This window comes from Pristiophorus japonicus, chromosome 1 (genome assembly GCF_044704955.1).
Source record: "Pristiophorus japonicus isolate sPriJap1 chromosome 1, sPriJap1.hap1, whole genome shotgun sequence".
Classification (NCBI taxonomy): domain Eukaryota; kingdom Metazoa; phylum Chordata; class Chondrichthyes; family Pristiophoridae; genus Pristiophorus; species Pristiophorus japonicus.
In genome coordinates this window covers 116466245-116538333 of record NC_091977.1, presented here as the reverse complement: position 1 = coordinate 116538333, position 72089 = coordinate 116466245, and the positions used below count along the sequence as shown (strand labels likewise).

The following is a 72089-nucleotide window of genomic DNA, read 5'->3' as shown; positions in this document are numbered from 1 at the left end:
GAATGAACGCAGCTCCGTCACATTCTGAGGCCTAGGTGCATTTTTGATGGCCTTGGTTTTCGAATCTGTAGGCCTGATCAGCAGCAATATTCTTCCCCAGGAATTCAACTTCAGGTGCCATGAAGACACACTTTGAACGTTTCAGCCCGAGTCCCACTTTATCCAGTTGATGTAGAACTTCCTCAAGGTTGTTCAGATGTTCAGCAGTGTCGCGACCTGTGAGCAGAATGTCATCTTGAAACACGACAGTTCTCGGGATAGACTTTAGTATATATTCCATATTCCTCTAAAATATGGCTGCAGCTGAATGAATTCCAAAAGGACACCTGTTGTAGACAAACAGTCCTTTCTGGGTGTTGATGCAGGTAAGTTTCTTCGAAGTGTCGACAAGCTCCTGTGTCATATAGACCAATGTCAGATTCAGTTTAGTGAATGACTTTCCACCAGCTAGCATGGCGAACAGGTCATCAGCCTTCGGTAACGGATACTGCTCCTGTTTCAAAAATCGGTTAATTGTAACCTTGTAGTCTCCACAAATCCTGACAGTGCCATCACTCTTCAACACAGGAACAATAGGACTGGTCCACACGTTAAACTCGAATGGTGATATGACCCCTTCACGTTGGAGTCTGTCAAGCTCAATTTCAACCTTCTCCCTCATATAGGGAACAGACCGAGCTTTATGATATTCAGGCCTTGCATCAGAATCCAGATGAATCTACACCTTGGCTCCCGTAAAATTTCCAATAACCGGTTCAAACAAAAAAGGAAACTTCTTCAACACTTGAGCACATGAAGTGTCATCCACTGATGACAACGCTTTGATATCATTCCAATTCCACTTGATTTTCTCAAGCCAATTCCTGCTGAACAGCATTGGCCCATTGCCTGGGACGATCCATAATGGAAGATCATGAACTACACCATCATATGACATCTTGACAACCGCACTGCCAATCACCGGTATGAGTTCCTTGGTATAAGTATGACTTGGCATTGACTGGCTTCAGCTTATGTTTCACCGCCTCAGTGTCCCACTGCTTGTCAAATGTCCTTTGGCTCATTATCGACTGACTCGCATCCGTGTCCAGCTCCATTGATACCGGCATGCCATTCAGTTTCATTTTAACCATTATCGGCTGGCTCTTTCCCAAGAATGAATACAGACCATACATTTCCTCCTCGGGTTGTGCATCCAGGCCAGCACTTGACTGGTCATCATCACCAATGTGATGAACGGCAGCACGCTTGCTCAGTTGTGGGCACATTCTCTGAAGATGCCTCACTTTGGAACAGCCATTACAGATGTACTGCCTAAACCAACACTGATGAGGCCGATGATTGCCCCACAAACCTGTAGCTGCTCAAAGTCCGCCAACAGGGTGAAATAGGATTCGTATCAGTTGGCAGACTTTGAGCAGCTGCAGGTTTCACGTAAGCAGTCGAGTAGGCCCTGCCATAAGCAGCTTTGCCAGACGATGACACAATTTTGTTTACAGTACTTGCCGTGGAGCTCCGACTTTTCAATAATATCTGCCTCAAATTATCATCAGTCGCCATGCATGCCTGGGCAGTAGTGATGGCATTGCTCAAATCAGCGTCTCTGCAGCCAATAACTTCCGGAGAATCACATCATGGTTGATGCCTATCATGAAGAAATCTTGCAACATGTCTTTCAACACGGTCCCGAACTTACACGGCTCAGCAAGACGTCACAGGTCGGCAACAAATCCTGACACATCCTGGCCCTCAGCACGAATGTGTGTAGAAGCGATAGCATGATATGATGATTCCCTTGTTTGGCTTGAGATGGTCACATACCAAAGCACACAAATCCTTGTATTCTTTGTCCGTTGGACGTGCAGGCGAGAGCAGATTCTTCATGAGGCCATATATTCTTGAACCACAAACAGTGAGGAAAACCGCCCGGCGCCTAACTGCGTCATCGTCTCCCGCCATGTTGTTGGCCACAAAATACTGATCCAGGTGGTCGATAAAATCCGCCCAATCCTCGCCATCCACGAATCTCTCCAGAATTCCAATAGTGCCCATTGTGCATGCGAAGGTTCTTAAGTTACTTCGTCGTCAAGTGTTAAGTATATAATGACTCAAAAGATTTGTTACTGTAAACTCACTCAGGTGTAAACCTGGTCCACTTTATTCGTGCCCAAAAGTGAATACAAGACATGGTACCAGCACTTATATACCAGGCCCCCACACACATGACCCCATGCATCAATATATGACAGCGGTCAATGCCAGGAGTCAAGCCCTGAGTATCTGGATGCAATGCCACAGAAGTTCAATTACCTCACGAGCATGGTCAAGGTCAATTCATTCATTTTCAAATGACAAATACTAACAGAGAATGCAAGCTCTGCAGTCTGGCTGCAGTTTTGAAAGAACACAGACCACATTGCATTAAGTCATCAATCAACTTGACATTTTAGGACCTTGGGTAGCGAGCCAATTAAAGGTTAAAAGACTACCAATTGAGCCAATAAGGTCAAAGAAGGCGAGTTCTTTTCTGTAAATTGAACCAGGTATAAGTACAGCCATTTTGGCGATGTGTCTCAGAAGGACAAAGGCCTGGCTTAAAGCCAAGAGCTTGTTGCTTCTGCCAGAATAAAGTTACATTAAAACTACAATCGGAGTTCGTATTTCATTGGAAATTAAGAGATCTAACAAATACCATCAACTGCCCCACTAGCCTCACACACTGCTCAATGCACTACACCCCATGACTCACCTACCAACAATCTCTATCAATCAAGAATACCTCACATTCTATTGCTCCATCTCAACCTCTCAAACTTTGCACTGCTGCAAACCTCACACCCGCATTTCACAGCTTGCACGCATTGCCAGCTATTCAAGCATGACAGGCAAATCACCTAACCACATTGCACCACAATCACTGACACACTTCACTCTCTTTTTGCAGGACAAGTCAGTGCATAACCGGAGGCAGCAGGAGCTAACCGGCAGGGGACAGGCAAGACTGCATGTCCTAACCCCAATGGAGGATACAGTGGTTGCCATCATTGCAGTGGCCATCGGTAAGGCAATGGCCAGCGGTAGGGCTGAAAACATCGAAAATGACTGTATCCTTGTACCTAATCCTCCTTCTCACATCCCACTTCCTCCTCATCCCACAATGACTTCTGGTTTACACGCTGTACATGGTGTAAGCATGCACCTCTTGCCCCCCACACACTCCCCTCACCACAACCCAACCGGAAGTCGCAGCGGAGCAGGTCGGGAGCAGTGAGGCTCATAAAAGGGGCCCAGAACACGGGAGCAGCGGCGGAGGTCAGAGCGGAGCAGGTTGGGAGCAGCAAGGTCCATAAAAGGAGGCCTAGCAGTTGGGAGCAGCCAGCTGGTGCAGGGGCAGAAGATAAACAAAGAAGCAAAAAGAAATCGAAGTTTGACATCACAGCCAAGCGGGTAAGTGATTGGCTGATGGATTGGTGAGTATTTAAACTTTTTCTTTTTTTTCTTTTCTTATCATTAAGAAACCTTTGGCATTGTTACCAATTAGGTTAAGTTAAGGGTTAAGTCAGGGCAGGAGAGCCCAGACCCATGTCATGCTCCTCTTGTGCTATGTGGGAAATCAGGGACTCTTCCAGTGTCCCTGACAACTACATGTGCAGGAAGTGTATCCAGCTGCAGCTCCTGACAGACCGCATTGTGGCACTGGAGCTGCGGATGGATTCACTGTGGAGCATCCGCGATGCTGAGGATGTTGTGACTAGCACGTTTAGTGAGATGGTCACACTGCAGGTAAAGGTTACACAGGCAGATACGGAATGGGTGACCGTGAGAAAGAGCAGTGGAAGGAAGGTAGTGCAGGGGTCCCCTGTGGTCATCTCCCTTTAAAACAGATACACCACCTTGGGTACTGTTGGGGGAGATGGCTCATTAAGGGAAGGCAGCAGCAGCCAAGTCCATGGTACCAGGAGGCCATGCTGCACAGAAGGCCGGGAAAAAGAGTGGGAGAGCTATAGTGATAGGGGATTCTATTGTAAGGGGAATAGATAGGCGTTTCTGCGACCGCAAACGAGACTCCAGGATGGTATGTTGCCTCCCTGGTGCAAGGGTCATGGATGTCTCGGAGCGGCTGCAGCACATGCTGGAGGGGGAGGGTGAACAGCCAGCTGTCGTGGTACATATAGATACCAACGATTTAGGTAAAAAACAGGATGAGGTCCTACAAGCTGAATTTAGGGAGCTAGGAGTTAAATTAAAAAGTAGGACCTCAAAGATAGTAATCTCAGGATTGCTACCAGTGCTACGTGCTAGTCAGAGTAGGAATTGCAGGATAGCTCAGATGAATACGTGGCTTGAGGAATGGTGCAAGGGGGAGGGATTCAAATTCCTGGGACATTGGAACCGGTTCTGGGGGAGGTGGGACCAGTACAAACCGGACGGTCTGCACCTGGGCAGGACCGGAACCGATGTCCTAAGTGGAGTGTTTGCTAGTGCTGTTGGGGAGGGTTTCAACTAAAATGGCAGGGGGATGGGAATCTATGCAGGGAGGCAGAGGGAAGTAAAAAGGTGGCAGAAGCAAAAGGTAGGAAGGAGAAAAGCAAGAGTGAAGAGCAGATAAATCAAGGGCAAAAATCAAAATGGGCCACATTACAACACAATTCTAAAAGGACAAAGAGTGTTAAAAAAACCAAGGCTGAAGGCTCTGAGTCTCAATGCGAGGAGCAATCATAATAAGGTGGATGAATTGACAGCGCAGATAGCTGTTAACGGATATGATGTAATTGGGATTACGGAGACATGCTCCAAGGTAACCAAGGCTGGGAACTCAACATCCAGTGGTATTCAATATTCAGGAAGAACATACAGAAAGGAAAAGGAGGTGGGGTAGCGTTACTGGTTAAAGAGGAGATTAATGCAATAGCAAGGAAGGACATTAGCGTGGATGATGTGGAATCTATATGGGTAGAGCTGCAAAACACCAAAGGGCAGAAAACGTTAGTGGGAGTTGTGTTTTGACCACCAAACAGTAGTAGGGAGGTTGGGAATGGCATCCAGCAGAAAATTAGGGACGCGTGCAATAAGGGCACAGCAGTTATCATGGGTGACTTTAATCTACATATTGATTGGGCTAATTAAACTGATAGCAATACTGTGGAGGAGGATTTCCTGGAGTGTATAAGGGATGGTTTTCTAGACCAATATGTCAAGGAACCAACTAGAGAGCAGGCCATCCTAGACTGGGTCTTGTGTAACGAGAGAGGATTAATTAGCAATCTGGTCGTGCGGGGCCCCTTGGGGAAGAGTGACCATAATATGGTAGGATTTTTCATTAAGATGGAGTGACACAGTTAATTCAGTGACGAGGGTCCTGAACTTAAAGAAAGGAAACTTCGACGGTATGAGACGTGAATTGGCTAGGATAGACTGGAGAATGATAATTAAAGTGTTGACGGTGGATAAGCAATGGCAGACATTTAAATATCACAGGGATGAACTACAACAATTGTACATCCCTGTGTGGCGTAAGAATAAAAAAAGGGAGATGGCTCAACTGTAGCTATCAAGGGAAATTAGGGAAAGTGTTAAATCTAAGGAAGAGGCATATAAATTGGCCAGAAAAAGCAGCAAATCTGAGGACTGGGAGAAATTTAGATTTCAGCAGAGGAGGACAAAGTGTTTAATTAGGATTGGGAAAATAGAGTATGAGAGTAAGCTTGCAGGGAACATAGAAACTGACTGCAAAAGCTTCTATAGATATGTGAAGAGAAAAAGATTAGTGAAGACTAATGTAGGTTTCTTGCAGTCAGAATCAGGTGAATTCATAATGGAGAACAAGGAAATGGCAGACCAAGTGAACAAATACTTTGGTTCTGTCTTCAATAAGGAAGACACGAATAACCTCCCGAAAATAATAGGGGACCGAGGGTCTAGGGAGAAGGAGGAACTGAAGGAAATTCTTATTCGTCAGGAAAAGGTGTTAGGGAAATTGAAGGGACTGAAGGTCGATAAATCCCCAGGGCCTGATAGTCTGCATCCCAGAGTATTTAAGGAAGTGGCCCTAGAAATAGTAGATGCATTGGTGGTCATTTTCCAACATTCCATGTACTCTGGTTCAGTTCCTATGGATTGGAGGGTAGCTAATGTAACCCCACTTTTTTTAAAAAGGAGGGAGAGAGAAAACAGGGAATTATAGACCAGTTAGCCTGACATCGGTGATGGGGAAAATGGTGGGGAATCAATTATTAAAGATGTAATAGCAGCGCATTAGGAAAGCAGTGACAGGATCGGTCCAAGTCAACATGGATTTATGAAAGGGAAATCATGCTTGACAAACCTTCTAGAGTTTTTTGAGGATGTAACTAGTAGAACATAAGGGAGAACCAGTGGATGTAGTGTATTTGGACTTTCAAAAGGCTTTTGACAAGGTCCCACACAGGAGATTAGTGTGCAAAATTAAGGCACGTGGTATTGGGGGTAATGTATTGACGTGGATAGAGAATTGGTTGACAGACAGGAAGCAAAGAGTGGGAATAAATGGGTCCTTTTCAGAATGACAGGCAGTGACCAGTGGGGTGCTGTAGGGTTCAGTGCTGGGACACCAGCTATTTACAATATACATTCATGATATAGATGAAGGAATTGAATGTAATATCTCCAGGTTTGTAGATGACACTAAGCTGGGTGGCGAGCTGTGAGGAGGATGCTAGGAGGCTGCAGGGGGGCTTGGATAGGTTAGGTGAATGGGCAAATGCATGGCAGATGAAGTATAATGTGGATAAGTGTGAGGTTATCCACTTTGGTGGCAAAAATAGGAAGACAGATTATTATCTGAATGGTGACAGATTAGTAAAAGGGGAGGTGCAGCAAGACCTGGGTGTCATGGTACATCAGTCATTGAAGGTAGGGATGCAGGTACAGCAGGCAGTAAAGAAAGGAAATGGTATGCTGGCCTTCAAAGTGAGGGGATTTTAGTATAGGAGCAGGGAGGTCTTACTGCAGTTGTACAGGGCCTTGGTGAGACCATACCTTGTGTATTGTGTGCAGTTTTGATCTCCTAATCTGAGGAAGGACATTCTTGCTATTGAGGGAGTGCAGCGAAGGTTCACCAGACTGATTCCTGGGATGGCAGGGCTAACATATGAAGAAAGACTGGATCGACTAGGCTTATATTCACTGGAATTTAGAAGAATGAGAGGGAATCTCATAGAAACATATAAAATTATGATGGGATTGGACAGGTTAGATGCAGGAAGAATGTGCCCGATGTTTGGGGAAGTCCAGAACCAGGGGTCACAGTCTAAGGATAAGGGGTAAGCCATTTAGGACCGAGATGAGGAGAATTGTGAACCTGTGGAATTCTCTACCACAGAAAGTCGTTGAGGCCAGTTCGTTAGATATATTCAAAAGGGTGTTAGATGTGGCCCTTACAGCTAAAGGGATCAAGGGGTATGGAGAGAAAGCAGGAATGGGGTACTGAAGTTGCATGATCAGCCCTGATCATATTGAATGGTGGTGCAGGCTCGAAGGGCCAAATGGCCTACTCCTGCACCTATTTTCTATGTTTCTATGTTTCTACCCTTGTGCCTTTCTCCTTTTAGATACTTAAGAACTGCAACCTGGCCAGGAAGTGGCAGAGAGTAAAAACTGGAAGAGGAAAAAGGCAACACCGTCACTCGATTTCTCATTTGCAGCCATCAGCTCAGATACTGACACTCCCCGTAATTTAGAGGATAGGATAAACTAGATAGGATAAGATCTGCGTGTAGTGAGACACCAGGCATAAGAGGCCTGCAGCCAGGGCAGGGGACAATGGTAGTGCAGGTGCCAGCTCCTCGGAGGGCGAGGTTGCACACAAGTTCTGCTGCAGAGGACTCAGATGAGCATTTCAATAGAGTGGGCTACAGAAGGCGGCTGCTGGGTATGCACAATGAAATGCTTTGTGCATTGGCAGGCCTGCCAGAATTCCTGCGGCAATGTCAAGGAGCATGGAGGAGTCCACCACAGGGTTTTGCAGAGATCTTGGAGCACATCCTTTCCAGCATGGAAGAGATGGCCAACTTCATTTGCACACTTCCGGACCCAACCATGATGCAGCGTTTGATGGCCGATGTCTCAGCTTCCATTGCACCACAAGCAGAAGCCATCCAATGCCTAGGTGCTACAATGGAAGCTCAGGCTTCTGTCATGCAAGCTGAGCTTGCTGTCGCACAAACTCAGACTGCAGTCCGAGAGGCGGGAGTGCGTGGTTGGTGAGGCCTATAAAGGCTCAGCGGCAGCGAGAGGCGGCGGCAGTCCGAGAGGCGGGAGTGCGTGGTTGGTGAGGCATATAAAGGCCCAGCGGCAGCAAGAGGCGGCGGCAGTCCGAGAGGCGGGAGTGCGTGGTTCGTGAGGCCTATAAAGGCTCAGCGGTAGCGAGAGGCGGCGGCAGTCCGAGAGGCGGGAGTGCGTGGTTGGTGAGGCCTATAAAGGCTCGGGGGCAGCGAGAGGCGGGAGTGCGTGGTTGGTGAGGCCTATAAAGGCCCAGCGGCAGCGAGAGGCGGCGGCAGTCCGAGAGGCGGGAGTGCATGGTTGGTGAGGCATATAAAGGCCCAGCGGCAGCAAGAGGCGGCGGCAGTCCGAGAGGCGGGAGTGCGTGGTTCGTGAGGCCTATAAAGGCTCAGCGGTAGCGAGAGGCGGCGGCAGTCCGAGAGGCGGGAATGCGTGGTTGGTGAGGCCTATAAAGGCTCGGGGGCAGCGAGAGGCGGGAGTGCGTGGTTGGTGAGGCCTATAAAGGCCCAGCGGCAGCGAGAGGCGGCGGCAGTCCGAGAGGCGGGAGTGCGTGGTTGGTGAGGCCTATAAAGGCCCAGCGGCAGCGAGAGGCGTACTTGTGCAGCTGCAGCGGGGAGAGAAGGCAAAAAAGAAGTAGAAAGAAATCAAAAGGTGACGTCACAACCAAGAGGGTAAGTGATTGGCTGGTGATTGGTGAGTAGTTTTTCTCTTTTTCTCTTTTCTTTTTCTCTTCTATAACAGTGAGTAACTTTTAACATTGTTGTTGCCAATTTAAGTGTATCTAAGGGTTAAGTCATGGCAGGAGAGCTCGGTCGGGTGTTGTGCTCCTCCTGTACCAAGTGGGAACTCAGGGACGACACCAGTGCCCCTGACGACTATATCTGCAGGGAGTGTATCCACCTCAAGCTCCTGATGGTCCGCGTTGCGGAGTTGGAGCTGAGGGTGGATTCACTCTGGAGCATCCACGATGCTGAGAATGATGTGAGTATCACATGTAGCAAGTTGGTCTTACCGCAGGAGAAGGGTCCACAGCCAGCTAGGGAATGGAAGACCAGCAGGAAGAGTAGTGCAAGGAAGATAGTGCAGGAGTCCCCTGTGGTCATGCCCCTGCAAAACAGATACACTGCTTTGGGTACTGTTGAGGGGGATGACTCATCAGGGGAGGGCAGCAGCAGCCAAGTTGATGGTACCGTGGCTGGCTCTGTTGCACAGGAGGGCAGGAAAAAGAGTGGGAGAGCGATAGTGATAGGGGATTCAATTGTAAAGGGAATAGATAGGCATTTCTGCGGCCGCAACCGAGACTCCAGGATGGTATGTTGCCTCCCTGGTGCAAGGGTCAAGGATGTCTCGGAGCGGGTGCAGGACATTCTAAAAAGGGAGGGAGATCAGCCAGTTGTCGTGGTGCACATTGGTACCAACGACATAGGTAAAAAAAGGGATGAGGTCCTACGAAACGAATTTAAGGAGCTAGGAGCTAAATTAAAAAGTAGGACCTCAAAAGTAGTAATCTCGGGATTGCTACCAGTGCCACGTGATAGTCAGAGTAGGAATCGCAGGATAGCACAGATGAATACGTGGCTTGAGCAGTGGTGCAGCAGGGAGGGATTCAAATTCGTGGGGCATTGGAACCGGTTCTGGGGGAGGTGGGATCAGTACAAACCGGATGGTCTGCACCTGGGCAGGACCGGAACCAATGTCCTAGGGGGAGTGTTGGCTAGTGCTGTTGGGGAGGATTTAAACTAATATGGCAGGGGGATGGGAACCAATGCAGGGAGACAGAGGGAAACAAAAAGGAGGCAAAAGCAAAAGACAGAAAGGAGATGAGGAAAAGTGGAGGGCAGAGAAACCCAAGGCAAAGAACAAAAAGGGCCACTGTACAGCAAAATTCTAAAAGGACAAAGGGTGTTAAAAAAACAAGCCTGAAGGCTTTGTGTCTTAATGCAAGGAGTATCTGCAATAAGGTGGATGAATTAACTGTGCAAATAGATGTTAACAAATATGATGTGATTGGGATTACGGAAACGTGGCTCCAGGATGATCAGGGCTGGGAACTCAACATCCAGGGGTATTCAACATTCAGGAAAGATAGAATAAAAGGAAAAGGAGGTGGGGTAGCATTGCTGGTTAAGGAGGAAATTAAGGCAATAGTTCGGAAGGACATTAGCTTGGATGATGTGGAATCTATATGGGTAGAGCTGCAGAATACCAAAGGGCAAAAAACGTTAGTGGGAGTTGTGTACAGACCTCCAAACAGTAGTAGTGATGTTGGGGAGGGCATCAAACATGAAATTAGGGGTGCATGCAATAAAGGTGCAGCAGTTATAATGGGTGACTTTAATATGCACATAGATTGGGTTAACCAAACTGGAAGCAATACGGTGGAGGAGGATTTCCTGGAGTGCATAAGGGATGGCTTTTTAGACCAATATGTCGAGGAACCAACTAGGGGGGAGGCCATCTTAGACTGGGTGTTGTGTAATGAGAGAGGATTAATTAGCAATCTTGTTGTGCGAGACCCCTTGGGGAAGAGTGACCATAATATGGTGGAATTCTGCATTAGGATGGAGAATGAAACAGTTAATTCAGAGACCATGGTCCAGAACTTAAAGAAGGGTAACTTTGAAGGTATGAGGTGTGAATTGGCTAGGATAGATTGGCGAATGATACTGAAGTGGTTGACTGTGGATGGGCAATGGCAGACATTTGGAGACCGCATGGATGAACTACAACAATTGTACATTCCTGTCTGTCGTAAAAATAAAAAAGAGAAAGTGGCTCAACCGTGGCTATCAAGGGAAATTAGGGATAGTATTAAAGCCAAGGAAGTGACATACAAATTGGCCAGAAATAGCAGCGAACCCGGGGACTGGGAGAAATTTAGAACTCAGCAGAGGAGGACAAAGGGCTTGATTAGGGCAGGGAAAATGGAGTACGAGAAGAAGCTTGCAGGGAACATTAAGACGGATTGCAAAAGTTTCTATAGATATGTAAAGAGAAAAAGGTTAGTAAAGACAAACGTAGGTCCCCTGCAGTCATAACGGGGAACAAAGAAATGGCGGACCAATTGAACAAGTACTTTGGTTCGGTATTCACTGAGGAGGACACAAACAACCTTCCGGATATAAAAGGGGTCGGAGGGTCTAGTAAGGAGGAGGAACTGAGGCAAATCCTTATTAGTCGGGAAATTGTGTTGGGGAAATTGATGGGATTGAAGGCCGATAAATCCCCAGGGCCTGATGGACTGCATCCCAGAGTACTTAAGGAGGTGGCCTTGGAAATAGTGGATGCATTGACAGTCATTTTCCAACATTCCATTGACTCTGGATCAGTTCCTATGGAGTGGAGGGTAGCCAATGTAACCCCACTTTTTAAAAAAGGAGGAAGAGAGAAAACAGGGAATTATAGACCGGTCAGCCTGACCTCCGTAGTGGGTAAAATGATGGAATCAATTATTAAGGATGTCATAGCAGTGCATTTGGAAAATGGTGACATGATAGGTCCAAGTCAGCATGGATTTGTGAAAGGGAAATCATGCTTGACAAATCTTCTGGAATTTTTTGAGGATGTTTCCAGTAAAGTGGACAAGGGAGAACCAGTTGATGTGGTATATTTGGACTTTCAGAAGGCTTTCGACAAGGTCCCACACAAGAGATTAATGTGCAAAGTTAAAGCACATGGGATTGGGGGTAGTGTGCTGACGTGGATTGAGAACTGGTTGTCAGACAGGAAGCAAAGAGTAGGAGTAAATGGGTACTTTTCAGAATGGCAGGCAGTGACTAGTGGGGTACCGCAAGGTTCTGTGCTGGGACCCCAGCTGTTTACATTGTACATTAATGATTTAGACGAGGGGATTAAATGTAGTATCTCCAAATTTGCGGATGACACTAAGTTGGGTGGCAGTGTGAGCTGCGAGGAGGATGCTATGAGGCTGCAGAGCGACTTGGATAGGTTAGGTGAGTGGGCAAATGCATGGCAGATGAAGTATAATGTGGATAAATGTGAGGTTATCCACTTTGGTGGTAAAAACAGAGAGACAGACTATTATCTGAATGGTGACAGATTAGGAAAAGGGGAGGTGCAACGAGACCTGGGTGTCATGGTACATCAGTCATTGAAGGTTGGCATGCAGGTACAGCAGGCGGTTAAGAAAGCAAATGGCATGTTGGCCTTCATAGCGAGGGGATTTGAGTACAGGGGCAGAGAGGTGTTGCTACAGTTGTACAGGGCCTTGGTGAGGCCACACCTGGAGTATTGTGTACAGTTTTGATCTCCTAACCTGAGGAAGGACATTCTTGCTATTGAGGGAGTGCAGCGAAGGTTCACCAGACTGATTCCCGGGATGGCGGGACTGACCTATCAAGAAAGACTGGATCAACTGGGCTTGTATTCACTGGAGTTCAGAAGAATGAGAGGGGACCTCATAGAAACATATAAAATTCTGACGGGGTTAGACAGGTTAGATGCAGGAAGAATGTTCCCAATGTTGGGGAAGTCCAGAACCAGAGGTCACAGTCTAAGGATAAGGGGTAAGCCATTTAGGACCGAGATGCGGAGAAACTTCTTCACCCAGAGAGTGGTGAACCTGTGGAATTCTCTACCACAGAAAGTTGTTGAGGCCAATTCACTAAATATATTCAAAAAGGAGTTAGATGAAGTCCTTACTACTAGGGGAATCAAGGGGTATGGTGAGAAAGCAGGAATGGGGTACTGAAGTTGCATGTTCAGCCATGAATGGCGGTGCAGGCTAGAAGGGCCGAATGGCCTACTCCTGCACCTATTTTCTATATTTCTATGTCTATGTTTCTATGCTACCGTTATGTATGCAACACCTTGTAACCAGCATTCTACCACCACCAGAGGGCACATCTGTTGGAGTCCCAAGGGATCCAAGCATCACTTGGGAGCACTGCATATAAGCAGGCCTCCCATGCTGTGCCAGCACTCTGGAGTCAGAATAAAGAGACTAAGGTCATACTTACTCAAGTCTACAGTACTCAGTCACATTGCTTTATTTGAGACATAACAATTGGCGACGAGTAATAGATAACGGAACATCACGCAAAAATGCAGAGAACTGTCGGTATCCTGGAGAAATTCTCAGAAGATGATGATTGGGAAGCCTTTGTGGAGCGACTCAACCAATACTTCGTGGCCAATGAGCTGGAAGGGAATGAGAACGCTGCCAAACGAAGGCCGATCCTCCTCACCGCCTGCAGGGCAACAACCTATGGCCTCATGAAGAATCTTCTTGCTCCAGTGAAACCAACAACCAAATCGTTTGAAGAACTGTGTACGCTGGTCCGGGAGCACCTAAATCCGAAGGAGAGCGTTCTGATGGCAAGGTATCAATTTTATACATGTCAATGGTCTGAAGGCCAGAAAGTGGCGAGCTACGTCGCCGAACTAAGGCGCCTTGCAGGACATTGCGAATTCGGTGGATTCCTGGAGCAAATGCTAAGAGACTTTTGTGTGCTTGGCATTGGCCATGAGGTTATCCTTCGCAAACTATTGACTGTTGAAACACCGAACCTGAGCAAAGCCATAATGATAGCCCAGGCATTTATGTACACCAGCGATAACACCAAATAGATTTCGCAGAATAATGATGCATCGGCAAGCACTGTACACAAAGTAATATTGTTTTCAGGCAGGAATGCATATGGCAGAATGTACACATCTGCAGCTGCACGACCTCAGATGACTGAGTCTACCATCAAGTGTGAATGCGAGGCAATTAACACCTTGTTGGCGATGCGGAGGTGATCAACGAGCCCATCAATGCCACTTCAAACACTTTGCATGCAAAGGCTGTGGAACAATGAGACACTTCCAGCGAATGTGCATATGAGCTGCAAAACCTGCAAACCACCACGTTGCAGAGGAAGACCGATCCATGGCGGATCAAACTGAACTAGAGACTCGAACCGAGGAGGCAGAAGTGTACGGGGTACACACCTTCACCACCAAATGTCCACCAATCATGTTGAAAGTTGAACTGAACGGGATTCCAGTATCCATGGAATTGGACACGGGTGCAAGTCAGTCTATCATGAGCAAAAAGGCCTTCGAGAGGCTGTGGTGCAACAAGGCACAAAGGTCCAAGCTGTGAACTTACATTAAAGAGCTGATCCCTGTAATTGGCAGTGCAGTAGTAAAAGTCTTCTATGATGGAGTGGTGCATGAACTACCACTATGGATTGTACCAGGAGATGGCCCCACACTGTTCGGCAGAAGCTGGCTGGGCAAAATCCGCTGGAACTGGGACGACATCTGTGTCCTTTCGTCCGTTGATGACGCCTTGTGTGGTATGTTGCCTCCCTGGTGCAAGGGTCAAGGATGTCTCAGAGTGGGTGCAGGGCATTCTGAAAAGGGAGGGTGAACAGCCAGTTGTCGTGGTACATATAGGTACCAACGATATAGGTAAAAAAAGGGATGAGGTCCTACAAGACGAATTTAGGGAGCTAGGAGCTAAATTAAAAAGCAGTAATCTCAGGATTTCTACCAGTGCCACGTGCTAGTCAGAGTAGGAATCGCAGGATAGCTCAGATGAATACGTGGCTTGAGGAGTGGTGCAGCAAGGAGGGATTCAAATTCCTGGGACATTGGAACCGGTTCTGGGGGAGGTGGGACCAGTACAAACCGGACAGTCTGCACCTGGGCAGGACCAGAATCAATGTCCTAGGGGGAGTGTTTGCTAGTGCTGTTGGGGAGGAGTTAAACTAATACGACAGGGGGATGGGAATCTATGCAGGGAGACAGAGGGAAGTAGAATGGGGCAGAAGCAAAAGATAGAAAAGTAAAAGTGGAGGGCAGAGAAACCTAAGGCAAAAAGCAAAAAGGGCCACATTACAGCAAAATTCTAAAGGGGCAAAGTGTGTTTGAAAGACAAGCCTGAAGGCTCTGTGCCACCATGTGAGGAGTATTCGGAACAACGTGGATGAATTAACTGCGCAGATAGCAGTTAACGGGTATGATGTAAGTGGCATCACGGAGACATGGCTCCAGGGTGACCAAGGCTGGGAACTCAACATCCAGGGGTATTCAACATTTAGGAAGGATAAACAGAAAGGAAATGGGGGCGGGGTGGCATTGCTGATTAAAGATGAAATGAATGCAATAGTAAGAAAGGACATTAGCTTGGATGATGTGGAATCGGTATGGGTGGAGCTGCGGATTACCAAGGGGCAGAAAACGCCAGTGGGAGTTGTGTACAGACCACCAAACAGTAGTGGTAAGGTTGGGGACAGCATCAAACAAGAAATAAGGGATGCATGCAATAAAGGTACAGCAGTTATCATGGGTGACTTTAACCTACATATTGATTGGGCTAACTAAACTGGTAGCAATGCGGTGGAGGAGGTTTTCCTGGAGTGTTTTAGGGATGGTTTTCTAGACCAATATGTTGAGGAACCAACTAGTGAGCTGGCCATCCTAGACTGGGTGATGTGTAATGAGAAAAGACTAATTAGCAATCTTGTTGTGCGAGACCCCTTGGGGAAGACTGACCATAACATGGTAGAATTTTTTATTAGGATGGAGAGTGACACAGTTAATTCAGAAACTAGGGTCCTGAACGTAAGGAAAGATGGTTTGAGGCGTGAATTGGCTAGAGTAGACTGGCAAATGATACTTAAAGGGTTGATGGTGGATAGGCAATGGCAAACATTTAAAGATCACATGGATGAACTTCAGCAATTGTACATCCCTGTCTGGAGTAAAAATAAAACGGGGAAGGTGGCTCAACCATGGCTAACAAGGGAAATTAAGGATAGTGTTAAATCCAAGGAAGAAGCATATAAATTGGCCAGAAAAAGCAGCAAACCTGAAGACTGGGAGAAATTTAGAATTCAGCCGAGGAGGACAAAGGGTTTAATTAAGAGGGGGAAAATAGAGTACGAGAAGAAGCTTGCCGGGAACATAAAAACCGACTGCAAAAGCTTCGATACATATGTGAAGAGAAAAAGATTAGTGAAGACAAACGTAGGCCCCTTGCAGTCGGATTCAGGTGAATTTATAATGGGGAACAAAGGAATGGCAGACCAATTGAACAAATACTTTGGTTCTGTCTTCACGAAGAAAAACACAAATAACCTTCTGAAAGTACTAGGGGACCGAGGGTCTAGTGAAAAGGATGAACTGAAGGATATCCTTATTAGGCGGGAAATTGTGTTAGGGAAATTGATGGGATTGAAGGCCGATAAATCCCCGAGGCCTGATAGTCTGCATCCCAGAGTACTTAAGGAAGTGGCCCTAGAAATAGTGGATGCATTGGTGATCATTTTCCAACAGTCTATCGACCCGGGGATCAGTTCATATGGACTGGAGGGTAGCTAATGTAACACCACTTTTTAAAAAGGGAGGGAGGGAGAAAGCAGGTAATTATAGACCGGTTAGCCAGACATCAGTGGTGGGGAAAATGTTGGAATCAATTATTAAGGATGAAATAGCAGTGCATTTGGAAAGCAGTGACAGGGTCGGTCCAAGTCAGCATAGATTTATGAAAGGGAAATCATGCTTGACAAATCTTCTGGAATTTTTTGAGGATGTAACCAGTAGAGTGGACATGGGAGAACCAGTGGATGTTGTGTATTTGGACTTTCAAAAGCCTTTTGACAAGGTCCCACACAAGAGAGTGGTGTGCAAAATCAAAGCACATGGTATTGGGGGTAATATACTGACGTGGATAGAGAACTGGTTGGCAGACAGGAAGCAGAGAGTCGGGATAAACGGGTCCTTTTCAGAATGGCAGGCAGTGACTAGTGGAGTGCCGCAGGGCTCAGTGCTGGGACCTCAGCTCTTTACAATATACATCAATGATTTGGATGAAGGAATCGAGTGTAATATCTCCAAGTTTGCAGATGACACTAAACTGGGTGGCGGTGTGAGCTGTGAGGGGGATGCTAAGAGGCTACAAGGTGACTTAGACAGATTAGGTGAGTGGGCAAATGCATGGCAGATGCCGTATAATGTGGATAAATGTGAGGTTATCCACTTTGGGGGCAAAAACACGAAGACAGAATATTACCTGAATGGTGGCAATTTAGGAAAAGGGGAGGTGCAACAAGACCTGGGTGTCATGGCTCATCAGTCATTGAAAGTTGTCATACAGGTGCAGCAGGCGGTAAAGAAGGCAAATGGTATGTTGGCCTTCATAGCTAGGGGATTTGAGTATAGGAGCAGGGAGGTCTTACTGCAGTTGTACAGAGCCTTGGTGAGGCCTCACCTGGAATATTGTGTTCAGCTTTGGTCTCCTAATCTGAGGAAGGACATTCTTGCTATTGAGGGAGTGCAGCGAAGGTTCACCAGATTGATTCCCTGGATGGCCAGACTGATAGATTGGATCAACTGGGCCTTTATACATTGGAGTTTAGAAGGATGAGAGGGGATCTCATAGAAACATACAAGATTCTGACGGGACGGGCAGGTTAGATGTGGGTAGATTGTTCCCGATGTTGGGGAAGTCCAGAACCAGGGGACACAGTCTTAGGATAAGGGGTAGGCCAATTAGGACTGAGATGAGGAGAAACTTCTTCACTCAGAGAGTTGTTAACCTGTGGAATTCCCTACCGCAGAGAGTTGTTGATGCCAGTTCATTGGATATATTCAAGAGGGAGTTAGATATGGCCCTTACGGCTAAAGGGATCAAGGGGTATGGAGAGAAAGCAGGAAAGGGGTACTGAGGGAATGATCAGCCATGATCTTATCGAATAGTGGTGCAGACTCGAAGGGCCGAATGGTCTACTCCTGCATCTATTTTCTATGTTTCTATGCCCAAGTTTTGAGCAAGTTCCCGTCGTTGTTTGTGCCAGGCATCGAAAATTTCTCTGGGGCGAAGGTACAGATCCACTTGGTTCCCGGTACACGACCCATCCACCACAAGGCACGTGCGGTGCCATACATGATGCGAGAGAAAGTGGAGATTGAGCTGGACAGGATGTAACGAGAGGGCATCATCGTGCCAGTTGAGTTCAATGATTGTTCCGGTTCTCAAGGGCGATGGCACGGTCAGAATTTGTGGGGACGATGAACTGTTTTTCGCTGCAGGAGCAGTACCCGCTACCCAAGGCAGACGACCTATTTGCGACGCTGGCAGGAGGGAAGACGTTCACCAAGTTGGACCTGACCTCGGCCTACATGAAGCAGGAACTGGCAGAATCTTCGAAAGGCCTCACCTGCATCAACACGCACAAAGGTCTGTTCATCTACAATAGATGCCCGTTTGGGATTCGATCAGCCGCGGCTATTTTTCAAAGGAACATGGAGAGTCTGCTAAAGTCAATTCCGCGCACTGTGGTTTTCCAGTATGACATATTGATCACAGGTCGGGACACCATCGAACACTTGCAGAAACTGGAAGAAGTTCTAAGTTGGCTAGATCGTGTGGGACTCAGGTTGAAAAGCTCAAACTGTGTTTTCCTGGCCTCAGAGGTTGAGTTCTTAGGGAGAAGAATCGGGGAAAATGGCATCAGACCCACTGAAGCCAAGACGGAGACCATCAAGAACGCACCGAGACCACAGAACGTGACGAAGCTGCAGTTGTTTCTGGGACTCCTCAATTATTTTGGTAATTTCCTACCCGATTAAGCACTTTGCTCTAACCTATAAACGTGTTGCTATGCAAGGGAGATGACTGGGTTTGGGGGAAATCACAAGAGACTGCTTTTGAGAAAGCCAGAAATCTGTTATGTTCCAACAAACTGCTTGTTCTGTATGACTCATATAGACGTTTAGTGCTAGCTTGCGATGCATCTTTGTACGGGGTCGGGTGTTACAAGCAAACGAATCGGGAACATTGCAACCGGTCACTTAAGCGTCCAGGAGTTTGTCCAAGGCCGAAAGGGCCTACAGCATGATTGAAAAAGAAGCTCTGGCATGCGTTTATGGGGTGAAAAAAATGCACCAGTATCTGTTTGGGTTTAAGTTAGAGTTAGAAACTGACCATAAGCTGCTCCTATCGCTATTCTCAGAGAGCAAAGGTATTAATAGCAATGCCTTTGCTCACATCCAAAGATGGGCGCTCACGCTGTCTGCTTATAACTATGTAATTCACCACAGGCCAGGCACAGAGAACTGTGCTGATGCTCTCAGTCAGCTACCATTGCCCACCACTGGGGTGGAAATGGCACAGCCTGCAGACTTGCTCTTGGTGATGGATGCATTTGAAAATGAAAAGTCACCTGTTACGGCCCACCAGATCAGGACCTGGACCAGCCAGGATCCTTTACTGTCCCTTGTAAAAAACTGTGTCCTCCATGGGAGCTGGTCCAGCTTCCCAGCGGTGATGCATGATGAGATCAAGCCGTTCCAGCGGTGCAAAGAAGAAATGTGCATACAGGCAGACTGTCTTTTGTTGGATAATCGTGTGGTCTTGCCTAAAAAAGGCAGGGAAACGTTCATACGCGACCTACACAGTACCCACCCAGGCATAGTAATGATGAAAGCTATAGCCAGATCCCATGTGTGGTGGCCTGGCATCGACTCAGATTTGGAGTCTTGCGTGCGTCAATGCAACACTTGCACTCAACTGAGCAATGCACCCAGGGAGGCACTGCTAAGTTTGTGGTCATGGCCCTCCAAACCGTGGTCTATGATCCATGTTGACTTCGCTGGCCTGTTTCTAGGCAAAATATTTTAGGTTGTTGTGCATGCTTATTCAAAATGGATTGAGTGTGTAATAATGTCTGTAAGCACGTCCACTGCCACCATCGATAGTCTACAAGCCATGTTTGCCACGCATGGCCTACATGATGTCCTTGTCAGCGACAATAGGCCGTGCTTCACCAGCGCTGAATTCAAGGAATTCATGACACGCAATGGGATCAAGCACGTCCCATCTGCCCCGTTCAAGCCCACATCTAACGGCCAGGCAGAACGGGCAGTCCAAACCATCAAGCAAAGCTTGAAACGAGTGTCGGAAGGCTCCCTGCAGACCCGTCTGTCCTGAGTCCTATTCAGCTACCGCACAAGACCCCACTCGCTCACCGGGGTTCCCCCTGCCGAACTGCTCATGAAAAGGGCACTCAAAACAAGGTTCTCAAGTCCACCCTGATCTCCATGATCATGTCGAGGGCAGGCGGCATCATCAAAGCATGTACCATGATCGCGCAAAGTTGTCACGGGACATTGAAATCAATGACCCTGTATTTGTACTCAACTATGGACATGGTCCCAAATGACTTGCTGGCATTGTCGTAGCCAAAGAAGGGAGTAGGGTGTTTGAGATCAAACTTGCAAATGGAGTAAGTTACTGAAAGCATTTGGTCCAAACCAAACTGCGATTCATAGACAGCCACGAGCAACCTGAAGAGGACACCATCAACTTCGACCCACTGATACACACACAAGTGGCAACTGACATCACGGATGAAAACGAAGCTGAACTCATCATCCCCAGCAGCCCAGCAAGGCCAGCTTCACAGCAGCCCAGCGAAGGTCCACCCATCTCTCCTGTAGCTGTGTTTGCACCGAGACGATCGACTAGGGAGCAGAAAGCCCCAGATCGTCTCACCCTGTAAATAAGTGTACTATTGACTTTGGGAGGGAGTGATGTTATGTATGCAACACCTTCTAACCAGCATTCAGAAGGCGCATCTGAAGGCGCATCTGTTGGAGTCCCAAGGGATCCCAGCATCCCTTGGAACCACTGCATATAAGCAGGCCTCCCCTGCTGTGCCAGAGCTCTGGAGTCAGAATAAAGGGACTAAAGTCACACTCAAGTCTACAGTACTCAGTCATATTGCTTTATTTGAGACATAACCGCTACCATCATGGCTGTGGATGCCAGTGTTCAAAAGGCCTCGAAGGGTCTCCTCCAACAGATTAGTAGAATTGCTGAGGCGCTGCCCTGGGGGAGTGGCAGTGATTCCGTAAAGCACAAACCTGCTATGCTCTCTCAGGATGACAGCATTGTCTTGTGTGTAACAATAAAGCATGTGACAGAAAGACTGAAAAAGGAGAATGTGTATTGTGTGGCTGAAAATCATTACTTGGGAGGTAATAGAATCGTTCTTACCTTTCATAACCATGTTTGCCTATATAACAATATAGGCATTCCAAAGTAATTAATTATATGTGAAGCACATTTGAGACTTTAAGGGGTTGAAAAATTTGCACGGAAGATCAAAGCAGATGTGAGACAGTGTGCAGGAAGAGTGGCAATCTGATTGGGAAGTAGCAGAGGAGAAAGGAGCATCAGGTGTTATTTACCCCAACATGTTTATAACAACTGGTTGATCAGCTGATACACACACCTTGAGTCAAAATATATTCCGTAATTACTTTGTTACAAAGCTCCTATTCGGCTAATGGAGGAGCATATATCGTGAAATCACCATCTCTTTCTCTACACACAATATACATTTGAATATATATATATATATAAAACAGAAATCCAGGGTATGAAAACATGTAAATCAAAACTAGTTTTTTTCTTAGACGTTAGGTTTCCAGTCGGGAATTTCTTTGTAAGGTTAATTAAAACATATTTATATTAATCTCTACTAAAGTATAATGTAAGTGTGTGTGTTAAATACTTGAGGTATTCAGTCGGGATGAAGGGGATTGATTAGTTTACCTTGTGCCTGAATGCTGGTGCAATCACTGCCACTGTTGCACTGAACTGCTGGGATCACGCAGCCACCTCGTGCACTCGGAGCGGCCAGCCAATTGGATAGGACGTCAGCCTCCGAACAACCAATTAGAAGTCTGAACACAATCGCCATGTGAAAACAGCCAATAAAGAAGCACGGGCTGTGTTGTGGAATCCGGTGTGGTGTGGGGAGAATTGCAAAGTGAAGTGAGAGGAGTTTGTGCACAATATCCACACATCTCGAAATGGAGAGCGGTCGGAAGCAAGTGATCAACTTTGGTGCCGGTCCTTCCAAGCTGCCACTGCCGGTGAGTTACTTTGTGTCTCCGCTTTGTCAGCCAACGCGTTGAGAATGAAGGGTTGTTGATCGAAGCGGCGTTGATGTTTGGTGTGTCGGAGCATTCACTCGACTGGGCTTGAAATGTCGGTGTGTGTGTTTCACAACAAATGAATAGAATTGATGACTGCTGGAAGGCGGAAGGAGTCCGGGCATCGCTGTCAAAGATCCGAAGCTTTTTGATGAGCAGCAACTTACTACTGGTGGGGGTGGGAGAGAAGACCTTTTAATTTTTTTATTTAAAAAAATTGGAAACTTTAATGAGGACTATCTCTACACATGCTGCTCTTTCGGAGCTAGCTATTCAGAGACCCATTAAAAATGTGTCGTTTGTTTTCTGTGCCTTTTTTTGAAGTGCCTCCCCTCTGGTCTCTTCCAGTGGAAGAAGTGGGATCGAGTACTTGCAGTTGCTGTGACCTTTCTACTATCTAAGGAAATTGATGTCCCTTTAGGAAATGTTAGGCTGCTTTTTAACATGCAAAGAACACATTTGATGCGTATTTCTGCTATTGAGTGGATTGGCAATAAGCCCCAATATAAATTTTATATTTCCCATTGTGCCTAGCTTTGTGGTTTGTCGTTGCGATTGCTAATTTAAAGTTAACCGGTACTGAATTAATGGTAATTTTGTGATGGGGCTTATTCCCCATTGATTGTGATTGACTGACTGGTTGGGATCATTCCAGCAGTTTGAGAAGCTTTCATTTGCCAGTCACGGGTGATGTGAACAATTTTCCAACTCCGTGGTGCCCAATCACTGCAGTCAGATGTTAAATCTAGTCAGAGACAGCATGTGGTAGCTACAGTTGTTGCAGTAGAGAATACTGTACAATAGTTTTCCATAACTAGTGGTTACAAACAAATCTAGAAAGTATTAGGTATTTAACGACAATGAAATGCTGTTCAATGGATAAATTGGTAGATATTACTGGTTTACTAAGTCATGTTACAGCCACCAGCTTAAACAATATATTTTTTTCTCCTGATACTCTGCAGTTGTTTCAACATCTAGCAACTGTATGCTTCCCAAAATGACTTTCATCAATGTGTTAAATATGTAATATAAACAGTATTTCCAGCATTTTCTAAGCAGCATCTTTGGAGAGAGAGAGAGAGAAACAAAATTAACGTTTCAGGTCGATCACCTTTCTTGTATTCACTTCCTTTTATGTTTGTTCAGTACCACTTTTAGCCCTTTGTTTATTTAAGTGACTACAATAGTTGTTTTATTGCTGCATTTTGGGTCTTGGGGGAGTGACCTGACTCTGCCAGTCTCTTACATTTACCAGTTGAGTGCCAGTCTCTTACATTCACCATTTGATGTTGCTGCTATTCTTCCTGTAAACTGACTGCACTGTGGCTTGCAGATGTGGAAACTGAACATGATGCTATGTAAGTGAAGTCCTGATATTCCTACCAGTAAAGACACTGCTACTGTGTAATGACTGGTAGCAGTCAAGAAAATACTATTTTTGTTACAAGGGTTTCCCAAGCTGTGCTTTTTGGTTTTTCCTCATTGTCACTGGCTGTGCAGATATCTGTACATTGCTTGAACAATATAATTGTCCAGAAACTTGTGGCGATTCACGATTCACAATTCACGGAGTAGCTCTTCATCGCCAAGTTGCTGGACGATTTTCACATTAGTAATAGCATGTGTCGTTCACACCATTATTATTTTCAGCAATTCCAGCCCAATATCTTATTTGTGTCTGACTATAACTGGATGCTGAACTCTCTGGTATGATCCAGACAGCTGTACAATTTATCATGACTTCCTCTGACTTGTATTGTCTGACTTGTATTGTTTTGACTTTGTAGCTCAATATTCTGCTGGCTTTGACTGCTCTACATCTGGACACAAGTGTCAAGTCTATGAAGACTCCTAGGTCTTTCCGCTTTAATATTTTCAATAATGCATAACTGGTCCATTCTCCATTTGACCTGGATAAATGTAAAGGAAGTCTATGATCTAGCACCTCCCGCTCCTATCTATTTGTCTTGGTTGTCATAGTCATTATGGCACAGAAGGAGGCCATTCGGCCCATCAAGTCTATGTCGGCTCTCTGTAGAGAAATCCAATCAGTCCCATTCTGCTCTATCCCCGTAGCCCTGCAAGTTTATTTCTCTCAACATAGAAACAAAGAAAATAGGTGCAGGAGTAGGCCATTCGACCCCTCAAGCCTGCACCACCATTCAACAAGATCAAGACTGATCATTCCCTCCGTACCCCTTTCCTGCTTTCTCGCCATACCCCTTGATCCCTTTTACCCGTAAGGGCCGTATCTAACTCTCTCTCGAATATATCCAATGAACTGGCATCAACAACTCTCTGCAGTAGGGAATTCCACAGGTTAACAACTCTCTGAGTGAAGAAGTTTCTCCTCATCTCAGTCCTAAATGGCCTACCCATTATCCTTAGATTGTGTCCCCTGGTTCTGGACTGCCCCATCATTGGGAACATTCTTCCCACATCTAACCTGTCCAGTCACGTCAGAATTTTATATGTTTCTATGAGATCCCCTCTCATCTTTCTAAACTCCAATGTATAAAGGCCCAGTTGATCCAATCTCTCCTCATATGTCAGTCCGGCCATCCCGGGAATCAGTGTGGTGAACCTTCGCTGCACTCAATAGCAAGAATGTCCTTCCTCAGATTAGGAGAACAAAACTGAACACACTATTCCAGGTGAGGCCTCACCAAGGCCCTGTACAACTGTAGTAAGACCTCCCTGCTCCTATACTCAAATCCCCGAGCAATGAAGGTCAACATACCATTTGCCGCCTTCACTGCCTGCTGTACCTGCATGCCAACTTTCAATGACTGATGAACCATGACACCCAGGTCTTGTTGCACCTCCCCCTTTCCTAATCTGCCGCCATTCAGATAATATTCTATCTTCGTGTTTTTGCCCCCAAAGTGGATAACCTCACATTTATCCACATTATACCACATTTGCCCACTCACCTAACCTGTCCAAGTCACCCTGCAGCCTTTTAGCATCCTCCTCACAGCTCATACCACCACCCAGTTTAGTGTCATCTGCAAACTTGGAGATATTGCACTCAATTCCTTCGTCTAAATCATTAATGTATATTGTAAAGAGCTGGGGTCCCAGCACTGAGCCCTGCGGCACTCCACTAGTCACTGCCTGCTTTTCTGAAAAGGGCCCGTTTATCCCGACTCTCTGCTTCCTGTCTGCCACCCAGTTCTCTATCGACGTCAGTACATTACCCCCAATAACATGTGCTTTGATTTTGCACACCAATCTCTTGTGTGGGACCTTGTCAAAAGGATTTTGAAAGTCCAAATACACCACATCCACTGGTTCTCCCTTGTCCACTCTACTAGTTACATCCTCCAAAATTCCAGAAGATTTGTCAAGCATGATTTCCCTTTCATAAATCCATGCTGACTTGGACCAATCCTGTCACTGCTTTCCAAATGTGCTGCTATTTCATCTTTAATAATTGATTCCAACATTTTCCCCACTACTGATGTCGGGCTAATTGTTTATAATTACCTGTTTTTGCTCCCTCCTTTTTTAAACAGTGGTGGTACATTAGTTACCCTCCAGTCCATAGGAGCTGATCCACAGTCGATAGACTGTTGGAAAATGATCACCAATGCATCCACTATTTCTAGGGCCACTTCCTTAAGTACTCTGGGATGCAGACCATCAGGTCCAGGGGATTTATTGGCCTTCAATCCCATCAATTTCCCTAACAATTTCCCGCCTAATAAAGATTTCCTTCAGTTCCTCCTTCTCACTAGACCCTCGGTCCCCTAGTATTTCTGGAAGGTTATTTGTATCTTCCTTCCTGAAGACAGAACCGAAGTATTTGTTTAACTGGTCCGCCATTTCATTGTTCCCCATTATAAATTCATCTGAATTTGACTGCAAGGGACCTATGCTTGTTTTCACTAATCTTTTTCTCTTCACATATCTAATAGAAGCTTTTGCAGTCAGTTTTTAATGTTCCCAGCAAGCTTCCTCTCGTACTCTATTTTCCCCCTCCTAATTAAACCCTTTGTCCTCCTCTGCTGTGTTACAAAATTCTCCCAGTCTTCAGATTTGTTGCTTTTTCTGGCCAATTTATATGCCTCTTCCTTGGATTTAACACGATCCTTAATTTCCCTTGTTAGCTACGGTTGAGCCACCTTCCCCATTTTATTTTTACTCCAGACACGGATGTACAACTGTTTGAAGTTCAACCATGTGATCTTTAAATGTGCCTATCCAAGTGCCTAACCAATTTCCTTTTGAAATCATTGATTGTCTCCGCTACCACCACCCTCGTCAGCAGCGACTTCTAGGTCATTACCACTTGCTGCGTAAAAATAGTTCCTCCTCACATTCTCTCCCCCGCCTCCCCCCCCTTGTATCTCTTGACCAAAACCTTAAATCTGTGTCCCCTAGTCCTTGCACCATCAGCTCATGGGAACTGCCTTTCTCTGTATACCTTATCCCAAACCTGTTGTAATCTTGTCCACTTCTATCAATGGTGAGGGGAAGAGATAGGCATTTCTGCGGCCGCAACCGAGACTCCAGGATGGTATGTTGCCTCCCTGGTGCAAGGGTCAAGGATGTCTCGGAGCGGGTGCAGGACATTCTGAAAAGGGAGGGAGAACAGCCAGTTGTCGTGGTGCACATTGGTACCAACGACATAGGTTTAAAAAAAGGGATGAGGTCCTACGAAACGAATTTAAGGAGCTAGGAGCTCAATTTAAAAAGTAGGACCTCAAAAGTAGTAATCTCGGGATTGCTACCAGTGCCACGTGCTAGTCAGAGTAGGAGGATAGCGCAGATGAATACGTGGCTTGAGCAGTGGTGCAGCAGGGAAGGATTCAAATTCCTGGGGCATTGGAACCGGTTCTGGGGGAGGTGGGACCAGTACAAAGCAGACGGTCTGCATCTGGGCAGGACCGGAACCAATGTCCTAGGGGGAGTGTTTGCTAGTGCTGTTGGGGAGTAGTTAAACTAATATGGCAGGGGGATGGGAACCAATGCAGGGAGACAGAGGGAGACAAAAAGGAGGCAAAAGCAAAAGACAGAAAGGAGATGTGGAAACGTGGAGGGCAGAGAAACCCAAGGCAAAGAACAAAAAGGGCCACTGTACAGCAAAATTCTAAAAGGACAAAGGGTGTTAAAAAAACAAGCCTGAAGGCTTTGTGTCTTAATGCAAGGAGTATCTGCAATAAGGTGGATGAATTAACTGTGCAAATAGATGTTGACAAATATGATGTGATTGGGATTACGGAGACGTGGCTCCAGGATGATCAGGGCTGGGAACTCAACATCCAGGGGTATTCAACATTCAGGAAGGATAGAATAAAAGGAAAAGGAGGTGGGGTAGCATTGCTGGTTAAAGAGGCGATTAATGCAATAGTTAGGAAGGACATTAGCTTGGATGATGTGGAATCTATATGGGTAGAGCTGCAGAACACCAAAGTACAAAAAACGTTAGTGGGAGTTGTGTACAGACCTCCAAACAGTAGTAGTGATGTTGGGGAGGGTATCAAACAGGAAATTAGGGGTGCATGTAATAAAGGTGCAGCAGTTATAATGGGTGATTTTAATATGCACATAGATTGGGCGAGCCAAACTGGAAGTAATACGGTGGAGAAGGATTTCCTGGAGTGCATAAGGGATGGTTTTCGAGACCAATATGTCGAGGAACCAACTAGGGGGGAGGCCTTCTTAGACTGGGTGTTGTGTAATGAGAGAGGATTAATTAGCAATCTCATTGTGCGAGGCGCCTTGGGGAAGAGTGACCATAATATGGTGGAATTCTGCATTAGGAGGAAGAATGAAACAGTTAATTCAGAGACCATGGTCCAGAACTTAAAGAAGGGTAACTTTGAAGGTATGAGGCGTGAATTGGCTAGGATAGATTGGCGAATGATACTTAAGGGGTTGACTGTGGATGGGCAATGGCAGACATTTAGAGACCGCATGGATGAACTACAACAATTGTACATTCCTGTCTGGCGTAAAAATAAAAAAGGGAAGTTGGCTCAACCGTGGCTATCAAGGGAAATCAGGGATAGTAGTAAAGCCAAGGAAGTGGCATACAAATTGGCCAGAAATGGCAGCGAACCCGGGGACTGGGAGAAATTTAGAACTCGGCAGAGGAGGACAAAGGGTTTGATTAGGGCAGGGAAAATGGAGTACGAGAAGAAGCTTGCAGGGAACATTAAGGCGGATTGCAAAAGTTTCTATAGGTATGTAAAGAGAAAAAGGTTAGTAAAGACAAACATAGGTCCCCTGCAGTCAGAATCAGGGGAAGTCATAACGGGGAACAAAGAAATGGCAGACCAATTGAACAAGTACTTTGGTTCGGTATTCACTAAGGAGGACACCAACAACCTTCCGGATATTAAAGGGGTCAGAGGGTCGAGTAAGGAGGAGGAACTGAGGGAAATCTTTATTAGTCGGGAAATTGTGTTTAGGAAATTGATGGGATTGAAGGCCGATAAATCCCCAGGGCCTGATGGACTGCATCCCAGAGTACTTAAGGAGGTGGCCTTGGAAATAGTGGATGCATTGACAGTCATTTTCCAACATTCCATTGACTCTGGATCAGTTCCTATGGAGTGGAGGGTAGCCAATGTAACCCCACTTTTTAAAAAAGGAGGAAGAGAGAAAACAGGGAATTATAGACCGGTCAGCCTGACCTCCGTAGTGGGTAAAATGATGGAATCAATTATTAAGGATGTCATAGCAGTGCATTTGGAAAATGGTGACATGATAGGTCCAAGTCAGCATGGATTTGTGAAAGGGAAATCATGCTTGACAAACCTTCTGGAATTTTTTGAGGATGTTTCCAGTAAAGTGGACAAGGGAGAACCAGTTGATGTGGTATATTTGGACTTTCAGAAGGCTTTCGACAAGGTCCCACACAAGAGATTAATGTGCAAAGTTAAAGCACATGGGATTGGGGGTAGTGTGCTGACGTGGATTGAGAACTGGTTGTCAGACAGGAAGCAAAGAGTAGGAGTAAATGGGTACTTTTCAGAATGGCAGGCAGTGACTAGTGGGGTACCGCAAGGTTCTGTGCTGGGACCCCAGCTGTTTACATTGTACATTAATGATTTAGACGAGGGGATTAAATGTAGTATCTCCAAATTTGCGGATGACACTAAGTTGGGTGGCAGTGTGAGCTGCGAGGAGGATGCTGTGAGGCTGCAGAGTGACTTGGATAGGTTAGGTGAGTGGGCAAATGCATGGCAGATGAAGTATAATGTGGATAAATGTGAGGTTATCCACTTTGGTGGTAAAAACAGAGAGACAGACTATTATCTGAATGGTGACAGATTAGGAAAAGGGGAGGTGCAACGAGACCTGGGTGTCATGGTACATCAGTCATTGAAGGTTGGCATGCAGGTACAGCAGGCAGTTAAGAAAGCAAATGGCATGTTGGCCTTCATAGCGAGGGGATTTGAGTACAGGGGCAGGGAGGTGTTGCTACAGTTGTACAGGGCCTTGGTGAGGCCACACCTGGAGTATTGTGTCCAGTTTTGGTCTCCTAACTTGAGGAAGGACATTCTTGCTATTGAGGGAGTGCAGCGAAGATTCACCAGACTGATTCCCGGGATGGTGGGACTGACCTATCAAAGACTGGATCAACTGGGCTTGTATTCACTGGAGTTCTGAAGAATGAGAGGGGACCTCATAGAAATGTTTAAAATTCTGACGGGTTTAGACAGGTTAGATGCAGGAAGAATGTTCCCAATGTTGGGGAAGTCCAGAACCAGGGGTCACAGTCTAAGGATAAGGGGTAAGCCATTTAGGACCGAGATGAGGAGAAACTCTTCACCTAGAGAGTGGTGAACCTGTGGAATTCTCTACCACAGAAAGTAGTTGAGGCCAATTCACTAAATATATTCACAAGGGGGTTAGATGAAGTCCTTACTACTCGGGGGATCAAGGGGTATGGCGAGAAAGCAGGAAGGGGGTACTGAAGTTGCATGTTCAGCCATGAACTCATTGAATGGAGTTGCAGGCTCGATGGGCTGATTGGCCTGCTCCTGCACCTATGTTCTATGTTTCTATGTTTCTATCAAATCTCCTCTGAACCTCCTTTTGTTCTAAAGAGGACAACCCAGCTTCTCCAACCAACCTTGTAGCTAAAATCCATCATCCTGGAACCATTCTGGTAAATCTCCTCTGCAACCTCTCAAGGACCTTCACATCCTTCCTAAAGTGTGGTGACCAGAACTGAACACAGTACTCTAGTTGTGGCCTCTCTCTCTCTCTCTCTCTCTCTCTCTCTCTCTCTCTCTCTCTCTCTCTCTCTCTCTCTCTCTCTCTCTCTCTCTCTCTCTCTCTCTCTCTCTCTCTCAGAAGCCCAAGATCCCATATGCTTTGCTAACTACTCTCTCTATGTCCTGCCACCTTCAAGGATCTATGCACATGAACCCCCAGGTCCCTCTGTCCCTACACACACTTTTGAATGGTGCCATTAATTCTATATTGCCTCACCCTATCCCTTCTGCCAAAATGCATCACCTCACACTTCTCCGTATTCAATTCCATCTGCCACTTGTCTGGCCATTCTGCAAGCCTATCTACGTCTTGCAATCGATTGGGATCATCGTCACTGTTTGCCACACCTCCAGGTTTGGTATCATCGGCAAATTTTGAAAATGTTCTCTCATGTCCATCTTAAAAAGCACTAAATTCATAAATTGGCTCTTGTGAGTATTTCTGGCACCTAGATAATGTTAAACATGATTATTTTCTGGTTATTGTCATCCAGAGCTCCTTTAACTTAGTCTTCCTATACATTATCTGGGTCATTTATCAATGCCAGGTCAAAATGAGTACTGTGTCTTGCTGCATGTCCCAGTCATGCATTAAATTTCCCAACTCTGTTGTTGGTTGAAATGTCCCATTTAAAATAACTCCTCTTCTCCACTAGCCTTTCTATTTTTAGAGCAATTTGTTGTCGTCGTCCTTGTGCTGATCTGGGGGGTCTATAGTCTACCCCACACCCCCACTCCACCCAGTATTAGCTTGGAATTTATAGTATTGGCAATGTCAACCCAGAGTATTTCATTCTGTAGCTTCTTCCCTTCCACAGGATCAATTTTATTTCCTTCCCAGGTGTCTGATGTACAAGGCTATGCCATTTTTCTTTTGTCCAATGTCGCTTCTGAACATTCTATACTCTTGGATGTTATTAATTTCCATCCTCCATATTTATGCATGTTTGATATAACCACTGCATCAGTTTCCAATTGTCTTAACAGTCTCTAATATGGTATCTTATTCCCAATGCTTCTAGCATCCATCTACTTAAATCTAATCGAATGACCTCCTTTTGAGTCTGTCTATTCTTGGTTTCCAGTTCATGTACATCTAGATGTCTGTCTATACTGTGCATGTGCATGTCCATACCTCAGTGACCACTTTCTCATTTGAGATTTGTTTTCCTTCCTGCTTCAATCATCCCCACCTATCTATTTTAAATGATTTTTGATAGCCAATGCAATTATGAAGTCTCTTTCTACTTGGTTTTACAGCCTATCTCTCCTGTACTTGTCCTTTCTTTTGTTATCTAAATGTTTCCTTGGTGATTTATGAAGGTTGCACTTTTATTTTCACACAATGCTGCCAACTACTCTAATATCTCCCTTTTCTGGGTGAATTCCACTTATTTCCAAAACACTGGGCATATACCAGAGAACATTAGCGATTTTCTCTCTCTCTCTCTCTCTCTCTCTCTCTCGAGTTTTGAGGCACTCTGTGATTTTTAAGGCACCTATATTTATCCCCATATCATTTACCCTTGCATGAACTATTATCTCCGGTTCCCTTCCTGTAACCTTCAGAATCACGTCCAATCTTTCCTCAAATGAATGACTCTCTTTTAACCTAGCCACCTCTTCATAGAATCATAGAAATTTACAGCAAACATTCTTGTGGTTTGAAGTCTGATGGAAATGCAACATCCATCAGTCTTGGCAGGGGTCTTTACTGCTCTATGATGAGGTGTATTTTTCACTTTGCAATTCAAAAGAACTGAGTACTGTACTATGGCTGACACAGCATACATTATGGTATAGCAGGGCCCTGTATTTAACTCCACCAGCAGATTTCAAAAATGGTGTTGATGGTTCCGGGCTCTTGCTCAAATAAATTGACCATTGTGATGACCACAACCATCACTGACTACAAGTTGACCATTCTGTGCTGTTCATCAATAAACTTTGGCAGGCAGTGATTGAGTTGGTTCACTATCCCTACAATATACATGGTGACGATCTGTTCAATTCTGGTAATACTCGAGGGTAATGGTAGCAGAGAAATCAAAAGACAGCACATATCCCATTGATAAAGCAAGTAGAGAGAAACTATTTTATCTGGCAAATGGGTTGATAACCAGAGGTCATAGATTTAAAATCATTAGCAAAAGAAATAGAGGAGACATGAGAGGAAATTATTTCAGAGGGTTGTTATGATCTGAAATGCACTACTTGAAAGGGTGGTGGAATCCGATTTCGCAAGCACTTTCAAAAGGCAATTGGACATGTATCCTGTTCAACAGTTCATGTAACAATGTTGAATTTGACTGTGATAATGTAATTATTACACATATCCTTATCAAAATATGCTTTTAAATCTGAGAATTTTATAATACAGGTGCAGCGTCCAGAATCTAGAATTCCGGATTGTTCCAGACTCCAGACCGATTGTCCGGGATCCGTAAAATGTTCCGGAATCTGGACCCGACGACCCTGCCGATCTCGGGGCCCCTGCCGTTGCCCCTACCTTGAGGCCTCCTCACTGGCCCGCCCGGCGACGACCTCGGCGGGTCTGGCCCGCCCGAACACCCCCTCGGCGGGGCCCCGGAACAGCTCCCCGGCAGGTAGCCCCCCCCCCCCCCCCCCACTTCTGATGTTCAGGAAATGCCTGAATATCTGGGCTTGAGTGTTTCTGGATTCATGACATCTGAAAGATATTCTAAAGTCTGGAAAAACGCAGAATCCGGAATGGCCTCGGTCCCGAGGGTTCCAGATTTGGGACGCTGCACCTGTAATGTAATGTGACCGGTAAACCTTTAAATTTTGAAATTTGGTTCTGAATATATGAACTTGTTATGTTCCCTGGTATATTAAAATCCAAGTAATATCTGTTTTGTATCTGAATACCTGTAGTATGTTAATAAATACATTCCCTATAAAGTAAAGATGATGGAGGGGAAAAATAAATGGAAATTTGAAATAGTAAAATGTTAGAATCATTTGTAGGTCAGTCAGCATTTGACAAAAGGTCAATGCTTTTGGGGTTCATGTGTTGTGATAAATGATTGACTGGCTGGCTTAATGGATGGTATTTCATATCTCCAGGTCTTGCTTCAAGCACAGAAAGAGCTGCTGGATTACAAAGGACTTGGAATTAGTGTTCTAGGTGAGCTCCCAAGTAAGTAGATTATCTTGATGTCAACTGGTCATCATGTTTTCTTCTTCTAACTCCATCCTTTTCTTCAAACAGAAATGAGTCACAGATCTTCAGACTTCATCAAAATTATCAACACAACAGAAAATGACCTGCGAGAGCTGCTGTAAGGAGCAAGTGCACTTAAATCCAGTTGCTGCAGTTGAAATTTCACTGGATGTACTCAACTTTATAAATACCTGATGAGGGTGTGATTGAACACTATAGTGGATGCGATTAGCTGGAATATATTCTCCGTTTGATGATAGTAACATGCCTCTTGCGTGGTGGCATTATTACACCACACATACCAATAGAATCAGATGCAATCTGTTCACTGACTCATGGGCATAGAAATTTATGGCACAGAAGGAGGTCATTTTGGTCCATCGTGTCTCTGCTGGCTGAAAAACAGCTATCCAGCCGAATCCCACTTTCTAGCTCTTGGACCATAGCCTTGTAGGTTACCTCGCTTCAAGTTCATATCACTAAATGCAATGAGGGGTTCTGCCTCAACCACCCTTCAGGCAGTGAGTTATGGACCCTCACCATCATCATCATCATCATCTGGGTAAAAAAACATTCTCCTCAACTCCCCTTTAATCCTTCTACAAAATACTGGTTATTGACCCCTCTGCTAAGGGAAATAGCTTCCTGTCCACTCTATCTAGGCCGCTCAATTTTTATATGCCTCAATTAAATCTCCCCTCAGTCTCCTCTGTTCTAAAGTAAACAACCCCAGCCTATCCAATCCCCCACTCCCCTCCCTGGCCCCAATAGGCAAAATTTTCCAGTCCTGGCAATATCCTCGCAAATCTCCTCCGGACCATCTCCAGTGCAATTGCATCCGTCCCGTAACATGGCTTGCATGTTCTAATGATGTACATAATGGTTAGCCAGAGAATCTGTTCGCTTGAATGCATAATTTGCAGATGTTAACATTGTCAATCAGATGGATGTGTTTAAAAATGAATGACCTTTGTGATGAATATTTTGAGTTGTATTTGTTTAAATAGCTCAGTGTGGTTAAGCGGATGGGTGGCTTATTGCATAATATTCAGTAACTAGGAATTAATGATTGCATTTTATAGTTTAAAGTGTCAGTCTTGACTGAATGCATTTTGGATGAGACTTTTAAACCGAGGCCCTGCCTGCCTCATCAGCTGGCACTATGCAGAGTAAGGAAGTTGGCCTGGTCAACCCTTTTCTCTCATTAGCATTGCTAAACCAGATTATCAGGCCACTTGCTTCATTGTTGTTTGTGGGACCTGTGTGCAAATTGGCTGCCATCTTTCCCTACATTACAACAGCAGCTACAAAAGTACTTAATTGGCTGTGACGTGCTTTGGTATGTCCTGAGATCGTATATGTGCTGTATAAATTATTTCATGAGGCAATGCTGCAGTTGCGAGAACAGCTATTCTAACGTTGATGTGATTTTCTTTAAATGTACAATGAAGAAGGCTAAACTATTTAAATGAAATGAGAACATAATTTATTTGATGCAAAAGACCACAACAGTAATCAGTGTCTTCCCTTGACGGAAGAGGAGATTCGCCTGCAATCTTATGACTCTCATGTGTATCTTAATGCAGAAATGTCCCAGAAAACTACAAAGTGATCTTTCTCCAGGGAGGTGGAACTGGTCAGTTCAGTGCTGTCCCTTTAAATCTTATTGGATTGAAAGAAGAAAGGTGTGCAGATTATGTGGTTACTGGATCCTGGTCTGCTAATGCAGCCAAAGAGGCAACAAAATATGGAAAAGTGAACATTGTCCACCCCAAGGTTGATGCATACACAAGTAAGAACCGAAATGTTGGCTGTAGAAGTTTAACTGATCCGTTACTGCATACTTGATATATAGGATGCTTAAGTTTTCTCTTGTTTTCCAGCAATCCCTAATCCAAGTAGCTGGAATTTGAACCCAAATGCTTCTTATGTCTACTATTGTGCCAATGAGACTGTACATGGTGTGGAATTTCCCTTTGTCCCGGACACACAAGGAGCTGTGCTGGTCTGTGACATGTCATCAAGTTTTCTTTCAAAGCCAGTGGATGTCTCCAAGGTATGTCCTAAACTTCAACTTTCAAGACAACCTTTGCCTCCACATTGTAATGGGTATCTAGTCCGCTGGAAGAATTGTTCTGTGCAAATGAGAGACTTCACTTACATGGAGAGATTAAAGAAACTGGGGTTGCTCTCCTTAGAGCAGCAACTTGATAGAGGTATTCAAAATCATGACTGGTTTTGATAGAGTAAATAACGAGAAACTGCTGTCAGCGACCAGGGGAAGCAGATAGAAGGTAATTGGCAAAAGAACCAGAGGCGACATGAGGGAAAAAATGTTATGTAGCAAGTTGTTGTGATCTGAAAGGGCGGTGGAAGGAGATTCAATAAAAAGGTTTAAAAGGGAATTTAATAAATAGTTGGAAGTGGAAAGATTTGCAGGAGCTATAGGGAAAGAGCAGGGGAGTGGGACTAATTGGATAGCCCTTTCAAAGAGCCAGCACACATGCATGATGGGCCGCATGGCATCCTTCTGTGCTGTATCACTCTACGAAATGTTTGAGAATCTCAGTCTGGTGTTCAGGTGACCCAAAGCACACCAGAAAATCTAAAGTGGTTTATTTTGACAGCAGCTTAAATTCTTCATACAGTTGGTGTTTTTTCTGAATTAACAGATAAACAGTTGTGCACAACTGTAAGCTTGCAATGCAGTTGGATGAACATAAGAACATAAGAATTAGGAACAGGAGTAGGCCATCTAGCCCCTCGAGCCTGCTCCGCCATTCAAAAAGATCATGGCTGATCTGGCCGTGGACTCAGTTCCACTTACCCGCCCGCTCCCCATAACCCTTAATTCCCTTATTGGTTAAAAATCTATCTATTTGTGATTTGAATACATTCAATGAGCTAGCCTCAACTGCTTCTCTGGGCAGTTAATTCCACAGATTCACAACCCGCTGGGAGAAGAAATTCCTTCTCAACTCTGTTTTAAATTGGCTCCCCCGTATTTTGAGGCTGTGCACCCTAGTTCCAGTCTCCCCGACCAGTGGAAACAACCTCTCTGCCTCTCTCTTGTCTATCCCTTTCATGATTTTAAATGTTTCTATAAGATCACCCCTCATCCTTCTGAACTCCAACGAGTAAAGACCCAGTCTACTCAATCTATCATCATAAGGTAACCCCCTCATCTCCAGAATCGGCCTAGTCAATCGTCTCTGTACCCCCTCCAAAGCTAGTATATCCTTCCTTAAGTAAGGTGACCAAAGCTGCACGTAGTTCTCCAGGTGTGGCCTCACCAATACCCTATACAGTTGCAGCAGGACCGCCCTGCTTTTGTACTCCATCCCTCTCGCAATGAAGGCCAACATTCCATTCGCCTTCCTGATTACCTGCAAACTAACTTTTTGGGATTCATGCACAAGGACCCCCAGGTCCCTCTGCACCGCAGCATGTTGTAATTTCTCCCCATTCAAATAATATTCCCTTTTACTGTTTTTTTTTTTCCAAGGTGGATGACCTCACATTTTCCGACATTGTATTCCATCTGCCAAACCTTAGCCCATTCGCTTAACCTATCTAAATCTCTTTGCAGCCTCTCTGTCCTCTACACAACCCGCTTTCCCGCTAATCTTTGTCATCTGCAAATTTTGTTACACTGCACTCTGTTCCCTCTTCCAGGTCATCTATGTATATTGTAAACCGTTGTGGTCCCAGCACCGATCCCTGTGGCACACCACTCTCCACCGATTTCCAACCCGAAAAGGACCCATTTATCCCGACTCTCTGCTTTCTGTTCGCCAGCCAATTCTCTATCTATGCTAATACATTTCCTCTGACTCCGCGTACCTTTATCTTCTGCAGTAACCTGTGTAGCACCTTATTGAATGCCTTTGGAAAGCTAAATACACCACATCCATTGGTACACCTCTATCCACCATGCTCGTTATATCCTCAGAATTCCAGTAAATTAGTTAAACATGATTTCCCCTTCATGAATCCATGTTGCGTCTGCTTGATTGCACTTTTCCTATCTAGATGTCCCGCTATTTCTTCCTTAATGATAGCTTCAAGCATTTTCCCCACTACAGATGTTAAACTAACCGGCCTATAGTTACCTGCCTTTTATCTGCCCCCTTTTTTAAACAGAGGCGTTACATTAGCTGACTTTATATTAAAAATATTTGCACACTTTACATAGCAAATATAACAATGGAAATTAAACTAGATGGCTGCAGGATACTACTTGGATGAGAGTTCAGGAGTATTGATGGATAGCTTGCTGAAACTGCAGCAACCAGTAAAGAAAGCTAACTTTGACCTGGATGGAGCACAGGTGTTAACAACAATCTGTACAATGTACTTTAAACAGGGTAACAATCAAGTGGAATAAACTGCCCAGTTAGGCAGTGGAGGCAGGTATTAGAAACATTTTAAAGGAAAATCTGATCATATAAGGTGTGGACAATTTCAGGTAATTAACTTTTTAGGAGCAGTCGGATGGCCTACCCAGTCATTTGACTTTCTCCTTTCCTATTTTCTTAACCAAAAGTTAAATTGAAATAACTCTTTAACTAAATTTGAAGTCTTGGGCCTGGCCTGTTCTCACTAAACTTATGACCACAACTTCTTTTCCTCACCCCCTCTCCCATGCTAAGCTTAGAATCCCTCGAATGAGTTTTCTGCCCCTCTCAACACCAAAATGGGTCACAGGAATTTTACTTAGTTGCATCATGACTGTTTTGGACAAGCCTGATAGACATGCTGGTCTGTTCCTGTCTGTCTTTTTGGATGTTTTATACCCAATGACTTTGACTGTATTACTCTTCATTCTTTGGTATGGCTGACCATGTCCTCCAACACCTCCTATTGTCCAGCTTTATGGAAGTATCCTTGCTTGTTCCACTTGGTCCACTTTTCACGCTTAGCTATTTGATTCTTGCCAGAGTATCTCTAGCAATGGTTTCTTCACAGTAAGTTCAAATCCCCCAAGGTTCTGACCTTTGCCATATTCGTCTTCTCGTTTATATGCTGCTCCACAGTAATATCTGAAGCCATGAACTTAGTTTCACCCAGCTCTCTTTTTCCCACCCCCCCTCCATCTCTTGCCCCCCTCAGTGTCTCTACTGTTGGGCTGCAAGACTGAATTCCAATCCTGAATGAGCCATAACTATTCTTCGACAGCATCTCCCAAACCAGCGACCTCTACTACCTAGAAGGACAAAGGCAGCAGGCACATGGGAACACCACCACCTCCAAGTCACACCCCATCATGACTTGGAAATATATCGCCGATCCTTCATCGTCGCTGGGTCACAATCCTGGAACTCCCTCCCTAACAGCACTGTGGGTGTTCCTTTACCATACAGCCTGCAGCGGTTCAAGAATGCGGCCTTCTCTGGCAATTAGGGATGGGCAATAAATGCTGACCTTGCCAGCGTCGCTCACATCCTACAAATACATTTTTTTTAAACTTCCTGTAGCTGAACATTGGGAAAACCAAATCCCCTGCCACAAACCCCATGTCATCACTGACTCCATTTTTTTCCTCCTCCTTTTCCCCTCCACACCACTACTATCTTGGGCTGAACCAAACAGTTCCCAATCTACGTTTCAGACCCCAAATTCTCTCCACAAAGACCACATAATTTCATCTCTCTAACATTTGCCTTGGGCTATCCGCCACTGAAAACCTTTATCACCAAACATTTACTACAATGCTGTCCTGCTTGGCCTCTCTCCTTGCACCCTCCATAAATATTAGCTCATCAAATACTCTGCTGCTTATTGTAGGATACTGCATAATACAATTGGTTAAAAGCTTGGCAACGGTAAATTGTATCATAGGATAGTTCGTATCGAAGGCTACAGTGAAGTGTTGAAACTGCATACTTGCATTGGGTGCGATTTCGGTAGAAGGCTTGGTGCATCTGGTGAGATACAATGAAAAATAGCTTAACAATACAGAAGTCAGTATTACTACCTTAATACAAACACATGGTTTAGATTAAGTTGTTGGGATTCTACAGGATAAAGCTAAGCAAGCATGATGTGTTGACAATTTAAGAAGCAAAGGACTTGTTTAAAGAATTATTACATAGGATAGCATGTCTGGTTTAAGTTCTGCAGAGGGTGTGATGTTTATAACCATGCAACATTTTCTTGTATGAAATGCCACCTGCATTCCGGTGAGAATGAAGTCTATGGTGCAACATTGGCAGCTACTGATTTAACATATACTTTCCCCCTCTCTCTGACTTTTAACATGCTCCTTAAAACGCAACTCTTTATGACCAAGCTTTTGATCGCACTTGCTAATGTTTCAGATTTGAGCATATAATCTAGGCTGACCCTTCAGGGGGGACTTTAACATGGGTGGGATTGGGTGTGCTGGGGGGCTAAATGGCCAAAAAATGGAGGCTTATCGGGAAGCCGGCTCCAACCTACCGACTTGCAGGTTTAACTGAGGCAGGACAAAAAGCGGGCAGCCAACTCTCGGGAGGTGGATTGGCTTTTTAAATTTGTTAATGAGGCTAGAAGCCTGGCATTTAACCTGCTTAGCAGGTTCAATTATGGCCAGCCAGGTTTCTAGGGCTTCAGGGAACCTGGCAGCTGCAGCGAGGTGAGGACTGTATCAGGGAGCCCTCCATGTGGGCCAGGAGGAGCAGAGTGTACTGGCCAACATTTATCCCTCCAGCAACATCACTCAACAGATTGTTTAGTCACTAACATACTTTTGTTTGTGGGACCTTGCTATGTGCAACTTGGCTGCTGCGTTTTTTACATTATAACAGTGACTACACTTAAAGTACTTTGGTTTTTAAAGTGTGATTTTGGGATGTACTGATGTTATGAAAGATGCTATCTAACTGCAAGCCTTTTCTTTTCTTTTCTTTTTTTGGCTTGCTGTTTTTTTTTGCCTTGCATCTATGAAGCATTTGCTGGGTTTTTCTATCTGCAGGATCCCTGGACTTTCTGGACCTCGATGTAACAACACTCAGTCAGAATACCTGGTAGCTAACTGCTGCTTACTGCAATTTTTAACTTCAGTTTGGTTAGGAATAGGAATACTGTGGAAGATCAAGTGAGAATTTTAGCTTGTTTGCTATTGGGAATTAGATGTGAGTTTATAAAGCAACAAAACTACAAATGTATTCCCTTCTGCAGTTCGGCATGATTTTTGCTGGTGCTCAGAAGAACGTTGGTTGTGCTGGGGTGACTGTGGTAATTATCAGAGAGGATCTTCTGGGATTTGCGCTGAAGGAATGTCCAATAGTTTTTGACTATAAAGTGCAAGGGAGTAGCAATTCTCTCTACAATACACCACCAAGCTACAGGTAAAGGTTTTCTATTTTTAATTCTAACTTGTATGACTAAATTCTTGGTGCAGATTGATTTAGTAGTGTTCTTTAGTCTGTTCCATGTGGCAGCTTTCTTCAAGAGAAGGCAACAATTTCTATGTACTTTGTCAATAGAGAACTGAATTTACTGTCAAAATAATGGTGAGGCTAATGACAGTTATTTGTGCAAATAGTACAACAACTTTAAGGCAAAGAGCGGATGCTCGGTTAAATGCCAGTACCTAAAAGTTGCAGTCCGAGTTGCGCCACTCTGCCGTTCGCTTTGCAAAAATGGCATTTTGCTGTCTGCTTCACCATTGAACTGCATTGAATGGCTTGAAGTTGCTGTAATTGCATGGTAGATACAAACTAAACTCATCACAAAGTTCTTGTCATAACGAATACTTTGCATCTGCTTTCACAAGAGAGGGGCAATGCAGACATTGCAATCAGGGAGGAGGAATGAGAAATAGCAGCATGGAAAGTGGATAAATCCCCTGGCCTGGATGAAATGTATCCCAGGCTGTTAAGAGAAGCAAAAGAGGAAATAGCAGAGGTGCTGACCATCATTTTCTGATCCTCTCTGGCGACAGGTGTGATACAAGAGGACTGCTAAAGTTGCACTCTTATTTAAAAAGAGAGAAAGTGATAGACCGAGTAATTACAGGCCAGTCAGTCTAGCCTCAGTGATGGGAAAATTATTAGACAAAATCCTGAGGGACCGGCTAAATCTTCATTTTAGGAAGACACTGATTAATCAAGGACAGTCAGCATGGATTTGTTGAGGGTAGGTCATTTCTGACTAACTTGATTGACTTTTTTGAGGAGGTAACCAGGAGGATCGATGAGGCTGGTGCGTTTGATGTAGTGTATATGGATTTTAGTAAAGCTTTTCATCATGCCCCACATTGCAGACTAGTTACAGAAGTAAAAGCCCATGGAATCCAAGGCAAAGTGGCAAATTGGCTCCGAGGCAGGAAGCAAAGGGTAATGGTTGATGGGCGTTTTTGTGACTGGTAGGCTGTTTTCAGTGGGGTTCCGCATGACTAGGTCCCTTGGTTTTTGTGGTATATATCAATGATTTAGACTTGAATATAGAGGTATGGTGTGTGGATGTCGGCGTGGGAGCTCCCCTACTAAACAGCTCCTCGGCCCTCAACCTCCCTACCCCCACCCCCCCCCCCACACTGCCTAAACTTCCCCAAGCCCCAGCCCTAGTCCTAATAGACCCCAATAGGGATTCTTAAAGACAAATCCCCACTCTAACCCCAACCCCGCCCCCGCAGATCCCAAAAGTTCGGGCCTACCTCAGGCCTTCCGTTACACCGCACATCGGCGACTCTCGGCTGGACCTCCTGCGGCGACTCTACGCGACTTGGGCCTCCCAGCTGGACCTTCTGCTGCTTCGACGCGACCTGGACCTCCCGGCTGCACCTCCTGCGACGACCCGGCGTGACCTTGGGCCTCCCGGCTGGACCTCCTGCAGCAGCTGGACGATTGGACCTGACTATCGTGCCTCCACCTCCTCCCCTTGGACCTCTCCTTCCCTACTGATGGTCTGGCCTCCTCTCCTCCTCCAGCACGTGGTGAGTACAATGGCTGTGACCCCCAGTGCACCCCCAAACAAACCATGGACCACCTATCAACAAGGGCCAACACTTCGCCATAGGCAACTAGGCCCATATAGCAGTACCTAGTCTCCAGTCGTCCTGGACCCCCTTGCCACTAGACCAAGACCTCGCTTGGCTAAGCCCGTGTGGTAGCCGGCGTGCAACGATCACCCCACGTTAAAAGAAATCACGCACAGGCATCTTCCACTCCTCTAACATGAAGTTCGGGACCTGGAACGTCAGGACCCTCATGGACAACCCCGACAGCGACAGATCGGAACGCCGCATTGCCATAATTGCCCAGGAACTTAGACGCTTTGATATTGACATCACGGCCCTAAGCGAGACCCGGCGAGCAGGGGAAGGCCAGCTCGAGGAACAAGGTGGAGGTTACACCACCTTCTGGAAAGGGAAACCAGAGGCAGAACACCGCCTCCACGGAGTCTGCTTCGCCATCAAAAACTAGCTGGTCGACCGCCTCAAAGACTCCCCCTGCGGCACTAACGACTGCCTCATGTTGCTTCGACTCAACCAGCGCGCCACAGTCATCAGTGCTTACGCTCCAACACTGCCTCGCAAAGTCCCTGACCTGCGTCCCCGTGGGCGTCGAACTAATCCTCCTCGGCGACTTCAATGCCAGGGTCGGCAAGGGCACAGATCTCTGGGGAGGTGTGATTGGCAGAGGGGTAGGGAAAGCCAACTCCAGCGGTATCCTACTCCTGACAAAATGTCTAGAGCATGAACTTGTCAGCACCAACACCTTGTTCCGACAGAGACAAATACAAGGCATCATGGCAACCCCCTCGCTCCAAACACTGGCACCTGCTCGACTATGTCATCATCCGAGCCAGGGATCGCAAGGATGTGCGCATCACCCATGCTATGACAGCAGCTGATGACTGCTGGATGGACCACCACCTAATCCGATCCATCATTGACATCATCATAGTCCCAAAGTGAAGAGGGCAGCAGAAGCAGTGTCACAAAAAAGTCAATGCCGGGGCACTTAAGGTCACAGATAAGAGAGCCCTTTACAGTCAGCGCCTCACAGCTAACCTGCCGTGCCTTGACCCCGAGACGCAGAATGCCCACAGCGCTTGATCTGCCCTCCAGGCCTCCATAACCAGTGCCTGCAAGGAGACGCTCGCTCACTCAACCAGGAAACACCAGGCGTGGTTTGATGAGAATGATCAGGAGATTCAAGAACTAATAGACTGCAAGCATAGGGCATTTCTGAGCCTTAAACAGCAACCCAACTCTGGAGCAGCAAAGCAGCATTACAGACGGGTAAAGGCTAAGGTCCAACAAAAAACCCGGGACCTAAAGAACAGGTGGTGGATGGAGAAAGCACAGGAGATACAGCAGCTGACATGATGTGCGAAGATTCTTCACCGCAGTCAAGGCCACATACGGACCAAACTCCCAAGGCCCCACCCCACTCCTGGCCAAGAACAGGGAAACACTCATCAAGGACACCGAGGCAGTCAGGGCCCGCTGGAAGGAACACTTCGAAGATCTCCTCAACTGAGACTCTGCCTTTGACACGAGTGTTCTCTACTCCATCCCGCAGCATGCTACCAGCCACCACCTCAGTGAGACCCTAAGACAACTAAAAAACAACAAGGCTACGGGAGCAGATGGAATCCCTGCTGAGGCACTGAAGTATGGCGGAGAGGCACGACTGGTGCGAATACACAACCTCATCTCTCTCCTCCCTCCAGATGAGAGCATGCAGGCGATCTCAGTGATCATGACCATCTTTAAAATGGGGGACAAGTTCGACTGCGGCAACTACAAAGGAATCTCCCTGCTATCAATCACTGGGAAAGTCGTCGCTAGAGTCCTCCTCACTCGTCTTCTCCCTGTGGCCGAGGAGCTCCTCCCGGAGTCGCAGTGCGGATTTCGTCCCCTCCGGGGCACAGCAGACATGATTTTTGCAGCGCGACAGCCCTTATTCATGACCTCCTTCAACCTTACAAAAGCCTTTGACACTCTACCGCGAGGGTCTATGGTGCGTCGTCCTCCGTTTCGGATGCCCCCAAAAGTACGTCCCCATACTCTGCCTGCTCCACGACGACATGCAAGCTGTGATCCTTGCCAACGGATCCATCAAAGAACCAATCCATGTTCGGACCGGGGTCCAACAAGGTTGCGTCATTGCCCCAACCCTCTTCTCAATCTTCCTCGCTGCCATGCTCCACCTCACAGTTGATAAGCTCCCCGTTGAAGTGGAACTAAACTACAGAACCAGTGGGAAGCTGTTCAACCTTCGCCATCTCCTGGCCAGGTGCAAGACCATGCCAACCTCTGTTGTCGAGCTACAGTACGCGGACAACGCCTGCGTCTGCACAAACGCAGGCTGAACTCCAGGACATAGTCGACATATTTACCGAGGCGTATGAAAGCATGGGCCTTACGCTAAACATTAGTAAGACAAAGGTCCTCCACCAGCCTGTCCTCGCCGCACAGCACTGCCCCCCCCCCCCCCCCCCCCCCCCCAAACATCAAGATCCACGGCGTGGCCCAGGACAACGTGGACCACTTCCCCTATCTCGGGAGCCTCCTATCAACAAGAGCAGGCATTGATCAGCTCCGTCACCTGCGCCAGTGCAGCCTTCGGCCGCCTGAGGAAGAGTGTTTGAAGATCAGTCCCTCAAAACTGTCACCAAGCTCATGTAATACCCACCCTCCTGTATGGCTCAGACGTGGACCATGAACATTTGACACCAAGTCGCTGGAGAAATACCACCAGCGATGTCTCAAGATCCTGCAAATCCCCTGGGAGGACAAACGCACAAAAATTAGTGTCCTCGTCCAGGCCAACATCCCCAGCATTGAAGCATTGACCACACTTGATCAGCTCCGCTGGGCAGGCCACATAGTTCACATGTCAGACACAAGACTCCCAAACCAAGCACTCTACTCTGAACTTGTCCATGGCAAATGAGCCAAAGGCGGGCAGAGGAAACATCACAAAGACACCCTCAAAGCCTCCCTGATAAAGTGCAGCATCCCCCCCCTGACCGCTGGGAATCCTTGGCCATAGACCGCCTTAAGTGGAAGAAGTGCATTCGGGAGGGCACTGAGCTCCTCGAGTATCGTCGCTGAGAACATGCAGAAATCAAGCACAGGCAGTGGAAGGAGCGTGCGGCAAACCAGGCTCCCTGCTCATCCTTTCCCTCAACGACTATCTGTCCCACCTGTGACAGAAACTGTGGTTCTCGTATTGGACTGTACAGCCACCTAAGAACTCTTGCTAAGAGTGGAAGCAAGTGTTCCTTGATCCTGAGGGACTGCCGATGATGATGACTAAGAAGTTTGCAGATGATGCAAACATTGGCTGTGTGGTTGATAATGAAGAAAGCTGCAGACTGCAGAAAGATATCAGTGAACCTGGTCAGGTGGGCAGAACAGTGGTAAATGGAATTCAATCCTAAGAAGTGTGAAGTAATGCATTTGGGGAGGGCTAACCAGCAAAGGAATACACATTTTAAATGGTGGGAAACTGAAGTGTAGGGGAACAAAGGGATTTTGGAGTGCATGTCCACAGATCCCTGAAGGTAGCAGGCCAGGTAGATGAGATGGTTAATAAAGCACACAATGCTTGCCTTTGTTAGCTGAGGCACAGAATAAAAGGGGGTTATGTTTGAACTGCATAAAACATTAGATAGGCCACAGCTAGAGTATTGCGTGCAGTCCTGGTCACCACATTACAGGAAAGATGTGATTGCACTAGAGAGGGTACAGAGGAGATTTTCGTGGATGTTGCCTGGCCTGGAGAATTTTAGCTATGAGTAATGGAGTAATTGTTTTCTTTGGAACAGGGGAGGATGAGGGGAGACCTTATTGAGGTGTGTAAAATTATGAGGGGCCTAGATAGTGGCTCTGATTTCCCTTAGCAGAGGGGTCAATAACCAAGTGATATTAGATTTCAAGTAATTGCTAGGAGGTTTGGAGGGGGAATTTTTTTCATCCAGAGGGTGGTAGGGGTCTGGCACTCACTGCCTGAAAGGGTGGTAGGGGCAGAAACCCTCATCACAATTTAAAAAGTACTTGGATATGCACTTTAAGTGCCGTAAGCTACAAGGCTACGGACCAAGAGCTGGGAAGTGGGATTACGCTGGATAGCTCTTGTCGGCTGGCGCAGACACGATGGGCCGAAATGGCCTCCTTCCATGCTGTAAATTTGTAGGATTCTGATTTCCAGTCTTGAGTATTAATTACTGGCAATCTTTAAAAGTATACTTATCACATCAACTTCTGGCTTTGAATCTTTCTTTCTTTTCTTTCATTTCACTCACTCACTCACTCACTCACTCACTCACTCACCATTGGATGCCCTGCACAGCAAAGTGGTCCATTGTGTTCTCCTCTTGCCTCCAGTGTAAAATCAGAATTTACATGACACCCTGAAAGTTAATTTTTGCAATATGTTGTGCATCAATATGATCTTTAATATTTGCCTTCTTGTCCAAGTTTAACATGGTTTTGATACACAAAGTAGTTGGGGCTTGTAATACTAATTAATCTAACTTCCTTTTGAAATTGAGCATATTCATGCACTGGTCAGAATATCTCTCCTTCTGACTTCCCAACGCTTTTCCACCATCTACAAGGCACAAGTTAGGAATGTAATGGAATACTCTCCACTTGCCTGGATGAGTGCAGCTCCAGCAACACAAGAAACTTGACGCCATCCAGGACAAAGCAGCAGCCGGCTTGATTGGCACCCCATCCACCATCTTCAACATTCACTCCCTCCATCACTGACGTACCATCAACAAGATGCACTGCAGCAACTCGTCCAGGCTTCTTCGGCAGCACTTTCCAAATCCGCGACATCTAGAAGGGCAAGGGCAGCAGGCGCATGAGAACACTACTACCTGCAAGTTACACACACTTGGAAGTATGTTGTCGTGCCTTCATCGTCGCTGGGTCAAAATCTTGAAAGTCCCTTCCCAATACTACTATGGGAGTACCTTCACAACACAGCCTGCAGGGGTTCAAGGAGTCGGCACACCACCACCTTCTTGAGGGCCATTAGCGATGGGCAATAAATGCTGGCCTTGCCAGCAATGCCCACATCCCAGAATGAATTTTTAAAAAAGTCACCTATCATGGTACTGAATCGGGTAGAGTAGGAACTCAATGTCCTAAGTGTGCAGGCTGTAATGAACAAGCACAGAATGGACAAACACAGTATTAAGTGCACAGAGATTGCTGTGTAATTATTTTATTACAAGGATGGTGGCATCTACATTGTTGGAATAGTTCAGTGGCACATCAGAATGCTTCCCTTAACCTGTCGTATCTGTACTATGCACTTGTCTAGAACAAACTTTTTTGTGCAATTGACCGACTGAACTTGAAGTCTTCAGTCACTTTTTGTTCTTCCCTTCCATCTTGCCTTGTGTCTATGAAATGTTTACAGCATCATAATTACACTTTATTTTTTCTTTCAGCATTTACATTATGGGCTTGGTCTTGCAATGGATTAAGAACTGTGGGGGTGCTCAGGCAATGGAACAAAACAGTGCTGCTAAATCAAAACTGATTTACGATGTAATTGATGGATCCAATGGATTCTATGTGTAAGTTGGTATACTTTGTTGATTTAATGCTTGTATTTATACAGTGCTTTGAAACATTTTATGGAAGAATTAATGTCCGAACATTAAACAGTCCCTCCACTTCTCTGACAGCAAATGGCAACTAAATTGTGTATCATTGCTAATGGCCCAGAGATCCTGAGTTTAAATCCCACCATGGCATTTTGTGAAATTGAATTCAGTAATTTGTGGGCTAACGCAAGATGACTGAAAGCTGCTGAATTGTTATTAAAAACCCAACTGTTAATGTTTTTGTCGGAATGGATTCTGCCACCCCTACCTGGTCTGATCAGTATGTGACTCCATCCCACACTGGTTGGGATCATTTAAGTTTTGGCAATGGTGTAATATGAGTGATATTTAATTGGCCGCACGTTATACATCCACATTGAAGTTAATGGAAAGGTAAAATGGGTGGAGTGTATGATGGTGGGCGAACCGATATCTCCCATATAACAATCGTCACGAGGTTGGAAATTACCCAGTTTACTTTAAATTCCCTCTGGGCAAATGGGGACAGGCAATAAATACTGCAGTGCCACTTGCATCCCAAGAACTAAAGCCAGTTATCTGTATTTGTTGTGGCATTAAGGAATAGTTACAGACTCTAGTATTACTGGAAGATCTTGATCGGAAAATACATGAAAATCTTTTTTAGGTGTCTACCTGCTTCAACCTGCAGAAGCAGAATGAATATTCCATTCCACATTGGAAATGCTAATGGAGACAGTGTTCTTGAAATGGAGTTTCTTGACAAAGCTGCTAAATATAATATGATGTCATTAAAAGGCCACAGGTAAATCTATCAATCGGTCATTTTTAAAACTAAGCTGTGTAATTTGTATAGTGGGAGCTGCGACTGGGTTGCTAAATTATAAAGTCCATCTTCAAGAATGCCATTTAATAGCTGCATATATGAATATGTAATTGTATCAATGGGTCCCTTCAAAAGGGTGGAATATGAGGTTTATTATAAACTAGCCTTTATCTAAATGTAGCACTAATTCCATATGCTCTGCTGTTTGTGCTAGGTCTGTTGGTGGAATTCGTGCCTCCCTCTATACTGCTGTGACAGTGGAAGAAGCTCAAAAACTGGCAGAGTTTATGATCAATTTTATGAAAGAACATCTCGTGTAAACTTTTTTTTCCCCTACTATGTACCAGGCTCCAGTTTAGGTTTTACCACTACATAATCTTCTACAATGTAGACCTGCAGCATTTTGTGGTGTTGGTAAGATACTTGGATGGTTCCTTAATGTAGTTCTGTTACTACCAGAAATTTTCAAGTGCAAATCACTCTTGGATCACCAGGTACTACGTTCAGTTTATCTACCTCCCAGGTGTAAACTGTGGTTTAATGCATTACCCACGAATCATAATAATCTAAAGCCAGTCTCTGCTTTTCTTTCTCTCAAATGCAGGCTTTCCCCTTAAAGCTAGCCTTCTAACTGGATGAATTGTGGCTATGGAGCTTTGTGGAAAAATGCAATGTAATGTTGCGTAGTAGTTGCACAACTTGTAAATAAAATAAAACCTGGATATGGACCACAATGTCACACTTTTTTTTATAGTGGGACTGATCAGATAACCTGGCACTTGGCATGGCCCACATTGAACAAATATTATTAGAATAGAAATAAAAATAAACCATATTGGTACTTGTTTGCAGCTCCTTGGTTTGCACCATTGCATCAACATTGAAGAAATGACTGGGCTGAGGTTTATCGCATTGAGGTTTGGCTTAAAATTGAGAACATGATTTACACTTGTTGATATTTATGACCACTATGGTTACAAACATGGTAAGAATTCTACATGCAGAGAACATTAGTTTTGAATAATTTGCTGCCAGGTATTGATGAAAATTGAATACACCAATATTGGAAAACTTGTGCTTCAAGAAAATTAATTTGGAACTCCTCTGGTATGTTATGCCCACGGACAGATGTTGCTATATTGAAAATTGCAAACTCTTCCATGGTTCAAGTCAGATAATGGTTCTTGAAATTCCCTTCTGAAAACAGTGACTACACTTCAAAAAGTAATTAATTGCCTATTGAGCTCTTTGGAATATCCTGAGGTAATGAAAGATGTAATTTCCTTCTTTCAGTTTAGCATTTTTTCCCATGTGCTGGTTTGTAGTGCCATCAGTGTCATAGTGATTTAAAAGTAGAATGTGCCAAGTGTAGCTTAATTCACCCCAGTGTAGCTTAATCTCAAAGGCATGAATGTTGCAATAGTACTTGGTCACTACTTGGTTGTGCAAGTAATTTCAGGTGCTCCGTAACATCCACCATGAATTCAAGGTCATGAAGCTATTCATTGTTCTGTAATTCAGTAACCTCTTTCTCTTTCTGATCCATAAACAGTTGGATCTTGCCACTCAATTTAAAAAAAAACATTTCAACACTCTTTCCGTCACCAAACTGCAGTGTGATGTGGCTTTCTCCCGGAGTTTACTGTTCAAATTCTTAGTTAAAGCATTAATTCTCTCCAATTTGTGATTGAGAATGAGATTTGCAAATGTTTTCGGCTTATCTGGACACCCATTTTAGGATGTGGTTCCTCATAAATGTTCCCACAGAAAATGGATTTGCTGATACAATCATCAATCCCATAACTTGTATTAGCAACTTCGCTTACGTGGTGAGCATTAAAACAACTGTACTAATTCCAAATATCCTTGTGCATTCTTATTTCTTACCATGGTTTGCTTCTTGGTGTCTTTGAATGTTGTACCCTTTCACCACAGATATCTGTTGCTAGAGAGTGAGAGAGAGAGAGAGAGATCCAACTGTTTATGGATCAGTAAGAGAAAGAGGTTACTGAATTACAGATCAAGCCCATGGGCTTTCCATTCATGTCCACAAAGAAATACAAATTTCTCTCTTTTCTCTTTATGCCCAGCACTCTTGATCTAGCCTTCTCTTTTGCTACTACTTCGCTGCTGCCATCTTCTCCCCCTCCCTTCCTCCTCGCCATGTTGAAAAACTGTGTCAAACGAACCGAGTCAGATACTATTGCCATCATTTGACAAAAACGGCTATTAGATGTGGTGGGTCATGTAACTCATTTCAACTTGTTATAAAATGCATCTGCTTGGGGGGGGGTGGGGGGAAAGAGGAGGAGGAGGAGGAGAGAGACCCCAACATTCTGGATAAAGATGAGATGATTCATGGGAAGTCAGAGGGCTGGATGAAACCTCTGCAGGCCGAATGGGCTGTATGTATGAAACCCCTGGCTTAGACTTTTGCTACTCTGCAAGTCACATGTCCTAGCCCATGTTTTCAGTTGGCTTGTCAAATATCTTGTGTTTGCTGCAGTGCCCTTTTGTGATGTGTAAAACTTTTTTTTTTTCTGCTTGAAATAAAATGTTTCAGATCGTAACTGTTCATCAACCTTGTTCAAGTACGCTTTTGTACCTGCCAAGTAAGGTGTAACTTTGCACCTGAAGGGTAATGCATTTCTAAATGTTGGATATTTGAAAATGTTTAATTTTAATGTATTAAACCTAGAAGACCCATTAGTAAATACAGTTCAGTGATGCATACAACATGTGTATGATCTAATGAATTGTATGGGAAGAAGTAAAGGAACCCAGATTGAGGTTTGTGAGCCAAGGGCATGCAGGGCACCAAGTCAGGTTGTGTTGGACTCTTAAATCCTTGTGTTTATGGGGTCAGATGTAAACTCTATTGTCAATTTCATGTTTTCAGGAGCTCTCAGGCTTCAGCTCTACAACTATACTCTATTTGGCCTGCTTTCTTTTTTATACTGACTTAGTACTAGCTCTGCTTACACATCAATTTTGTTTTTTAACTGTATTGCCTGAACTGGCTTTTTTTACATTTGTATTTCTGTAATGCTAAATGCAGCATTTTGACCTGACATTAAGTCAGCAGAGATTAAATCATGCTGGTTGCCATGCTAATTTGAACTGTTAATTAGCTACCTGGAGTCACAGCTGAGGCATGCTGACATTGAAGCTGCTTATTTATGTACATCTCCACTTTGAAATAGTGGAAAGACTCCAGGATGTTACTTGAAATAACCTAAATTGCTTGTTACTTGGATATCAGCAAAAAGTATTTTCGTTCAATGTTGATAGCTAACTATTCTGGGTTAAACAAACGGACTGTGGCACAATGGGCTGAATGGCCTCCTTCTGTGCTGTGTGATTCTATTTATGAAACGTGTGCCTACAGTTCTAAGGTTGGGGCCTCATCTGGAGTAGTCGAACAGCTTGGTGAGCCAGGCCTCCGACCATACAGACTTAAGACAGGTGACTGAGCACGAGCAATCAACATTTCTATCAGTTGTGAGGTTGACCAGCATGCAGCAGCAGAAAGTTGCTTGTTTTGAAATTCTGAACCAGTTAACTTTGGGCCAATACCTTGGGGGACATTTTAGAGCATAGGAAATTATCTTATGAAAACTGTATTCTGTTGCTTCATTTATTTTATATAAAATAAAAGTTTTAGTTTGAAATAGTGCTTTGTCTTGATGGTGCTTTTCAGCCCACTTCCTGTAAAGAGGAGAAAGCACTTAGCATGCCTGATCTTTTAGTAGCAAGTATAGAGTTTAGGTTCTATGTTGTTGTCATGTATTCAACCAGCATTGTAACCCATGTATAATCTGACTTAAGTTGTACACTGTGAACAATGACCACTAGGTGGGAGACACTCCTAACCTGGACCTTCAGGTATAAAAAGGGAAACTCCACCCACCTTCATCACTTGAATGCTAAGGAATAAAGGACAGGTCACAGACTGATCTCTCAAGCATGGGCCTTGTGTGCATTTATACTGTATAGTAAGGACGTATCAGTTATGATTACCAGGTTACTATCCTTTTTAACTAGATACTGGGCAGTAAAAGGGCACTCCAAATTGTAGAGGACCATGGGCTGGATTTTGGTCAAAAACCGCCACCACTGGATTACCACCCAAAAAACTGCTGATTATTTCATTAAGATCGGTGGAAAATTAATCAAAAAATTTGTGTTTTTTTTTAAAATCTGCCTGGCGGGAAAAATCGGTGTTCCACCTGGATTCTCGGCGGAAAACGCGATCCTGGTCATATTTAGTGAAATTTAGTCTGAGGCTGTGAGTTGGGCCCAGAGAGGGGGGGGAAACACACGCACTATTTTTCAAAAAAATAAAAAATCGGAAAACATTCACAGGACCCTTTTCCAGTGAATCGCTGCAAAAGAATTAAAAAAAATTAAAACTAACTTTTTTTTTTGCAGGGTTTCATATCTAACGCCGAACAATGGGCTGCTCCGGCTTGTTTCTCCTGGGCGGCTTTTTTTTTCTCCTCAACTACGGATCACCGCTACCACCAAACTTGGGCGGAAGCATTTTTTTCAGTGTTGCACGTTGGCGGTCCGCTCCCCAGCGGTATTTCGAAACTGCCGGCGGTACACTTTGATGATATTACCACCAGGTGGTTTTTCAACGGAAAAGAGGAATACCGCCAAAAAACACGACGGAAATGCTGACCAAATTCATGAGGTCTGATGGCCAGAGATGCTGAACTGGAGAAAATAGTGACATGCATGCATATGTAACCTAAAACTAGCCCTAAATCACCCTTTATAGAAATATATATTGCCACGTATGCCAGACTCTTCAGCTTCAAGGGAAATAATGTTTTGGTTTCACCAAATTGATTTGGGGAAATGTACAAACATCACAGTCTATTCCTAAATGTTCACATTAGTTATAAATTCAGTCTTGGAAGGGAATAGTTTACAGATTTGCCCGAGTGATTCATTTCTCAATCACAAAGTAGTCTTGATCTGGATAACTGAAGCATAGACAACAAAACTACTAGAATGGTAAGTTACAGCACTGCTCATTTTTATTTAACTTGCAGGTTTGGGATCATGAACAAAATACTTTAACAGAATCACTTGGTATTTATAATGTGAGGCTTCTTGTTGAAATTTCCTCTTTCACTTGGACTTGGTCATTTAAAATCTGATTTTGTTACATCACTCATTAGTTTTCCACTGGTCTCTTCCTCGTTTTCCAGAAGCTTGATGGATATTCCTGTCTAGGTGTTAATTTTACTGTCAATACTAGCGATGTTTGGACTGTCTGTCTCTCTCCGGTAATAATTTCACTGGACTATTGTTTGCCATCCGTGCACATAGTATGCTAGTACCAAGTTTGGGTGTGATCATTTAGGTGTTTTTTTCTCTCCTCCTCTCGCTCTCCTTTTCCTCTCATGCTCTCCCTCTCTACTCTTTCTTTCCCCCCCCCGAGGACTTTCCACAAATAAAATTGTGGCTCATTGTAACTGTTTCTAATATTCCAAGATGGGCAAATATGGATTTCATATGAATTGCCATTTATGATGGAGCTTTAGTTGTGAATGCTCGGATAGAAGATGGAATTGGCCAAGTTTGTGCTTGCCTCTGAATATTTGGGACAGTTCTTGATGGCTTTGTTCAAACCTTGCCATACATCACTTGCTCAGCTCATTTGTTACATTTTTTTTTAGATCCCTTGGTGTCCTGTACGTATTCTGTCCAACATCTTGGTGCATTGATGCAGGAATCCCTTTAAATTTCTCACCTATTACAGTAACTGTCTGCTGTCCAGCTTTTGCATGTACACTTTCATGATGAGCTTGAAGTACGTGTTCAGCTACAGCAAATTAATTATGAGAGAGTGCTTGGAGATTCCATTGCACACATTTGCCTCTTTCTGGCAGTCTGCATCATCTTGTATGCTCAGTCCAAGGGCTTGTATAGTAGGACCACCTATTGCCTGTTTAAGCTCTTGTGCAGCATCTTTCTCGTACTTTTAACCGAGTCTAGGAACCGCCATTGTACATCGAGAGCACCATGCCCTAGATTGTAGAATTTTGATCTCGACAGTGGTGCCATCTTTTCTTTATACTAAAAATTGGATATTATTGACCAATTTGCCTAAGTACTGATTTTTAAATTCTATTTGGGATTTTTCATGGAATAGTTTTACTACTCATGGGGTTTCTCCCTGTCTGGTCCAGAAAAACGTGTTCATATTTTTTGTAGCTCTGCTTTGAAATACCAACTCTTTTTTTTTTTGGCATACCATCTGTAAGTGTCCTTTTTTATTTAAGTGGTCCCATCTGTCTGAGTGGACTGCACAGAGTGGTCTTAAACGGAGTGCTTCTAAATGGAGTGTTAAAGTTTGTAGTCACTACACAAGCATGCAGTTTTTTGTCAGCACTACCACAACCTGGGTAGTTCATTCACTTTTAGTTTTTGCTAGCACTCTGTTCTCTGAGCTTCGCTAGCTCTTCCTCCACCTGACTTTTTAACATAGGGGACCGGCCTTGCCTTACAATAGACAGGTTTCATTTTGGACTTGATGTGGATATGTGTGTCATATCCAGTGATGCCCTCATAACTATCTGTGAACATGCTTTTGTACTTGTTCAGCATTGTGTTGAGTCGCTTCTTTGAAGCACCAACACTGAAGATGTTTTTCCAGTCTAGTTTTAACTTTCTCAACCAGTCTTTGCCCATGAGAGTTGGCCTGTTGTAGCTCACTACAATAATAGGAGTCTTTACTGACTGGCCATTGTGTTGAACTGTACATTCTATTTATCCACATGTCTGTAGGATTTCTCTGGAGTAAGTTTTTAACTCTATGATACTCTAAGGGGTAATTGATTAAACTTATTCTCATGTGTCGTTACTCATGATCGAGCAGTCCACTGCCATGTCGACACACAACAATATATTACTCATTGATCAAAAGTGTTGGCTTTCTCACAACTGCTAGCGTTGCCATAGCATCAGGTGTGTTCACTTCAGTATTGTGATCTTTTGTCGCTGCTTTGCATTGTCATTAGACTTCTTGTTCCTGCTTTAGATCTAGCTCTGCAACCTATTGAAATATGGCCTTGCTTCTGGAAGTGAAAACACTTTGCACTTCTGTATTGGCAGGACTGTAGTGAGTGATTCCTATTGAGCGTTAACTAACTGTTCACTGAACTATTCTCGTTGACATGCTTTTGACTTAGTCTCACACAGCTTTAGGTTTGGGTGTGGTTTTGTGACTGTAGACCTCAGCTGCACTCATCACTCGATTTGGACCGGGTTCCCTAGCATAGACACCATCTCCATAGATAGCATGCAAAATTGCCCTATGTCAAATGTTAGGTTCGGAGTGTTCAGTAACTAGGACTGTGTGCTCATCCACTAGTTCACATACAAACTTATCTCTCAATGCGCGATCCAAAAATGTGCCAAAGTTACAATGCAAAGACAGGTTCTTAAGAGCTGCGATGTACTCACTGATGGTTTCACTTTGTTTTTGTTTTTTGGTACCAAACTTATAGCTCTCTGCTATTTCTCACATCTTTGGGTCGAAATGGTCCTCGGGTTTCTCGACTTTTTCGCTGGCGTGAGTAGGTTTGTCAATGTTTCCGAGACATCTGGCCCGATCGCTGTTAGAATAACTGCTTTTTTCCGTTCACGAATTATTTTATTTTGAGCTTGAACATTCTCGTGTATCTTCGGTCTCAGTAATGTTATTAGCCGTTAAAACATCTCTATCTGCTCAATGTAAGAACTGAATGGTTCACGAGCTCGGTCATGCATGTTGAGGCTACCGATGAATCCCATAGACACGGCCGTGGTTGTCCCAATCCCATCGAACAGTAACTCAGCACGCTACCTGTGCGAATCAATGTTGCTGTTGCTGTGTATACATACACGCGAAGGCGAAGCACAGACTCTCCTCAGGTACTGTCCCCCTCTCCCTCAAATCTGCTGTCATCATCACCCCTCTCAAAAAACCAACCCTCAACCCCTCTGTCCTTGCAAACTACCACCCCATCTCCAACCTCCCTTTTATCTCAAGTCCTTGAATGTGTTGCCACCTCCCAAATCCGTGCCCATCTTTCCCACAATTCCATGTTTGAATCCCTCCAATCCGGATTCTGCGCCTGCTACAGTACCGAATGGTTCTCATCATTTGTGACTGTGACAAAGGCAAACTATTCCTTCTTGTCTGCAGCCTTTGACATGGTTGACCACTCTATCCTTCTCCAACACCTCTCCACTGTTGTCTAGCTGGGTGGGACTGCACTTGCCTGGTTCCATTCTTGCATATCTAACCATAGCCAGAGAATCATCCACAATGGCTTCTCTTCCCACTCCCGCATTGTTACCTCTGGTGTCCCCCATCTATCCTTCTGGTTCCCTCCTATTTCTCATCATCTTGTTGCCCTTTGCTGTGTTTTCGGATGATGTCACCATTAGTTTCCACATGTATGCTGATGACACGCAGCTCTACCTCACTACCTCTTCTTCTCTCGACCCCTCCACGGTCTCTAAATTGTCAGACTGCTTGTCCGACATCCAGTTCTGGATGAGCAGAAATTTTCTCCAATTGAATATTGGGAAGACCGAAGCCATTGTTTTTGGTCACTGCCACAAACTCCGTTCCCTATCCACCGATTCTGTCCCTCGCCCCAACTTCTGTCTGAGGCTGAACCAGACTGTTTGCAACCTTGGTGTCATATTTGACCCTGAAATGAGCTTTCGACCACCGCAGCATAAGTAAGACCGCCTATTTCCACCTCCGTAACATTACCCATTCCGCCCCTGCCTCAGCTCTTCTGTTGCTAAAGCCCTCATCCATACCCTTGTTACCTCTGGACTTGACTATTCCAGTGCATTCCTGGCTGGTCTCCCACATTCTACCCAACGTAAACTAGAGGTGATCCAAAACTCGGCTGCCTGTGTTCTAACTCACACTAAGTCCTGTTCACCCATCACCCTTGTGCTCACTGACCTATATTAGTTTCCGGTTAAGCAACGCCTCAATTTCAAAAGGCTCATCCTTATTTTCAAATCCCTCAATGGTCTCGCCCCTCCCTATCTCTGTAATCTCCACCCCCACAACCCCCCGCGCTGTCTGTGCTCCTAATTCTGCTCTCTTGAGCATCCCTGATTGTAATTGCTCAACCATTGGTGGTTGTGCCTTTTGTTGCCTAGGCCCCAAGCTCTGGAACTCCCTGCCTAAACCTCCGCCTCTCTACCCCTCTTTCCTGTGAAGCACCTTGGGATGTTTCACTACGTTAAAGGCGGTATATAAATGCAAGTTGTTGTTGATTCTGCATGAGCATTAACGGTAAAACATTGCAAAAATTCAGCTTGGGTGTCACAAATTCACCTTAGACTTGTTCACTCGAAGGTTGAACACTGTTTCCTTCTATGATCCCTAAAGATGGCTTTGGGATCCCATCCTCATCAGCAAAATGTAATATACGTGGATAGAGCAAATGAAGGACCAGAGCGAACTGAGCATGCTCATACCAAACTATGTGATAATACATTATACTTCCCCACCCACTATTGTCTCCTAAGTAGAAACCCCAGTTACATGGTAAATTCACCTCCTTTGGTAAGGGAAACCGAGATTATGACCAAGGCTCATCGAGCTGAACCGGAATGTTCTGAGACTTGACATACCGTTTAGCCCTGATCTGAACCTTAAACTCCATGTGCTGTCTATTACCAAGACTGATTACTTCCATCTTTGCAATCTTGCTTCCCCATCTCCCATGCATTAAATACAAAATCAGTGTCCTTATTTATAAATCCCAATAAGCTCCATTCTTCTGAATCCAGCCTGCTAAACATTCTCCAGCTCATGCAAACTGTTCAGCTGCTTCAGTCCTACTCTTTGGCGCTCCCTTCTAAAATGTCTGCTCCCTTTTGAAAACTACCTTCTTTTGCCGAGCTTTTGCTTATCCCTCCTCACCTCTACCACTTTCTGTCTCAGTGTCTCTTTTCCTTGAGTTTATTTGTGGAAAGCATTGGGATTTTTTTTTCTGTTAAAGCCACAAAATATATTTTGAGTATTTTTGTTTTTATATTATATAAGTTTCTTTGCTGTAGTTAATTTAAAGAGGGTTGGGGACAGCACGGGCCTACCCACACTGCGATATGTGTGCGCACTAGGTCCGTGCAGCAGAACAGGTCTCCAGTCATCCTGGTTAATCCTTGCCACTGGATAAAGGCCTAGCTCTGTCAAGCCTGTGTGGTGGCTGATGTGCAACGGTCACCACATGTTTAAAAAAAATCCACGCACAGGCATCTTCCACCCCTTCAACTGGAGTTCAGGACTGGAATATCGGGTCCTTCATTGAAACATCTGTGAACTTGTGGGAGCAAGTCATCCTCGTTCGAGGGACCGCCTCTGATAATTTTTAAAATGCTCCACCTAATCGTCTTTACCAAACCTTCTGGTCCATGGCAAACTTATTCTGTCTTTCATGCTTTCCAAAAGATTCTTACTCATCATCATAGGCAGTCCCTCGGAATCCAGGAAGACTTGCTTCCACTCTTTAAATGAGTCTTTAGGTGGCTGAACAGTCCAATACGAGAACCACAGTTCCTGTCACAGGTGGGACAGATAGTCGTTGAGGGAAGGGGTGGGTGGGACTAGTTTGCCGCACGCTCTTTCCGCTGCCTGCGCTTGATTTCTGCATGCTCTTGGTGATGAGGCTCTAGGTGCTCAGCGCCCTCCCAGATGCATTTCCTCCACTTAGGGCGGTCTTTGGCCAGGAACTCCCAGGTGTCAGTGGGGATGTTGCACTTTATCAGGGAGGCTTTGAGGGTGTCCTTGTAACATTTCCGCTGCCCACCTTTGGCTCGTTTGCCATGAAGGATTTCCGAGTAGAGCGCTTGCTTTGAAAGTCTCTTGTCTGGCATGTGGATGATGTGACCCACCCAGCGGAGCTGATCAAGTGTGGTCAGTACTTCAATGCTGGGGATGTTGGCCTGATCGAGGACGCTAATGTTGGTGCGTCTGTCCCCTCAGATTTGTAGGATCTTGCAGAGACATCGTTGGTGATATTTCTCCAGCAACTTGTGTCTACTATACATTGTCCATGTCTCTGAGCCATACAGGAGGGCAGGTATTACTACAGCCCTGTAGACGATGAGCTTGGTGGCAGATTTGAGGGCCTGGTCTTCGAACACTCTTTTCCTCCTTGGTGGCCGAAGGCTGCACTGGCACACTGGAGGCGGTAAGAGGCTCTTGTTGATAAGAGGCTCCTGAGGTATGGGAAATAATCCACGGTGTCTAGGGCCGCGCTGTAGATCGTGATGACTAGGGGGCAGTGCTGTGGGGCGAGGACAGGCTGGTGGAGGACCTTTGTCTTACGGATATTTAGTGTAAGGCCCATGCTTTTGTACACCTCAGTAAATACGTCATCTATGTCGTGGAGTTCAGCCTCTGTGTGTAGACGCAGGTGTCGTCCGCCTACTGTAGCTCGATAACAGGTTGGGGTGATCTTGGACCTGGCCTGGAGACAGTGAAGGTTGAACACGTTCACACTGATTCTGTAGTTTAGTTCCACTTCAGCGGGGAGCTTGTTGACTGAGGTGGAGCATGGCAGCGAGGAAGATTGAGAAGAGGGTTGGGGCGATGATGCAGCCCTCTTTGACCCCGGTCCAGATGTGGATTGGGTCTGTAATGGATCTGTTGGTAAGGATCATGACCTGCATATCATCGTAGAGCAGGCAGAGGATGTTGACGAACTTTTGGGGGCATCAGAAACGGAGGAGGACGCTCCATAGACCCTGACAGTTGACAGTGTTAAAGGACTTTGTAAGTTCGAAGAAGACCATGTATAAGGGCTGGTGCTGTTCCCTGCATTTTCCCTGCAGCTGTCGTGCTGCAAAAATCATGTCCATTGTGCCCCGTAGGGGCCGAAATCCGCACTGTGACTGTGGGAGGAGCTCCTCAGCCACAGGGAGAAGACGGTTGAGGAGGACTCTAGTGACGACTTTCCCAGTGGCTAATAACGGAGATTCCTCTGTAATTGCTGCAGTCGGACTTGTGCCCTTTTTTAAAGATGGTCGCGATCACTGCATCTGAGATCTCCCAGCATGCTCTCCTTCTTCCAGATGAGAGATGAGGCCATGTATTTGCATGGTATCAACAAGTGTTGACTTTGGGAACTTTTCAAGTGGACTCAGTCACTGGATATCTCATGAACGTCACTCTGTTTTGCAGCTGCTTTCTGGCTTCCAGCTAGACCATTAAAAATTGCTCTTTCTGAATGTATTTAAGGTGGAATTAGACAGATTTGTGAATGATAAGGGAGTCGAGGGTTATGGGGAGCGGTTGGGGAAGTGGATTTGAGGCCAAGATCAGATCAGCCATGATCTTACTGAATGGTGGAGCAGGCTCGAAGGGCCAAATGGCCGCCTACTGCTTCTAATTATGTTCTTGTGTACGAGAACTACACATTACCCCAAACTGAATTCTACTCACTTTCTCTATCTTTACTCAAGCTGCTGGTGCTTATTTATAATACACAGGCATAATTTGGTATCTAACCAAGTGACATACATAGTAATGGAAATTTGGACAGGTTGTGACATCACAGAAAATCACTTGTATTGCCAATGATTGAAAACAATGGATACATTAAATATTGCACCTGCACATCCATTTAATGGGACCGAAATTCATGGACGCACCGCCCGCGTACCTCCCAAAAATGTGATTTTTGGTCAAAAAACACTTGCATACTATTGTGTTCCTAACACAGATGAGACTTCACACAGGGAGGTTAAAGTATCAGTGACCTCAGTCTTTATTAAGACTCTCCAGAGTGAGTAACAGGCTTGAGGGGCCAGCTTATATACAGTGCTCCCAAGGGATGCTGGGATCCCTTGGGACTTCAGGGGATGCACTCCCCGGTGACGGAACATGGGAGTGCATGCTTTACAGAAATACAACATCACTCCCCCACAAAGTCAAAGTGAAAAATATTTACAAGGTGAGGCGGTCGGTAGCCTTTCTTTCCCTGGTGGACCGCCTCGGTACAAATATCTGTACTGGTGTGTTGGCTGTGCCCTCGCTGGGCTGGCGTGTTGTTGGCCCTGCAGGGCTGCTCGGTGAGCCTGGCCTTGCTGGGCTGTTGGGCATGATGGGTTCAATTTCCTAGTCTAGGGTGGTGTCGTTGATCCTTTGGGTGTGTGTGTTGTGGGCTATCAAAAGGTGGTGTCTGCTGTGGGTTGTTCAGGGCAGTCTGTGCACCGCAGCCTCGTTTGGTTCAGGTGCTTTCTGAAAATTTGTCCATTGTCTAGTAAACACCCTACTCCCTTCTTTCGCTATCACTGTGCCCGGGATCCACTTGGGACCATGTCCATAGTTTAGCATATACACGGTCATTCAGATCAATTTCCCGTGACACAGTGGCGCGACCATCGTTTACATTTTGTTGCTGCCACTTGCTCTCTACCTGATCATGCAGGTTGGGGTGAACCAGCGAGAGTCTGGTTTTAAGTGTCCTTTTCATGAGTAGCTCAGCCGGGGGCACCCTTGTGATGTTAAACTAACCGGCCTATAGTTACCTGCCTTTTGTCTGCCCCCTTTTTTAAACAGAGGCATTACATTAGCTGCTTTCCAATCCGCTGGTACCTCCCCAGAGTCCAGAGAATTTTGGTAGATTATAATTAATGCATCTGCTATAACTTCCACCATCTCTTAATACCCTGGGATGCATTTCATCAGGACCAGGGGACTTGTCTACCTTGAGTCCCATTAGCCTATTCAGCACTGCTTCCCCCCCCCTAGTGATAGTGATTGTCTCAAGGTCCTCCCTTCCCACATTTCTGTGACCAGCAATTTTTGGCATGGTTTTTGTGTTTCCACTGTGAAGACCGAAGCAAAATAATTGTTTACGGTCTCAGTCATTTCCACATTTCCCATTATTAAATCCCCCTTCTTATCTTCTAAGGGACCAACATTTACTTTAGTCACTCTTTTCCGTTTTATATATCTGTAAAAACTTTTACTATCTGTTTTTATGTTTTGCGCAACTTTACTTTCGCAATCTTTCCTTTTCTTTTCTTTTTATTGCTTTCTTAGTCATTCTTTGCTGTCGTTTAAAATTCTCCCAGTCTTCTAGTTTCCCACTAACCTTGACCACCTTATACGCATTGGTTTTTAATTTGATACGCTCCTTTTATTTCCTTGGTTATCCATGGCTGGTTTTCCCTTCTCTTACCGCCCTTCTTTTTCACTGGAATATATTTTTGTTGAGCACTATGAACAAGCTCCTTAAAAGTCCTCCACTGTTCTTCAATTGTGCCACCGTTTAGTCGATGTTCCTAGTCTACTTTAGCCAACTCTGCCCTCATCCCACTGTAGTCCCCTTTGTTTAAGCATAGTACGCTCGTTTGAGACACTACTTCCTCACCCTCAATCTGTATTACAAATTCAACCATACTGTGATCACTCATTCCGAGAGGATCTTATACTAGGAGATTGTTTATTATTCCTGTCTCATTACACAGGACCAGATCTAAGATAGCTTGCTCCCTTGTAGGTTCTGTAACATACTGTTCTAAGAAACAATCCCGTATGCATTCTATGAATTCCTCCTCCAGGCTACCCCGTGCGATTTGATTTGACCAATCGATATGTAGGTTAAAATCCCCCATGATTACTGCCGTTCCTTTTTCACATGCCTCCATTATTCCCTTGATTATTGCCCGCCCCACCATGAAGTTATTATTTGGGGGCCGATAAACTATGCCCACCAGTGACTTTTTCCCCTTACTATCTCTAATCTCCATTCACAATGATTCAACATTTTGTTCATTAGAGCCAATATCGTCTCTCACAACTGCCCTGATATCATCCTTTATTAACAGAGCTACCCCACCTCCTTTCCCTTCTTGTCTATCTTTCCGAATTGTCAGCTACCCCTGTATGTTTAATTCCCAGTCTTGGCCACCCTGCAACCACGTTTCTGTAATGGCCACCAAATCATACACATTTGTAATGATTTGTGCCGTCAACTCATTTACTTTATTTCGAATGCTGCGTGCGTTTAGGTAGAGTGTTTTAATACTAGTTTTTAATCCATTATTTTTAGTTTTGACCCCTCCTGCAGCCCCTTTATATTCATACATATTGTCGCTTCCTATCACCTTGTGGATTACACTTACCCGCATGCTACTCTGCTCTGTTGCCTCCTGCCTTTTGCATTCTTTCTTGGAATCCTGTTCATCTGAGCTCGCATCTATTCTAACTAGCTCAGAGTCCTCGCATTGAGGCACCGAGCTTTCATGCTTGCCTTTCTATTACACTTTGACCCTTTTAGAATGCTGATAGTACAAGTGCCCACCTGTGTATGCGGGCTGAGACATTAGTATTTAACCCCTTGTTTTCAGCGAACGGGGGTATGAGGGGCTTGCGATCGATTTCCAGCTCAAAATTGAGGCCAAACTGGTACTGATGCATTTTCTTTATCCCGAACACACACGCTAATGCCTCTTTCTTAATCATGCTGTAGGCCCTCCTGGCCTGAGACAAGCTCCTGGAGGCATAGGCGACAGGTTGTGTAAGAGAAATTTGGCATTAGGGTATCAGGACAAGGGTTAAAGTGCTGGTTCCTGCAATGGCCCATAAGGAGGTAAAAGGCCCCTCGTTGGCCTTGTACCAAGGCTCCAGAAGTTATTAATTCAATAATATTCCGACAGGATACGATGTGAGAACCTAAACAGACATTGATAAGACCTTGCGAAGAGGCTCGAGGCGACTCAGAGGCAGCAAGGAAATGTATAACAAATTCCGACCTAATGAAGTCATTCTAGTCACGGCCTAAAGCGGTCACGAGGGTCTTGGCCTGTCAATCCAAAGTAACACTAATAAGGTAGTCCAATTGGAGAAGTAGCACTGATAAGGTAGTTCAATTAGAAATCTAGGGAGGTCTTGTCCAGGAACAGAGGGGTTTTGAAATGTATAAAAGTTGTATGATTGTGCTGTTCGGGGAGCATCTCCACTCACAGGTGACTGTGATAAGAGGTGTTCCCGGACGTTCGTAATAAAGATCGTTATACTTTGCCATCCATCTCTGTCTGCTAACTTCGAGAATTGCTACGTGGGCTGGGGCGAGCGTCGACCCTCTATCAGTGGGCCCGCTCGTGGGAGAGGAAGCCTTCCCATCTCCCCCTTACAGGTTGCAACTTCCCCGCAACGTTAGCTTGTTGTAATACACACCCGACTCCGTATGATGACGCATCACATGCTAGCACAAGTCTTTTACACGGGTTATATAATACAAGCAGCTTGTTGGAGCATAAAATGTTTCTGGCTTTCTCAAAAGCAATTACTTGTTTTTTTTCCCCCATACCCAGTTCTCACCTTTACGCAATAACACATGCAGGGGTTCTAAGAGGGTGCTTAACCCCGGTGGCCAGTTACCAAAATAATTGAGTCCCAGGAATGACCGCAGCTCTGTGATGTTCTGTGCTCTGGGCGCGTTCCTGATAGCCTCTGTCTTGGCATCTATGGGCCGAATGCCGTCCGCCGCGATCCTTCTCCCCAAAAACTCCACTTCTGCTGCCATGAAGACCTATTTCGACCTCTTCAGCCGCAGCCCTACGTGATCCAGTCGCTGGAGGACCTCCTCCAGGTTTTGTAGGTGCTCGACGGTGTCTCGACCCGTGACCAATATGTCGTCCTGAAAAAGCACCGTGCGTGGTATCGACTTGAGTAGGCTCTCCATGTTTCCCTGGAAGATCGCTGCAGCCGACCGAATTCCAAACTGGCATCTGTTGTAGATGATTGTGTGTGTTGATGCAGGTGAGGCCCTTCGAAGACTCCTCCAGCTCCTGCATCATGTAGGCCGAAGTCAGGTCGAGCTTGGTGAACGTATTGACTCCTGCCAGCGTCGCAAATAGGTTGTCTGCCTTAGGTGGCGGGTATTGGTCCTGTCGTGAGAAACGATTAATAGTTACTTTATAATCGCCGCAAATCCTGACCGTGCCATCACTTTTGAGTACTGGAACAATCGGGCTGGCCCACTCGCTGAATTCCACTGGGGAGATGATGCCCTCGTGTTGCAGCCTGTTCAGCTCGATTTCCACTCTCTCCCTCATCATGTGAGGTACCGCTCGCGCCTTGTGGTGAATGGGTCGTGCCTCTGGGACCGCGTGGATCCGCAACTTCTCCCCAGAAAAGTTTCCAATGCCTGGCTCAAAATGGGAAGGAAATATGTTAAGAACCTGGGTACATGAGGCCTCATCGACATGTGATCGCGCTCGGATGTCATCCCAGTTCCAGCAGAGTTTGCCCAGCCAGCTCCTTCCAAGCAGTGTGGGGCCATCGCCCGGGACAATCCAGAGTGGCAGTTCGTGCACCGTGCCCTCATAGGTGACCTTGACCATGGCACTGCCCAGGACAGTGATAAGCATTTTGGTATACATTCTCAGTTTCGTGTGGATGGGGCTCAGGGCTGGTCTGAGTGCTTTGTTGCACCACAGTCTCTCAAACATCTTTTTACTTATGATGGATTGTCTAGCGGCAGTGTCCAGTTCCATGGCTACGGGTATGCCATTCAATTTTATATTTAGCATTATAGATGGACATTTCGTCAAAAATGTGTGCACCCCGTGTACTTCAGCATCTGCCTCCTCGCTCTGAGGCTCGAAATTGCTTTGATCCACCATGGACCGATCTTCCTCTGCCACGTGGTGGTTAGCAGGTTTTGCAGCTCGTTGGAGGTGCTCCATTGTTTCACAGCTCTTGCAAACATACCCTTTGAAGCGGCATGAATAGGCTAAATGCAAGCCGCCACAACGCCAACAAGGTGTGAAATGCCTTGCATTCATCCTTTGTTGCGGACTCAGTCATCTGGTTCACCTGAGGCATGCTGGCAGTTGCAGACTCATGGGTTCTGCCCTGTACATTTCTGCTCGCAAACACAATTCCAGTTAATTTATAAACATTGCTAGCACTTGTGTGCTGAGAGATTTGTTTGGTGTTATCGCTGGTGGACATAAATGCCTGTGCTATCGCAATGGCCTTACTGAGGGTCGGTGTCTCTACAGTCAAAAGTTTTCATAGGATGGTCTCGTGGCCAATCCCCAGTACAAAAAGGTCTTTGAACATTTGCTCCAGGTAGCCATCAAACTCACATTGTCCTGCAAGTCGCTTTAGCTCGGCGACGTAGCTCACCACTTCCTGACCGTCAGATCGCTGGCACGTGTAGAACTGATACCTTGCTATCGGCACGCTCTCCCTCTGGTTAAGATGCTCTCGAACCAATGTACACAGCTCCTCATATGACTTACCTGTGGGTTTCACCGGAGCCAGAAGATTCTTCATGAGGCTGTAGGTCGGTGCCCCGCAGACCGTGAGGAGGACTGCTCTCCTTTTTGCAGCGCTTCCTTCTCCGTCCAGGTCGTTGGCTACAAAGTACTTGTCTAGCCGTTCGACAAAGGCTTCCCAGTCCTCACCCTCCGAGAACTTCTCCAGGATGTCCACAGTTTCCTGCATCTTTGCGTTGGATTCGTATACTTGGCGCCAGTTATTGTGTTCCTAACACAGCTGAGACTGCACACGGGGAGGTTAAAGTAACAGTGACCTTGGTCTTTATTAAGACACTCCAGAGTGAGGAACAGGCCTGAGGGGCCAGCTTATATACAGTGCTCCCAAGGGATGTTGGGACTTCAGGGGATGCACTCCCTGGTGGCGGAACATAGGAGTGCATGCTTTACAGATACACAACACATACCACTCGGCAGTATGTCAATGATGAATATTCCGCTGAGCAGTATGTACACCGTCCGCCATGCAGGACTCCCCGCATATCGCCCCAAAAATCCGATTTTCAGCGCATACCGTCGACATACCACCGGAGCTGTATACCGTCCTGGAAAAGGTGGTTTTGCGCGATGTTGAATGGGCGGAGTGCACGGATCCGCCATTTGGAAATCAGGAACTGTCAGCTAAAGCAGCACCTCCTGTATTTCAGAGGTGAACAGTGACTTTACAGTACGATTTAGAGTGGAAAAGGTATTTTTATAGTACTGAGTAACTTATTAAGATTTTACGGCATGTTAGTTTTTTTTTTCATTGAAAAATATTGTGGAGATTTAAAAAGAATGGAGCCTGTACAATCTCAGCCTGTATTGCTGACTATCTGTCTAATGGAGGAACCAGATGTGAGAAGGTTTAGAAATGAACGCCTTGCTTGAGTATGGAGAGCTGCATTTTGGGACCCTGATGACTGTTACTCCAAATGATTGAATTTAATTTAAGCACTCTTGTAAAGTGTCAAACAGTTAGGTAAAAATGTCAAATATGCAACAATTTTAAAACTTTGTAAAACTTACAACTGTAACAACAACTTCAACAACTCAAACTTTAACAACAACTCAAACTTTAACAACAACTCAAACTTCGACAACAACAACTCAAACTTCGACAACAACAACTCAAACTTCGACAACAACAACTCAAACTTCGACAACAACAACTCAAACTTCGACAACAACAACTCAAACTTCGACAACAACAACTCAAACTTCGACAACAACAACTCAAACTTCGACAACAACAACTCAAACTTCGACAACAACAACTCAAACTTCGACAACAACAACTCAAACTTCGACAACAACAACTCAAACTTCGACAACAACAACTCAAACTTCGACAACAACAACTCAAACTTCGACAACAACAACTCAAACTTCGACAACAACAACTCAAACTTCGACAACAACAACTCAAACTTCGACAACAACAACTCAAACTTCGACAACAACAACTCAAACTTCGACAACAACAACTCAAACTTCGACAACAACAACTCAAACTTCTCAAACTTCAATTATTCAAATAACAAGTACAACAAAAGCCCCTTTACTGTCCTTGACCACGATCTCAACCCCCTAGCAACCGCATGCTACACCACCCTTGGGACTATTCCCCTCCTTTCTTACTCCCGCCCTTCCCTTTCCCGCTGCCCCTGAACCTGGACCTCCCCATGGTGGTACCAAGCCGGCGTGCAGCACCGCACCCCAAGTGCTGTTGCTGTCGTTGGAGGTCAGACATTGCAGGCGCAATAAATGGGGCCTCAGGAGAAGCTTGTGATGGGGAAGGCACGGCTTCAGGGCTGGAAGATGATGTCAGCTCCCCACCCGCAGGTGCTGCCGACCTGACTACTATGGCACTTGCAGGTTCCACACCATGTCCAGATCCCATCGATTGCCATATGGCTTCGACGGCATCGGCTGTCCGCTCCATCGCAATGATCATACGCGACATATCCTCCGACTGTCGCTCTGATAGAGCCGCGATGTTTGTGGCTATTGTAGTCATGGCCTTGAGCAACTCGCGACCTATGTGGACGCTGGCCTGTGACGGACGCACCATGTCCTGATACAAGCCTGCAGCAACTGACCTTTTCTGCACCAACCTCCGTTACTGTGGCAAAGGCACTGCAACACTGGTGGTGCCTTGCGCATGGCTTGGTCCCGCAGAATCAAAGGAGCCATGGGGGAATTCCCTAAATACAGACCCCATGGTGGAGGTTGTTCCAGCTGGCCCACATGGAGCTAGTGTATCCTCCTCTGTCCCCACCCCCAGCTCCACCGCCACTGGCTTCAGGATCAGTGGCTCTTTCTCTTAGTCTTCCTCATCTCTGCCAGTGGTGAAGTCGGGAGAGGGCTGGGTGATGCCAGAGGTGGAAGCAGTGGGTCTGTTATCTGGTCTCTGTGTCGGTGTGGTCTGAATCGCCCGAGTCTGGAAGTACAAAACAACATTTAAAAATGCTTGACACCAGGGAAAGGGTTAGGGTTGCATTAGTACATAGTACTAATTTACTATCGCAGACACACAGGGTCTCATACACACATGCGCACACCCGCATTAAAAAACAATGCGTTGATCCTCTTGTCATTGCCTGAAAAGCACGAATACATTGCCGTAACCTTAAGATAAATAACATCATCCGTGTGACACGGAACCTACATTTACATGACACGTGGGGGGTGCATAAATAAAATCATTACTTACTCTTGCAACCCTCACCAGGTCATTCCACCTCTTACGGCACCTTTCCTCGGCGCGTACCATTGTACTTGTGGAGGACACAGCCTCCCCGATCTAGTCTCATATCCTGTTGTACTCCTTTGGGGGGGTGCTTTCCACGACCACCCTTTGTTAACTCGGAGTACCTCTCTGTGATATTCTCGAAGGGCTGGTAACGCCGTCTCGTCGAAGGTGGGCGCCCTGAACCTCCCGTCCTTTTCGACGTTCCTGCGTTTTGATTTTTTTTTTAACGTTTCCATTATATTTCTGTTATGATTTTTGCTTTGTAAAATGTCTTATTCTTCAAACTGTAGAATTATTAGTTGTTAGGAATATTTTTAAACTCTGCAATGTGTTTTTAAAGTAACTGCCCGTCGACTAGCTTGCTAGTCCATCTCGCTCTCTCTCCCTCCTTTTCAACTCACCTGCACATGCGCGGGTGACCCCTGACCCCCCCCCAAATTGCGGGTAAAACACTTCTGTTTTTAAAAAAAAAAAAGGGAAAAAAAATTTGCACGTATGCAGTTCAGTGCCATACTGTCCATCGAAGAGAAAGTTGATGCTAGGGTTACATACCGCCCGCTGCAGACCGCTGACATACTGCCGACATAACGGTGAAAAAAAATTGACTAATTTTGTCCTTTTCGTTCTTGGCGGTATGCCAGCGATTTGAAACGACGCACCACCGGCATTCCGCTGAGAAATGGTCAAACCTTATGTATGCATTGACTAATTTTGGGCCCAATATGTTTTAAGTAGACTAAATGACCCATGGTATTTATGAAACTATTCTAATTAGCACTGCTTGATTATAGTTTGTCAGAGAAAATTACAAACCAGTCCTGATTTTTAAAAAAAATTTGCAACAGATTAAAGAATAATTTGAGGATAATCTCTCGCCCTATTTTTGTTGCAGATCCTGCTGTTGAGCACAGCGCCCAACAGCAGCTTTGAACGAGCAGTCACTGGAATTATTGTAACAGGCTACTTGTGGCTCCTGCATGCTCCACTACACGATCAGTCTTCGGCTAAATTGATATCATGCACTGATCCATGTCTATCGCAGGTTGCTATATCATCACTTCCACACAAGTGGCATCAGTGGGAGGCAGCAGCTGAGTGGATGAGTGAGGTGATTTCACACAGGCTCAGATTTGAGTTGGCCTGGGTGCTAGCTGGGTGGGCTATGGCCAACCCTGGCCCATCCAGGGCTAAGCCCTTGATTTAACCCAACGGTTCCCATACATAGAGCTTGATCAACAGCAAGATAACTAAGATTAACATGACACTCTTGAGATGTTTTTCTCTGGTGAAGGCACTATATAAATGCAAGTTATTGTTGAAATGTTTAAAGGAGTTATTGGGTGGGACACATTAGATCAAGCTTGTGAGATGAGGAACAACATTTTAGGATTAGGATTTGAAATACACTGCCTGATAGGGTGGTGAATATAAACTTGAAGGAGAAAGAATTGCAGGGATATGGGGGACTAACTGGATTGCTCTTTGAAAGAGCTGGTGCAGATTCAATGGGCTGAATGGCCTCCTTCCATGCTGTACTATTCTATGCTTCTATGATAGCCCCGATTTTTGAGAGGTGAGTGACAATCTCGCCCACGATTACCAGCATGATGGCCAGGCCTTTTTAAGCACCTCCGGCCTCATTACAATATCGCACCTGAACCCAATGGAAATGATATGCTGGCTGGTAGGTGGGTACAAGAAGAACCTATTGTTCTGGATACATCAAATGACTTAATGTCACTTAGTTGCTGCATCAACCCTCAAGAAAATTCTCTGATAAATGGACTAGCAAAATTAATATTGATCCATTACTCTAATCTTAAAGGCTACATCCAGAGATTAACTGGGTTTGTAAAGAGTTTAGTTTGATTTCCTCGACAGGATGGATATTTCTACCATCTGGTCAATATCAGGATGAAAATTTGGCCATGAAACATACAGCCTGGTTGGCCTTTCATACACACAGTATCAGGATGATTTTCATGTATACATGGCAAACCTGGGGTTGACACTGAA

General features: G+C 45.3%; 2 protein-coding genes across 2 annotated transcripts in view; both read left to right on the top strand.

Annotated features, from left to right (window-relative positions):
* The first annotated feature begins 22027 nt into the window (after window positions 1-22027).
* LOC139265538 (phosphoserine aminotransferase-like) lies at window positions 22028-52960 on the top strand. The gene is made up of 9 exons (XM_070882585.1): window positions 22028-22155; window positions 33540-33600; window positions 33685-33754; window positions 35223-35428; window positions 35520-35692; window positions 40798-40967; window positions 48043-48171; window positions 48848-48985; window positions 49221-52960. The coding sequence occupies exons 1-9, from the start codon at window positions 22093-22095 to the stop codon at window positions 49324-49326; spliced, it is 1116 nt and encodes a 371-aa protein (XP_070738686.1). The 5' UTR covers window positions 22028-22092; the 3' UTR covers window positions 49327-52960.
* A 15156-nt stretch (window positions 52961-68116) lies between these two features.
* The window catches only part of LOC139234929 (putative uncharacterized protein DDB_G0282281), a 5365-nt gene continuing 1392 nt past the window's right edge, over window positions 68117-72089 (top strand). Inside the window, exons 1-2 of the mRNA XM_070866269.1 lie at window positions 68117-68176; window positions 68297-68862. Coding sequence (XP_070722370.1) covers window positions 68117-68176; window positions 68297-68862 — 626 coding nt within the window. The remainder of the gene's footprint in view (window positions 68177-68296; window positions 68863-72089) is intronic.

Excerpts from the sequence above, each read along its gene's own strand:
- LOC139265538 (XM_070882585.1), top strand. The coding sequence starts at position 22,093 with ATGGAGAGCGGTCGGAAGCAAGTGATCAACTTTGGTGCCGGTCCTTCC. Across the intron at positions 40,968-48,042 it reads AATACACCACCAAGCTACAG|CATTTACATTATGGGCTTGG; the intron begins GTAAAGGTTTTC and ends TTTTTCTTTCAG. Across the intron at positions 48,172-48,847 it reads GGATCCAATGGATTCTATGT|GTGTCTACCTGCTTCAACCT; the intron begins GTAAGTTGGTAT and ends AATCTTTTTTAG.